The 67026-nt window shown below is 42.0% G+C and overlaps 3 protein-coding genes across 3 annotated transcripts; 2 read left to right on the top strand and 1 right to left on the bottom strand.

The window, feature by feature from the left end:
* Positions 1–4725: 4725 nt before the first annotated feature.
* On the top strand, positions 4726–17024 carry LOC139473879 (uncharacterized). The gene is made up of 7 exons (XM_071256664.1): positions 4726–5828; positions 11354–11480; positions 12283–12448; positions 12673–13699; positions 14691–14808; positions 15425–15579; positions 15858–17024. Exons 1-7 carry the CDS (start codon positions 4876–4878, stop codon positions 15961–15963), a joined length of 2652 nt encoding a protein of 883 aa, XP_071112765.1. The 5' UTR covers positions 4726–4875; the 3' UTR covers positions 15964–17024.
* Positions 17025–35965: 18941 nt separating this feature from the next.
* Positions 35966–37011, top strand: LOC139475421 (MARCO-like protein). Its single transcript, XM_071258634.1, has 2 exons — positions 35966–36342; positions 36390–37011. Exons 1-2 carry the CDS (start codon positions 35966–35968, stop codon positions 37009–37011), a joined length of 999 nt encoding a protein of 332 aa, XP_071114735.1.
* A 14-nt stretch (positions 37012–37025) lies between these two features.
* Positions 37026–58591, bottom strand: LOC139474687 (uncharacterized). The gene is made up of 10 exons (XM_071257781.1): positions 58505–58591; positions 53781–55464; positions 53104–53202; positions 51975–52568; positions 50910–51032; positions 47841–48011; positions 46041–46147; positions 44658–44868; positions 38924–39217; positions 37026–38167 (listed from the first exon to the last, which is right to left on the bottom strand). Exons 2-10 carry the CDS (start codon positions 55384–55386, stop codon positions 37662–37664), a joined length of 3711 nt encoding a protein of 1236 aa, XP_071113882.1. The 5' UTR covers positions 55387–55464; positions 58505–58591; the 3' UTR covers positions 37026–37661.
* Positions 58592–67026: the final 8435 nt, after the last annotated feature.

Here is a 67026-nt window from a genome sequence, read left to right on the forward strand (position 1 = left end):
CTGTAGACTATGCTCTCACATACAGCTGACAACGTCTATAGACTATGCTCTCACATACAGCCGACAACGTCTGTAGACTATACTCTCACATACTGCCGACAACGTCTGTAGACTATGCTCTCACATACATCCGACAACGTCTGTAGACTATGCTCCCACATACAGTCGACCGCGTCTGTAGACTATGCTCTCACATACAGCCGACAACGTCTATAGACTATGCTCTCACATACAGCCGACAATGTCTGTAGACTATGCTCTTACATACAGCCGACAACGTCTATAGACTATGCTCTCACATACAGTCGACAACGTCTGTAGACTATGCTCTCACATACAGCCGACAGCGTCTATAGACTCAGCTCTCACATACAGCAGACGGCGTCTGTAGACTATGCTATCACATACAGCAGACGGCGTCTGTAGACTATGCTCTCACATACAGCAGACATTGTCTATAGACTATGCTATCACATACAGCAGACGGCGTCTATGGACTCTGCTCTCACATACAGCCGACGTCTGTAGATTATGCTATCACATACAGCAGACAAAGTCTGTAGACTTTGCTCTCACATACAGCAGACAGCGTCTGTAGACTATGCTCTCACATACAGCAGACAGCGTCTAGACTCTGCTATTGTGCCACCGACGGCGTCTGCTGAGAGTAAAGCATCTTGCTAATCATGTTGTTTCTGTTATAGAATCACCAAAGTTCGAGATACAAGATGCCTCGGTTGATACTGGAGTTTCTAAATATTCAGCTGAGGAAGGGGGCGGTCGGGTAGCGTAGTGGTTAAAGCGTTCGCGCGTCATGCCGAAGACCCGGGTTCGATTCCCGACATGGGTACAATGTGTGAAGCCCATTTCTGGTGTCCCCCGCCGTGATATTGCTGGAATATTTCTAAAAGCGGCGTAAAACCAATCTCAGTCAGTCAGTCAGCTGAGGAAGGGACTAGCAGTGATCTGAAAGGTGAACTGTTGGAAAAGAGACCATATATGGTCTCTGGTTGGACAAACAAGACGCAAATTATTATCCATGAAAAGTGGGGCTTAACTTGCGCATTTGCGTTAAAGTGATTTAATTGTGAAAAGCAACTTTATTGACCGCCAGACATCGTAATCGCTATGTCATCTTTGAAAAAGAGCGGTTGCGTACAATTGGAATGCTTGCAGTCGGAAATGCCCAAAACGTTGTTGCTCGGTGTTTTTGTATTCGTCGTAACACGATGACCGTACTCAGGATCACTGGCTTACGCCGATGCAGAGACTTTGAGGTAAATAGCATGACATCCCATGACGACGTCCAACTGTACGTCCAGTTGTTCTGCCACGTATTCAGATTGTACGCCTGGCATGGTCAAGGGTTGATCAACTTCTGGTTACAGGACTGGCGGTTAGTCCCCACAGGTTTTATCTTGACAGCAGTGATGGCCGTCAGCGTGTTTATGGACACTGATGTCGACATCGACATTGTGTCTCATGGAACGTTTACACAGACTTCCAAACCAACCAACCGCGAAATGCCTTCCAAGGTCCAGATCTGGAATGACATCCCACAAGCCTTCCTCGGCTATCTTGTGTTGTCAATGAGGTGCCATTGTCAAGCTTGTGTTACTGCTAATGGTGGTCAAACCACTTTCAGCCATTTAACGACGTTTAGAGAGGACATATGTTGACACTGTCATGATGAATTCATGTTTCATGGGCATCAATATATTGTTCTGTTGCAAAATCCTTCTTTCTTTATATTTATTTATTATTTTCCATGATAGCCACTGATGCACCAGAACTTTATTTCGCTAGTATACATGCACTCGTGGATATTGCCCATGAGGTAAATATCTATGATAGCAGGGTCACTTCTATTCTCAGTAAACTCGGATGTTTTCATCGAGTTCGAAAGGGATCGGAGTTACTGATTTCATTGTGTTGAGATTGGCTTTGAGAGGGGTCAACTCGCACTGATGGAAACCCGTACTTGGTAAGTACACACTCAGACCCATACTTGAATGGGATTGTGGGCAACGTGTACACGTGCATGGAGACCCGTCCTCGAGTGGGTTATATAAAGTCACCTCGTTCACACGGAGACCCGTCCTCGAGGGAGGTTATGTATAGTCACCTCGTACACACGGAGACCCGTCCTCGAGGGAGGTTATATATAGTCACCTCGTTCACACGGAGACCCGTCCTCGAGGGAGGTTATATATAGTCACCTCGTACACACGGAGACCCGTCCTCGAGGGAGGTTATATATAGTCACCTCGTACACACGGAGACCCGTCCTCGAGGGAGGTTATATATAGTCACCTCGTACACACGGAGACCCGTCCTCGAGTGGGTTATATATAGTCACCTCGTTCACACGGAGACCCGTCCTCGAGGGAGGTTATATATAGTCACCTCGTACACACGGAGACCCGTCCTCGAGGGAGGTTATATATAGTCACCTCTTACACACGGAGACCCGTCCTCGAGGGAGGTTATGTATAGTCACCTCGTACACACGGAGACCCGTCCTCGGCTAGGTTATGTATAGTCGCCTCTTACACCCGGAGACCCGTCCTCGAGGGAGGTTATGTATAGTCACCTCGTACACACGGAGACCCGTCCTCGAGGGAGGTTATATATAGTCATCTCTTACACACGGAGACCCGTCCTCGAGGGAGGTTATATATAGTCACCTCTTACACACGGAGACCCGTCCTCGAGGGAGGTTATATATAGTCACCTCTTACACACGGAGACCCGTCCTCGAGGGAGGTTATGTATAGTCACCTCTTACACACGGAGACCCGTCCTCGAGGGAGGTTATGTATAGTCACCTCTTACACACGGAGACCCGACCTCGAGGGAGGTTATGTATAGTCACCTCTTACACACGGAGACCCGTCCTCGAGGGAGGTTATGTATAGTCACCTCTTACACACGGAGACCCGTTCTCGAGGGAGGTTATGTATAGTCACCTCTTACACACGGAGACCCGTCCTCGAGGGAGGTTATGTATAGTCACCTCTTACACACGGAGACCCGTCCTCGAGGGAGGTTATGTACAGTCGCCTCTTACACACGGAGACTCGTTCTCGAGGGAGGTTATGTATAGTCACCTCTTACACACGGAGACCCGTCCTCGAGGGAGGTTATGTATAGTCACCTCTTACACACGGAGACCCGTCCTCGAGGGAGGTTATGTATAGTCACCTCGTACACACGGAGACCCGACCTCGAGGGAGGTTATGTATAGTCACCTCTTACACACGGAAACCCGTCCTCGAGGGAGGCTATATAAAGTCACCTCGTACACACGGAGACCCGTCCTCGAGGGAGGTTATGTATAGTCGCCTCTTACACACGGAGACCCGTCCTCGAGGGAGGTTATGTATAGTCGCCTCTTACACACGGATACCCGTTCTCGGGGGAGGTTATGTATAGTCACCTCTTACACACGGAGACCCGTCCTCGAGGAGGTTATGTATAGTCACCTCTTACACACGGAGACCCGTCCTCGAGGGAGGTTATGTATAGTCACCTCTTACACACGGAGACCCGTCCTCGAGGGAGGTTATGCATAGTCGCCTCTTACACACGGAGACCCGTCCTCGAGGAGGTTATGCATAGTCGCCTCTTACACACGGAGACCCGTCCTCGAGGAGGTTATGTATAGTCGCCTCTTACACACGGAGACCCGTCCTCGAGGAGGTTATGTATAGTCACCTCTTACACACGGAGACCCGTCCTCGAGGAGGTTATGCATAGTCACCTCTTACACACGGAGACCCGTCCTCGAGGGAGGTTATGTATAGTCACCTCGTACACACGGAGACCCGTCCTCGAGGGAGGTTATGTATAGTCACCTCTTACACACGGAGACCCGTCCTCGAGGGAGGTTATGTATAGTCACCTCTTACACACGGAGACCCGTCCTCGAGGGAGGTTATGTATAGTCACCTCTTACACACGGAGACCCGTCCTCGAGGGAGGTTATGGAGACCCGTCCTCGAGGGAGGTTATGTATAGTCACCTTTTACACACGGAGACCCGTCCTCGAGGGAGGTTATGTATAGTCACCTCTTACACACGGAGACCCGTCCTCGAGGGAGGTTATGTATAGTCACCTCTTACACACGGAGACCCGTCCTCGAGGGAGGTTATGGAGACCCGTCCTCGAGGGAGGTTATGTATAGTCACCTCTTACACACGGAGACCCGTCCTCGAGGGAGGTTATGTATAGTCACCTTGTATTAAAACACTTCAGAGAAAGGAACACACCGTATGCCGATTCAAAGAAAAGTAAACGCAAATGAATAATATCGTACACATGGAGGAATAATGATAGTGGCGTCTAACTGAACTTAAGAAATAATATAGATTGTATGCTCACTACTACTAAAACATTTTATATATACATAGCATTACATGATGGAGTTAGTCATAGAGAAGGGGAGCTATAATTAGATCTGTGATAAACATCACAGGTATGAAGAGAGTTCCGCATTAACAGCGCACTCTGGCGGCAAGCATGTGCTAATCATCTATCTCTTGCTCTCAGGTGTGCAATGACAAAAACCGAAATATTCACGAAAAATAAATACAAATTGGTTTGAAGTTAATAATAGCTAAGACTCACAAAATATTCATCTATTTATTTGTTGTAACATGTTGGCATGTCGTTGTCAACCGTGACCTACTTTACTAACACACCTGTGCAGTTCGCTTACCTGACCCTTTGCACAAAGCGTCACTCATATGAATAAGGTGAGTGTCGTCCGCCATTTTGAATCCAGGTATACTTGATCCAACGCGGAAAAGGTTTGTTTATGAAGAAAGTTAACCTAATGTGGACTTAAACTATTCGTGAGAAGACAGGTAACCATGTCGCGGTTAGTACGTGTGACTTTGGTGGCGTTTCTTGGTCTGTGCGCACTGTCACTGGTCGATCTTGCTGCCGAAACTGATGCTCCGTTTTCTTGGATGAGGCCGGACAAGTTTGACTATATTAATGACATGTTTTCCGCCGTAACTGGCGAAAATTGTCGTTCAAAACCGGCCGAACAGTTAAATCTCCCCAGAGAAACTATAGCCCAAATCCCAAAATACAACAATCTCTTGAGCACAGTGATCTACTCAAACAGATCGGCTATGCTACATATGCACAACATGGCCCTCAACCGAGCCTTCTTCTATAGTTTTATATACCAGAAATTGAACAATACGTGGGATTTCTTAAACCAGCCAGGCTTACAATATTACTATATGTCCGCGGCGGCTGATGTTTCTGCGAGCCCAGGCTTCTTGAACGGTTCAGCCTTGTATTTTGACTTCAACTGCAGCTACCCCAATTGGTTTCGTACCTATCCGTTCAACAATACCATTCCGTTCTTTGGACCAAGGGCATGGAGAGCTGACGATTACAACGAACCAACCAACTTCCTGCGAGAACCGACCAACAATACAATGGACATTCATGATTACGGAGCAGGAAGAGATTCCAACTACTCCAACTCTGCCTACAAGACCAATCCTTGGTACAGCTTCTGGATGCCAGATAAAACAGGAGAAACAGACTCATTGCGAAAGTTTACGTATTCTGTGGGCATAAAGTACTCGAATACTACTGGACACTTCATCAGTGATGAGTTTGAGGACACATCCTTCTTCGGCCCTCCCCAGCCAAGTCAGACAGATGGAGATCAGTCTCTCCCAGTGCTGTTTACATCCCCATATTTTGACTGTGGAAGGTCCAACAAATGGATTGTTAGTGCCACTGCCCCTGTTGTGGAGTACTTCCCCAGATATTCCAGATACATCCATCTTAGAAGACCCAGGTGAGTTCCACGTTGTTTTTATTTCAGCAAGCAGACATGGCACGGTACACAAATAGATGACAGATGAGTAAAAAAAAACTTGATCATCTGTTGATTGGCATTTAGATACTGTGTTACCATAAAGAGATGAAACCTTTTATTGATAACTTATTTATAGTTTGTCACAAAGTTTGAGGGCTGCTACAGTGTCCCCACTCGCCATATGATCATCATTCAGCTGAGGAAGGGACTAGCAGTGACCTGAAAGGTGAACTGTTGGACATGAACAAATTTAAAGTGGGACAAAACTTGACCATTTACAGTCAGAAATCGTAGCAACTTTTGATGTGGTCACTCCAAGTCTATACTTCCCTGCAACATTTCTTTCATGTCTATCATCTTGTTCAAAATAGAAATAACTGATAACCCAAGTACATGTATAAAGAGGACAAGGTTTCCAGTAAACTTTGATGCATGTATGATATTAATGATGGGGAGCGGGTCAAAACAGCCGCACTAGGTAAAGTCGAAATGGTCACAGAAAAACTCAAAACGGCCACAACCCATAGTTAAAAAAGTCATAACGGCCATACAAAAAATAAAGAAAGCAAACTCAAGTAATGTGTCACATAGTAGTCTAGTGTATATGCTATCGCTGAATGAAAGGGTAAAAGGGTTCTCAAACACCTGCATGTATAGCAAAAAGATAGATGTCTATTTTACTATTCTTCTTTTTGTGAGTGGGGTATGAGATATATACTGTGATTAAGATATGATAATACAGTTGGTATATTAAACCAGTAATTGTTTTTAAGATATGCTATGTCTGTATTATATCATGATTACATCATCATAAATAACCAATCTCCTTAAAATCAGATTACTTACTCTGGTCCCTGTGTGTGTGAGGATGAGGACCACTCCACAGAAGATTGGGTCGGGTGAAACTTCATTGAAATTTGATTACCCTGTCTAAGTGAAATATGTGTTTGTGTTCATGAGCCAATCAGATGTCAGCCTATTATTAGGCCTCATTTCTTTACCGCCTCAAAATGAAAAGTTTATTTGTATCAAATAAAAACCGGCACAGAACACAGATATGCGCCTCAATGTCACACCCTTTGAGAGTAGATGCTATGGTGCAAGAGGATGTATGAAATATCCACAAGAACATTAACAATGTAATAGAGTGGCTTAAAAGGCTCTCTATGCATTCAGAATTCACTGATCATGTTTATTTTTACGATACAGAAATATGTTAGGTTTGTCTGAATGCTTTTCTCAGTCGTACTGTGCCTCACCATTTCTCAATGCTGGTTGGTATTCCCCTAGTGCAGATCTTCCCGCAGGGAGTTACTATGGGAGTGAGCAGGATGGAATAGGTAACAAAATGTTAAATGTCTGTGTTCATCATGAAGTTCTGATAGCATCTGTCAAAACGTCAGGTCACTTTAGCATATTTAGAAAGAACAGAATAATATGGCTGAAGTTAAAGAAATTCTGCAACATTTGCTGTCAAAACCATGTTAACAATAATACGAGTAGAGTACAGATGTTTGTTTGTTTGTTTAAGGCTGCACTCAGCAATATTTCAGCTATATCAGGGCGGTCTGTAAGTACAGTAGAACATGGATAGAGCAAACTACAAGGGACCAGAGAAATCAGTTTGTTATATACTTTGTTCATTATATATTAGTTTCTGCTGGGAAATGTCTTCCATCTTGGAGAAAAGAAAACACAATGCACGTAATTGTAGCATATACTTGACACTGAGTGAGATTTCTTAGTTCCCTAAACATGTCGCCTATTAGTAGTATTTGGCCCTATCGGGGATCAGATATTAGTTTGCTATATATGTTAGTTCGCAGTAGAGATTTCGTTATGTATGTAACTTTTATATAATATATAGGAGATAAATCAGGGATTTTGTAACAGTTTGTTTTATCCATTTGTTCGCTATATCCGTGTTCTAATGTAGTCGATTCTGGACAAGACATTATTTCAGCTATATGATGGCGGTCTGTAAATGATCCAGTCTAGACAAGACAGTCCAGTGATTGACATCATGAACATCGACCCATGCAAATGGGATACAATGACATGCATCAACCAAGTCAGCAAGTCTGACCACTTGATAGTCGACAAGCTTTGTTGCCTTTTATGGCAAGCATGGGTTGCTGACGACCTATGTAATCAAGAAGTATATACGTTAAGAAGTGTGTTTCCAATGTGTACCACTTAATGATAAAACTAACAGTCAGTCAAGTGTTACCACATACTGTCTTTATTATTATCATGATATGCTGCACATGATTTCCAAACTTTACACCACCATAACAGTATGTTCTTGAATATGAGAAATTCTTCATATATTAACCACCATGTATGGTATTCACATTTCTTTTGTCGATGAGTATATTTTTACTGATTAGAAAAAACTTTAGAAACATATTATTGTATGAGAAAGACTAAAATGTTATTGATTAAATTTCACATATTTAACAGTGTTTAACATGTTTAACATGATTCATGCTATCATTAAAGATATTTGTTTTGGGCGACACAACCCAATAATATGAATTTGGTTAGTATGGTTAGGTATACTGGTACATGTGTACAGTTTTACAAGAACTTTACTGCAGTGAATAATAGATAGGAAAAACAAACAAACTATAAACACCCAATATCAATGACAACATGTGACTGGATACTCAATTTCCCAACGCATTTATCTGGAGCCTTGAATTATCTAGTGGTTTATTGTTGATCCGGTCCCTTAATGGGATTTGGAGTTACTGGTTTGGAGTTGACAGATAGTACAGCATCATCAGCGTGTGCCATCAACACGACCCCATTAGCCTGAGGCTCAGGAACTGCTGTCACTTGAACTATCTACAAACTACTAGAGCAATTCTTCTATCTAGTTTTTTCACAGGCTTAAAATCCATTCTTTGTTTTACTAACAACATTTGCATGCGCAAGTTTGAGTAACTCATAAAGACAACACACAAGGGATAAATATTTGATGTATCTATGTTTAAGGTGTTGAACATGGGCACTTGACTTAATTAAATACTAACTGTCTTACCATGGCACAAACTCTGTCTGCAAGGACTTCTACATCATACAGAAAAACATTTCTATGGGCAATATATTACTGGTTTACTGCAAGGGAACACTGAACAATAAGGGGAGAGGTTTTATGGGTGCTTGACAAGTGTAGCCTGGCAGGCCATCAAAGATACCAGTGTGTTTGTAATTTTAGCAATAACTTTGTGGGCTGTTACACCCTTCATGGCTGTCCCTTAGCTTGTTAGGCTGATGATAATGGCAGACACTCATACCTATAGGGGACCACATGACGGTAACCAGATAGGAATTTCCCACCCATGGAAAATAGTCTGAACAGCCTAATTTGTTATAATTTACGCTGTCAACAGTTTTATCAAATAACCATAACCTTCAAAACCCAGGGATTTGTGTAGGGCTCCAAACTAAGTGCCCTAGTCAGGCTAATTGTTACAATATCTTTAAATTGTGTTTTTTAAACCTTCTTATGTTCTTAATTTAAGATGTATTTTATAGTGTTTAACACAGCAGTCAGCGCAATAATGTCAATCTAAGCATTAAAGCCTCTTTTGCTTTCTTGGTCCTGTTATTAGTGAAATACAGGTCACTGCTTCAAAGACATATTAACTTGAGTTAAAATGTTTAACATGTTTAACTAATAAACTAAATAAATACTTTATAAACAATTATGTATTCCTATGTGGGTAGTTTAACTGATATTTGCTGCAGCATTGGTGCCGAATATCAGCCTCTGAACAGGTCAAGATATCTCTGAAAACCAAACCTGTGTGACATGGTGAATTACATTTTGTATGTTTATGTATTAAAGTTAGGACAGCTAGTTACACCGATAGTTTCCTTAAGACAAGTTGAGCGGGGCAATGATTCGCTGTTTCCATGGTAATAGAAATTTTTCATGTATATATCATCATTAGTGAATTGTTCGGTAATTTCAACCACAAAGACCGTGAACTCTTGACAAGGTCCTCGACTGATAGTCCCATGACAACCTGCCTGCTAAATAAGCAATACATGGTCCCACAGTTGCTAATGATAGTTTCTAGTGTGCACCCTCTTAACGTGATATGACATGTGGCGAAAGTGATTGTTATTGGCCAGGTATTAGAGGGATGCTGGCAAGCATCTCGGCCAGAGCTGTCTCCACTCACAAGCAGTCAAACAGGGGGTTTCAGTGTGCTAGAAGAAAGAATGTGGTACATAGTCTCATGGATTTTAAGATTTGTGCTCTCCAAGCCATGCATTGTAAGTGTTTTGTTATTTCTCCGGTTCTTAATGGTATATAGTGGTTTATAATGGTTCATAATGGTTCATAATGGTTTATAATGGTTCATAATGGTTTACAATGGTTTATAAATGTTTTTTTTCAAACATGAAGTGCAGTTTGAGAAAAAGAGAGAAAAGAAGGGTGCTCTGAGTTGGAGAAAAACATTTCACGAAGGCTGCACTAAACTGCTATTAACTGGTTTCAGTTGTGGTTGATCTCAGCCAAAAGTGAAATGGGCTGAAAAGGTCCTTTATATAGGAGTTGGAGAAATGTTTTAGCAATGAAGGTGTTGGCTTTGTTGGGTAGGGGCAGTGGGGTAGTCTTGTGGCTAAAGCTTTTGCTCATCACACTGAAAACCTGGGTTCTTTTTCCCCACATGGGCACAATGTGTGAAGCCCATCTCTGGTGTCCCCCACTTGGATATTGCTGGGATATTGCTAAAAGCTCACTCACTCAGTGTTGTACAGTATTCTGTGATACCTTCTTGGTTCATTATTACCTGTTAGTTTGTATACTTAATAATTCATTTGATTTTCACCTTGTGATTATGTTGATGTTGGTGTGATTGACATAAGCATGATAAGGGGAACAGACTACCATATTTTCTGGAGTAAAGAGCACACTTTTATCCCCAAGAGACACCGCCATGTAGGCATGGTAGAGGGGTGTGCGCGTTATACACGCCATAATGAGTTTTGATGTGTTTTCCCGACCTCCCCAATGCAAAGTCATTACCGTAAGCACTTAGCATCCAAAATACCAAGTCAACAAATCCATACTGAAGTACTCAAATTAATCATGTATTTACACTGTCTGGTTATAAAAAGTTTTCATTGACTATCTGGGCTTCTGTTTGTGACCTATTTTATTAATTATATTCAAAATTTCATTCTTATTGTTTATATTAATTTTGGCGAGAAATGCTGAGTGACCCTGTGTCTGTATGTGACGTTGTGTTCTGAGTGACCCTGTGTCTGTAAGTGACGTTGTGTTCTGAGTGACCCTGTGTCTGTAAGTGACGTTGTGTTCTGAGTGACCCTGTGTCTGTAAGTGACGTTGTGTTCTGAGTGACCCTGTATCTGTAAGTGACGTTGTGTTGTGAGTGACCCTGTGTCTGTAAGTGATGTTGTGTTCTGAGTGCCATGTTGGATGTTTTTGGAAGTGCAAGGTTTTCTTGTTTTTTACATTCTAGGTTTGTTGCCGTGTCTACGATGGACACTGAGTTTGAACGTATTGACATGAACCAGTGTCCACAAGCTGAGGGAAACCCTCCCCCCAACTACTTCGCTGGAACTGACCGATGCAAAGGCACTACCATGGTAAAAACACAAGGCAACTGCATGCTCAGTCACACAGGCCAGCACAAACTAATGTTGGCAAAGTGTGTTGAGTGTCCAACATGTTTACTCAAACACAAAAGTAACTGTGTTCTTACCTTTTGCATTGTAGTTTTTGTTACAACTTGACTTATCATGCTTATACAAGTTAAATCTTATTTAATCTAATTTGAAAATTTAGAATTGTTTGTGTGTTTAATTAGTTTCAATTTAAACACATTCAAAATTTCAAATTCTGCTACACAATTTGTGTCCTTCACACAAGTTTCTGAGAAATGTATTGCAGTTTGAGGAAAAAGTGAAATTTCATTTTGGCGTAAATACTCATTAAAACAGCATCCAGGTACCCTGGTTCATCTGGACAAACGTTGTGTAAACAAATAGAAGATTAGTCAGTTCGTAAGCATAAAGCCCGACATTCAGTTATGACATGATTAATTGTAGTAGTAATGTTTTAGTTAGTGCATTCATTAGTTCAGATTCACTTTTGTGTGTGAATATAACAATTTTTTCAACATGTTCAATACAACAAGATATGATAGTCCTAAGACCAATCTCACTTTCCCCTATAATATATGACCAGTCCCTAAACATACATTATGCGTTAAAATGAAATTTTTGTGAGGTAGGTAATGACACTACAAGCATGATGAAATGTTTTTCTTATTTTCATGTTATTTCTTTGTGGATGTATTTATCATATATAAAAACATTCTATTATTGTAATAAAATCCAGTAAAGGGGAGGGTATTACAAGAAGCAGTTCATGTGTTTGTTCCCACAGTGTGAGCCCATCAGTGGGTATGGCTTCAAGCGGGGAGGCTACCAGTGTGTGTGTCAGCCTGGGTACTACTACCCCTGGTTCCACGATGGCCCCTTCCTTGGATGGGAGATTGAGGAGGCCGCTCGAGATGAGTATGAAGTTGGCTTCGACTGCATTGCTGTAGATGGTGAGTACAAATTCAGATAACAACATGTGATTTATTCATCTAATGTTTTAAATCAGATTGGCCAAGCTCACCAGTTACTTGCAGAATTATCTCTTTGTATTTAGGTCAGGTCTAAGCTACATAAACATTATCAAGAGCAGTATGAATATTTGGGAAGATTAAGGTTGTTTTATCATATTTACTCTCTGCAGCAATGTTAAACACATTGTTTCCGCTTTTTTCAGAGCGTCAAGTCATCCCTAACGTGATGCCTGAGTTTGTTGAGAGGAAGAAGAGATCAGTTTTGTCAAAGAAAACAGAGTTTTTGGAGATGACCCTCCCAAAAGCTCAGAGTCCTCGACCCAGTCCCCGCCAGAAGCGTCACCTAGTTGCAAGACTCAAGGACTACAAAGAGAAGTTGTTAAGGGAGAAGAGAAGTAAGCTGGTTGCTCGCACTAAGAGAGACACATCGCGCAAGATCCATCGCAACAAGCGAGATGCTGTGGATGAGATAGCAGCAAATCGCTTTGAGAACATTTTGCAAAGGATGTATCAAACAAAGCCTGAGAATTGCCAGTCCAAGCAGGCTCATGAGCTGTACTTGCCAGGAGATGCTGGGCACGGCGTCGAGAAGCTTTTTGAAGCTCAAGGTCGCACAGCACTCAGACTCGCACACTTCCTCAGCAACTTCCTGCAGAATGTGGACGAGTATGAAGAGTTTGGTAACCTCCGTGGTGACAGACGTCTAAATGAAACTCACATCTTTGCTGAAGTTATTGCCAATGTCATGAGTGACTTCAAGATAAAGGGCAGTGGGGTCTTCTTTGATAGGTACAAGTTCCGCATGTCACCACCCGTCAACAACACTGACCCCAGATTTACGGACGGTATTACACGAGAGTTCTTTGGACCTTATGCCTACAAACTAGAGTTGAAGGATGAGGGTCTGGATTATTACAAAGCAATAGACTTTGCTGGCTTTAAGGACTATTACGTTGATGCATCCTGGTACAGGGACATGAAAGCCAGATGGGCAACCAATCAGTATGGCCTGAAGAAATTCACAGCTAAGCCCATGATCCGGTCCAATCCAATGGGAACCAGTTTGATCCGCTTTGAATATTACCCCCTGACTTACCGAGCACCTCGCTATGAAGATGGAGAATGGCTAAGACCACAGTTCAAGTGTGATGGCATGGTCAATGATTGGGTGGTTACTTACGTTGTACCATTCTTTGGGAAAAACAGTCTGAAGACAGAGATTGAATTCAAGTAAGGTGCAAATTGAGAGCACGCTAATGTAGTGGTATCGTATACATGTTTCTGTATCCAGTGTCTTAACACTTACATTTGAATGCTTTAAATATGGACTTTTAAGTCATAAATTAGGAATATTCAGCATGTTGGCAAGTATTGTCTTAATAGTTATCTATGAAATTTGATGTTTTTTTCTTTCATGAGGTATGTTGTATTGTCACATTACCACATAACAATGAATTATCAATCGTAGCGCCACCAGTGGTTATTCCGAGTTATGTCCCTTCTAAGCCTCTCCTATGGACCAATCAGATTCCATCACTTGCATTTGTTTCAAACAAAACGATGGCGCCCAGTCAAGATGATCTGATCGATAATCAAGATCTATGTTGTGATAAAACAGGTCTTACATTGCTAGGTGCATCAAATCACACGAGCACCTTGATTAAAAACATGAATAGGTTTGGAAAATATCTGTTGACAATGACTTGGCGGTGCACATACTTTGCAAATCTTGCAATCGACCGAAATCTGTGCGACAGTTTGCGAACAAGGTTTCAATTCCGTTGAGCGATTTTGATTGGACGATGCATAAACTCGTTAGTCCAGTCAAAATGTAACTCCATAATACCATCCTAGTTTGGCAAGGGTGGAAACTGGACTTTTATAGTCAGTTAACTCTCTTGCCTCGGGAAGTTGTGAACTAGCATGTTTCAAAATAGTTGGATATAAACTTAATGGTTAAGGTGTAAATATTATTCAACATGATTCTCCGACACATGTGAGTGAGTGAGTTATGGTTTATAGTCACATCGGCAATATTTCAGCCATATCGTGACTACCGACACATGTGAGATTCATGTGTTTGATATAAATGTTAGACAAGTGTTAGCGCTGTAACATCCAGATATTGATGGTTTAATACGGCACAGAACATAGACATAGGTTTATTGCTGGACGTATGTTGTTTGCTTACCTTTGTACTGACCAGTTTCTGTGTGTCCAGGGGTGTGGTCACTGTGGAGGCCAAGCTTGACTACCTGGATATCAATCAGTGCCCGGCCGAGTTCCATAGTGCCAACTCCTTCAAGAACACAGCCCGCTGTCACTTTGAAAGTCAATATGTAAGTAATGCTAGTACCTCAAAGATATACCATTTTCAGGCGAGAGACATCTGGTTGCAGTTCTTGGCACTGGCGGAATAATCACGTGACAATAACAGTGATTATTTTCTGGTGCCAACAATTGCTTCGTGGACCTGGCATCTTTGTGAGGGAATGAGTTTTAGAATCGGAACTCCTTTACTTGAAAAATATTTCATGATACTGTACACAAGACATGTTGACAAGTCATAATATTGTAATTAGAAAATAATCAGGCTCATTCATACAGATGATGTAGATGGTTGCCTCAAACACAACCCTTCACATTTTGTACCCACGCTTTTCAACCCCTGACGTGTTTATATACTGTATTGACCATATTATGCACGATGCTCCAGTAAGGACCCTCAGGTCAACTTCTTGACCAATCGGCAAGTTATCTTCAGAAGCACCCCATACTAAGACCAAACGTTTACATTAAATACATCTGTGTAGAAGGAGTGCATATTAAATGCTTCCTCCTGATTGATCTTCTGTCAAATGAACTAATGTATGGTTTAAACAATGCATCCTCCCCTTACCCCGTGTTACCATGTTTATTGTATTTTTGTCCATTTTACTTTCAATCTGCTCACAGTGTGTGCCTCTCGAGGGGAAGAGGTTTACCCGTGGTGGCTACAAATGTGAGTGTCGCCAAGGTTACGAATATCCCTTCAACGACTTGGCCTGGTTCTTTGATGGTCAGACAATGGAGGAGGAATGGAGGAAGTTGAGCGCTGGGGAACCCAATAGGTGGGCAGATAACTCTGTACTCTATACAGTCTCTGTGGGAAATTTGCGTCAGTTTCTTGATGTCTGTCCTGGAGAAGACTTGCAACATTTGTAACCTGTCTAAACCCAGACAAGGATCTTCAAAAGTAAAACGATTGAAGACTCTGTATAAAACATTATTTAATATAAGTTTTGTACAAAGCCCCCTTTTGTTGATTAGTCTGAGTAGGACTGATCACCTAAACATTTTGCTAAAAAGTTATTGGGGATGGAAATGACCTATTATGCATGTGTTTCAGGTATGCTACACTGAAATGCCGTATAGCGGGAGCGTCGTCTGTGTCAGCAAGCATGGTGATGACACTGATCCTGGCCTGTGCCGTCTCAGTGTGGACAAGGACATGATCCCCCGTGTGGCTGGCTGGCTGGCTGGCTGGCTGCACCCTGACACACGCGGCAGACAACTAGTCTGGCCTCTTCTCTTAGCATCTATTTGGGGGAAATTCTTCCCTTTGTTAGTGTTTCTATTGACTGTTTCCTTGCAGTTTGAAGCTGTATCCTATATTCAACACTATACCCTATGCTTTGTGTCGTCCAGAGCCTGGCACAACATCTTGCCTAAGGTAGCCGAGTTCAAACTCATTGTAGGATTATATATGTTTCTTTGATACGAAAGATTTTAAGGGATTGACAGCTTCCAATGTATTCGAGCAAGAATCCTAAGTTGTTGAAACACAGTTCCATATTGTGCCCCAGATTGTTATGATTGTAGGAGATTTTTTTTAGGTGCTTTGATTCACTTTATCAATCATATAGTCCGTCTTCATTCATGAGACTTTTTTTTATAGCTCATAAATTTGATGGAAATTGATTTTTTTAAACGTGTACATATGTTGAATATCTTATACCTTGTACATATAAATATGTGATACTATGCTCATTTCCTGCGTGATCATGGACAGGTGATATCATGAGCCACTGAATGAAAACATATCAGCCCTGAAGGGCACCTTGTACAGACGCAGTAATCGACACATGTACAGATGTCAAATATCTATATTTTTTAAATATCTGTTTTTTTTATACAAATTTAACATATTTCATGTATATATTTTATCTTGCTGTTAGGCTTGAATTTCAGGCATTTAGTGTTATGAACGATTCTTTACAATATGTATAGAAGTGCTCAAAATGCCCTACTTTGACCTTATGGTTAAATATATTTGGCAACATTACATTTCAAATACCTGAGCAGTCAACATCAGTAATGAATGAGTAATACAGTCATTTGGAATTGTTGTGTTAGAAGCAATAAGAAACCTTCATGATTAAAATCATCTCTGTCTATGCACATTCATTCCTGCCATAGGCACCTCGCCATGTTCCATTTGCTACTACATATTTATAGGCTTTGTAAAGAGATTTTGTACATGACATATCAATAAATGATTTTTATAGAAATTGAACATTTCTCGTGTATTTTCTAATAATAATATATTCATAAATCATTTTGTTCAACCAAGATAAAGCATGTAGTTTTGGTCCAAATGTGCTTCAACTAGGTACATGTATGGTCAAGAGCAGTGATATGAAAAACCATGAAGTACTTCCTCTTGGGCTACACATTTGTATGCCTGGAAAACATATCGTGAACCAGACCAGCTATAGTCCACACTGAGACACTGTACAGTACTGGGGACCCGCTATAGTCCACACTGAGACACTGTCCAGTACTGGGGACCAGCTATAGTCCACACTGAGACACTGTACAGTACTGGGGACCAGCTATAGTCCACACTGAGACACTGTCCAGTACTGGGGAACAGCTATAGTCCACACTGAGACACTGTCCAGTACTGGGGACCAGCTATAGTCCACACTGAGACACTGTACAGTACTGGGGACCAGCTATAGTCCACACTGAGACACTGTACAGTACTGGGGACCAGCTATAGTCCACACTGAGACACTGTACAGTCCCGGGGAATAGCTATAGTCCACACTGAGACACTGTACAGTACTGGGGACCAGCTATAGTCCACACTGAGACACTGTACAGTACTGGGGACCAGCTATAGTCCACACTGAGACACTGTACAGTACTGGGGACCAGCTATAGTCCACACTGAGACACTGTACAGTACTGGGGACCAGCTATAGTCCACACTGAGACACTGTCCAGTACTGGGGACCAGCTATAGTCCACACTGAGACACTGTACAGTACTGGGGACCAGCTATAGTCCACACTGAGACACTGTCCAGTACTGGGGACCAGCTATAGTCCACACTGAGACACTGTCCAGTACTGGGGACCAGCTATAGTCCACACTGAGACACTGTACAGTACTGGGGACCAGCTATAGTCCACACTGAGGCTCTGTACAGTACTGGGGACCAGCTATAGTCCACACTGAGGCTCTGTACAGTACTGGGGACCAGCTATAGTCCACACTGAGACACTGTACAGTACTGGGGACCAGCTATAGTCCACACTGAGACACTGTCCAGTACTGGGGACCAGCTATAGTCCACACTGAGACACTGTCCAGTACTGGGGACCAGCTATAGTCCACACTGAGGCACTGTACAGTACTGGGGACCAGCTATAGTCCACACTGAGACACTGTACAGTACTGGGGACCAGCTATAGTCCACACTGAGACACTGTCCAGTACTGGGGACCAGCTATAGTCCACACTGAGACACTGTACAGTACTGGGGACCAGCTATAGTCCACACTGAGACACTGTACAGTACTGGGGACCAGCTATAGTCCACACTGAGACACTGTACAGTCCCGGGGAACAGCTATAGTCCACACTGAGACACTGTACAGTACTGGGGACCCGCTATAGTCCACACTGAGACACTGTACAGTACTGGGGACCAGCTATAGTCCACACTGAGGCTCTGTACAGTACTGGGGACCAGCTATAGTCCACACTGAGACACTGTACAGTACTGGGGACCAGCTATAGTCCACACTGAGACACAGTACAGTACTGGGGACCAGCTATAGTCCACACTGAGGCTCTGTACAGTACTGGGGACCAGCTATAGTCCACACTGAGACACTGTCCAGTACTGGGGACCAGCTATAGTCCACACTGAGACACTGTACAGTACTGGGGACCAGCTATAGTCCACACTGAGACACTGTACAGTCCCGGGGAATAGCTATAGTCCACACTGAGACACTGTACAGTACTGGGGACCAGCTATAGTCCACACTGAGACACTGTACAGTCCCGGGGAACAGCTATAGTCCACACTGAGACACTGTTCAGTACTGGGGACCAGCTATAGTCCACACTGAGACACTGTACAGTACTGGGGACCAGCTATAGTCCACACTGAGGCTCTGTACAGTACTGGGGACCAGCTATAGTCCACACTGAGACACTGTACAGTACTGGGGACCAGCTATAGTCCACACTGAGACACTGTACAGTACTGGGGACCAGCTATAGTCCACACTGAGACACTGTACAGTCCCGGGGAACAGCTATAGTCCACACTGAGACACTGTACAGTACTGGGGACCAGCTATAGTCCACACTGAGGCACTGTACAGTACTGGGGACCAGCTATAGTCCACATTGAGACACTGTACAGTACTGGGGACCAGCTATAGTCCACACTGAGACACTGTCCAGTACTGGGGACCAGCTATAGTCCACACTGAGACACTGTACAGTACTGGGGACCAGCTATAGTCCACACTGAGACACTGTACAGTACTGGGGACCAGCTTTAGTCCACACTGAGACACTGTACAGTACTGGGGACCAGCTATAGTCCACACTGAGACACTGTCCAGTACTGGGGACCCGCTATAGTCCACACTGAGACACTGTACAGTACTGGGGACCAGCTATAGTCCACACTGAGACACTGTCCAGTACTGGGGACCAGCTATAGTCCACACTGAGACACTGTACAGTACTGGGGACCAGCTATAGTCCACACTGAGACACTGTACAGTACTGGGGACCAGCTATAGTCCACACTGAGACACTGTCCAGTACTGGGGACCAGCTATAGTCCACACTGAGACACTGTACAGTACTGGGGACCAGCTATAGTCCACACTGAGACACTGTACAGTACTGGGGACCAGCTATAGTCCACACTGAGACACTGTACAGTACTGGGGACCAGCTATAGTCCACACTGAGACACTGTACAGTACTGGGGACCAGCTATAGTCCACACTGAGGCACTGTACAGTACTGGGGACCAGCTATAATGAACATAGGGGCAGTGTACAATACTGGGGACCAGCTATAGTACACACACACACACACACAAAGGCACTGTACAGTATTATGGACCAGCTATAATGCACATAGGGGTGGGGACCAGCTATAGTCCACATTGAGGCTCTGTACAGTACTGGGGACCAGCTATAGTCCACATTGTGGCACTGTACAGTACTGGGGACCAGCTATAGTCCACATTGTGGCACTGCACAATACTAGGGGCCAGCAATAGTGCACATACAGGCACTTGTAACTTGCAACTGTTAACTCAACATACAATGACAGATGTACTGTAATAAGCACTGAAACGATATAAAACAAAAGTCTGTGCGTATTATACACGACAAATACATTTTTCAAGAATTTAATTGCCCATAATTAAGGGTGCATATTACACCAAGTGCACATCTTGTTGTACATTGTGGCATACAGGTTCAGAACTAATAAAGCAAACATGTCAAAGCATTAAGACATGGTATCATTGCAATCCTGGCCCCTCTTGGACCAAGTGGACAATTGTTAGAAATGTCCTATTCATGGTCAACAGATGCAATCCTGGCCCCTCTTGGACCAAGTGGACAATTGTTAGAAATGTCCTATTCATGGTCAACAGATGCAATCCTGGCCCTTCTTGGACCAAGTGGACAGTTGTTAGAAATGTCCTATTCATGGTCAACAGATGCAATCCTGGCCCCTCTTGGACCAAGTGGACAATTGTTAGAAATGTCCTATTCATTGTCAACAGATGCAATCCTGGCCCCTCTTGGACAAAGTGGACAATTGTTAGAAATGTCATATTCATTGTCAACAGATGCAGTCCTGGCCCCTTTGGGACAAAGTAGACAATTGTTAGAAATGTCGTGTTCATGGTCAACAGATGCAGTCCTGGCCCCTTTGGGACCATGTAGACAATTGTTAGAAATGTCGTATTCATTGCCAACAGATGCAGTCCTGTGCCATTACATTTTTGTGCTAAGTAATAAATTTTGCTTAAAGGTAGTTACAATCCATTTCCTACCCTATAAACCATCTTCTGATTCTTATGAAGTCACACAGCTAACATGAACTGGCCCATGCCTTCACAGCAGATTTCTCTGTTGAATGCTGATGTTTTTAACTTATAATAACGTTGTTCTAGTTATTTTATTATCTGCATCTACCCTTTTCCTATGACACTTTATTGCCAGGTTGCACCATAAGTGAAGCTATGGTTCAATCATCGACGAATGTATTCATTTGCCACCCTATTACCAGCAACGTCCTTTAATTCAACGTTGAAATTAAATAATGTGCAAAGCTCGCGTAATAAATAAATCTCTACAAGGAGTATCAAAACGTTTTCAGCCTTGCCTACATCCAACTGTTATACTTTTGTGAGCTTTAGTTATTTTTCAACAAAGTCCCCGTGCAGGTCAGGACATTTATTTCATGTGAGTTATCGCCATGTTGCAGAAGGTGAACTCTTGGTCTGTAACCAGCCCCCTACAGCAGCAACAAATTTTTGGTCCTCACAAAAGTGTTTTCTCCAAATCTGAAAACAGGTGGCAATCACAAGAGGTCAGATCTGGTTAATACGCTGGATGAAGTACAAGCCTGTCTCCACATTCCCATACTGCATCATGACTGGTATTAACTCATGCAATCTTTTCAATAAGTTAGCATAACATGCGCCATTCATAGTCCTTCCCCATGGTAAATAATCAATGTGTATTACTGTCCTAATAGAAGATGGCCATACCTTTCTTAGTGGATCTGGTTCTTGGCTTTGGGAGACTCACTTGATGGACTCTTGTTTCCTCTCATCTCCCCGAGGCAAGAGAGTTAAGTGACTTTAAAAGTCCAGTTTCCACCTTGCCGAATTAGGCTGAAATTACTGGGCTCGATCGTAGCGCCACCAGTGGCTATTACCAGTTATGTCCCTTCTAAGCCTCTCCTATGGACCAATCAGATTCCAACTCTCGTATCACTTCGTTTGCTTCACACAAAATGGTGGCGCCCAGTCAAGACGATCTGATCGATAATCAAGATCTATATTGTTATAAAACGGGTCTTACATCGCGAAATGCAGCAAATCATGTGAGCACCTTGATTAAAAGCATGAAAGGATTTTAAATGATATCTGTTGACAATGAGTTTGCGGTGCACATGCTTTGCAAATACTGCAGTCGATCGAAATCTGCACGACAGTTTACGAACCGGATTTCGATTTCGGTGCGTTATTTTGATTGGACCTTAGCAAAATGTACCTCCATAATACCAGCCTAGTTCGGCAAGGGTGGAAACTGGACTTTTATAGTCAGTTAACTCCTTTGCCTCGGGAGGATGGTTTCCTCTTGGGGTTTACAGTGAAGGGTCAAGGTCTCCTCACCAGTTGCTAGTGTAAAATGAAAATCTTTTGGGTTGTGATTATATCCAGTAAACAGGGCATTAGACGAAGTGACCCTCAGTTCTATGTAGGTGTTCCTGAAGGATTGTTTCTACTGACCCATAGTAGAAGCCTGTGGTCTCCTCAACGAGTTTGAAATAGCTGCGGTCCAGACCCAAGTGGTGGAGGGCATCAATGGTTTCTTGTGTGGCACTGGTGGGGGGTCGACCATAGAGGGGGTCATCTTCCAAACAAACCCTCCCATGCTGAAATTCCTTCACCCAACATTTAAATGGGGCATATGTGGGACAGCCTCCAAAATAAACAGCTTCAACCATTCATGAATATTCCGTGGTGATTGACCCTCCATGGTAAAACATTTGATGACTGCTATACACTCAAGCTTAATCCATTTCAATGCTAAGGAGTTGGGTACCTCAGAGTCAAAGTATATTATCGGCAAGAAGCATGCCAAACTGTGAAAGATGACTCTACAAACACAGGTCAATAGAAAAAATATGTGCATCATAAAACCCAGATATATACTGAACAACACAAGTTCTTGTGACATTGAATAAGATTTAATGCAAAGTTATATTTTTGAATTTCGGTTTGCAACAGATAAAAGACTCCTGTAATTGTTCAAATGGTTTAATTTGCCATACTGACTTCAGAAAATGCGTGATTTCATAAGAAAACATGAACATGCCAAAATGTCAATACACAAATCAATAGCGTGTGTGTCCACCTCTGGTTGCGATGGAAGCAACACATCTTCGTCTCATGGAATGGACCAGGCGTCGCACAAAGTCCTGTGGGATATCTGTCCATATGTGCTGGAGCATGTTTCGAAGTTCCTGGAGTGTCTGTGGAACACCTGGTTGACGTCGAAGGCGCCGATCCATCTCATCCCACATGTGCTCGATTGGTGAGAGGTCCGGGGAGCGAGCCGGCCAGGGGATGACTTTCACGTTGTTTTGTTGAAGAGAATCCTGAACAAGTCGAGCGGTATGAGGATGGGCGTTGTCATGCTGAAAGTTAGTGCCTGGGCCATGACGACGCAAAAACGGTAGAACAATAGGGACGATGATCTCATCGCGGTAGCGCTGTCCACTATCAAACGGGTCCTCTGTCCTGCTGTAATCCCACCCATACCATAACGCTGCCGCCCCCGAACCGATCTTCTTCCATGACACAATGATTGACCCCGACGTCGCTACAATCCAGTTGGTCCATCACTGTGGCTGAGGTGAAAACGAGACTCGTCAGTGAATGGAACTTCCCACTGCATGGCCGCCCACTGTAGACGTGCTTGGTGGTGGTTTCCTGTCAAAATGGGACGTCTGGCGGGTCTTCTGGCGACAATACCTGGACATCTGAGGTGACGACGTACGGTTTGTGAAGATATTCGTCGAGGAATGGATTTCGTAGGTGTGTTGTTAGAATCCAGTTGTCTTGTCGATCATTGGCTACACATGGCCTGCCACTCCGAGGATGGTCTCTGACTGCATTCGTATGCTCTTAACGTTGCAATAAACACCAAATGATGTTTCTGTGGACGTTAAATTGTCTTGCAACATCACGTTGACTCGATCCTGCTTCAAGTATACCAATGGCTTGTAGACGCTCATTTTTGGACAGGCGTGTCTGAATGTTGAATAATTGCGTAATTTTGTTGTTTTTCTGAGTGGTTGTTGTCAGCACGATACTAAACAATGCATATGGAATCCCGTTAACGCACGTTTTTATACCCATTCTTGGGTAGTGAAATGCATGGGGCTTGCATAAAAGTCAAATTTTGCATGGAATGCATGCTTTTCTGTAGCAGATTCCATACATGTACTACTATTGAAAACCAAACTTTACTTGTTTGAAAAATACACTAAAATATTGGTGTCATAGGAACTTTTGTTGTTCAAAACTTACTCATATCCCTTTGTGCACTTGTTAGATACACTTTATGTTACAACAATCAGCACACTGGAAGCATGCGTCTCATCCAAGATATTTTAGTGTGACAAATAGTGGACATTCGTGACTCCACCGACATTTATAATACGGCCTATTATTAGTTATTGCTGCTGCCAAATATTTTGACCCATTGTATTACCATATATGATTGTAAACCAAATCCTGTGTAATTCAATATAATTTGTTAACTGTTCATTGAACGTGTGTGATTATTTACTGAGTTCAAAAATTAGTTCTGTACATAATGATTTTAATTTTTCAATCTTCATGTATCAGCTATGAACACATCAGTTGCATTTTAATTTTTATCAAAATGATAATGTAAATGTAATAATGTCATAAAACGGACAACATTATTTTTGAGAGGGGAGTGTGACGTGAGTTGTTCCCCATAGATGTAGCTGTGCAACACAGATGAACGTAATGGACAAACGATCGCATTCAAAAGTGGGAGAGATATGACAATTGGTATATGGAGAGAAGTTACTGAAAATCAACGTTAAAATACCAGGAAATACCCTTGCCGAACAAGGCTGGAATTCCAGAGTTACATTTTAGCCGGTCTAACGAGTGTATCAAGTTTACTAAAAATCGCGTAATGAAGTAGACATCCGGTTTGTAAACAACATTTTTAAAGTGCAGATATCGGTCGACTGTAGGGTTTCCAACACTTGCGTACCGCCAACTTATTTTGTAAATCTTTTCATGTCTTTAATCACGGTGCACAAGTGATTTGATGCACTTCGCAGGATAAGACCCATTTTATTACAATATAGATCTTGATTATCGATCAGAGCGCAACCATTTTGTTTAAGGCAAATGTAAACGATATGACCAATGGAATGTTATTGGCCAAGAGGAGGGACATGGAAGGGACATAACTTGTAATAGCCACTAGTTCGGCAAGGGTGGAAATTGGACTTTCATAGTCAGCTAAATCCCTTGCCTCGGGAAGATGGGCAATAGGTGCCTCCATAAACAGTTGGGGTCTTATGACACTGGGAACCAGTCCCAGTCAACTCTCCCGAGAACCACAGGTCAGCTGATATCGTTCTGTTCCATGATGTACACAATCATGTGGCACATTATGAATTAAGTGGGAACACGGCCAGTCAAGACCTCTGAGGTGCTGGAATTCACGTGACGAGTTCGTGGTGATGGGTTTACTCACTGGATTAAGGTCAGGCTTCATTGCGTTCATGTAACAATATGATTAGACTCAAGTGCATTTGGCATGGATTTTAGGAACGCTTCTTTGTGACACTTTAATGATGTCTACGGTTGAAGGGGGACCACTTTCAACAACTAATTATTATTGATTTATCATTAATTGTTTGCGCCATGTTGATTATATCTTGAATAAACGTTTGAAGATTTTACCAAGTCTCCTTCCTATTTTGCAGGTGGCTACATTTTGGCGAGCATGCCAGGATCGGCTAGGAACTAGAAAGTCCATCAAGGGTGACTCTACATCATGGCCACGGAAGAGGTACAGGACCTTATACTTGACATCTGGTCAAGACTGTATTCCATTATCGGAGAGAGACTGACACAGGTAATCGAGAGCATAGACATTCATATGAAGGCAGTAAAGACCGACACCAGATGCAATATGATTATTGCAATTGAGAGATATTTGGAGGTCCACCACAAGGATATTGATGCTCTCAATAGGACCCTGGAAGTAATCGAGTCACAGTGCAACACCAACACAAAAGTCTCAACATCATCAACTGAGAACTGCATACAGACAGGAATACGAGACCAAACCATCGCTATGGACTGTAAGGAAATCTTCACTCATGATCTATCTGATGAAGAACTAACATTCAAGCTCATCAAAGGTGTGTCAGAGCATGAGGAGAGGCAAAAGAAGCTGACTCGAAAAAGAACTATAGCATCAAGTGACAATAGTGTGGAAGCAGAAGAGGATAACTCGAAATGGCAAGCAAGAAGAAGTTGCAGCTCTTCGTCAAAAACTCAGTGATCAGAAACAGAATGTGAACGGTTTGTCAGGAAATGTGACAACTGAGAACAGTCAGGAGCGAGATGTGGACACTGCTTCAAGTGTGGTTCTGAGGATCATTTCCAGGCAGGATGCAAGCAGAAAATGGGAAATGGAACAGGGTCAGTGCCCAAGGGAAACCATTGACCAAGACTGTTAGTTCATCCCCTAAATGTAAACAGTGTAGTCGAAAGTGTGAAAAAGTTTATAGTGAGTGTGGTGTGACATTCTATTGTAGAGTGGTCTAATCACAAGAATGTAGCTATAAATAAGTTAGATAGTGAGTCTGTTAGTTTGGGTACTTCATTGTCAGCTAAAGATCAAAGTTGTATTATAAAGTTAATTGGTAAGAAATGTATTGTGTTGTGTGTTCTAAGTGGCAATGAGACTGAGGTTCTATGGGACACTGGAGCACAGGTTTCCTTTTGCCATCAACGTGGTTGAAGAAGCACTTACCAACTGAACAGCCAAGACCTATCACAGAACTGCTAGCAGATGGACACCTCAACAATTGTGCTGTAGATGGTAATATAATCCCCTTCAAAGGTTGGATTTCCTTGACATTCAAACAACTGAAAGGACAAGAGAAGCCAGTCACTGTGCCCTTTCCGGCTTTCTGATCACCAACTCCCCTGGAATATACAACCCTCTTATAGGATATAATGTCATCGAGCAATTCCTTCTTGGAACTCCATCGAGCATTGAGACAACTGTGGATGTGATACAATCAGGCATGCCAGCAGTGGAACACAAGACTAAAGCTGCTCTAGTAAACTAAGGACAGAGAAGATGTGATAAGTTTGGTGTCTCTGGGAAGACAAGGAATCAAGATTTCTATAGGAGAGACAGCTGAGGTCAAGTGTATCTGCAGGACCAACTTGAGGGAGAAGACAACTGCTGTATTCGAGCCTAGTGTGTGCAATGATATTACAGAAGAGATTGAGATCTTAGGAAACAGTACAGCTGAGGCAAGGTGTGATAGCTTCTGTGAATGTGTTCATCACTAATACCTCAAGTAGAGACATTTCCCTCAGATGCAAGACCAATGTAGGCAGCCTCCACAGTGTAAAGTCAGAGTTTCCACTGGTTGACAGAGATGACACCCGGGATCAGGAAATAGACTTGAAGGCAACCACAGTCACAGACATTCCACCTCCTAAAAGGGACAATGATGAAGTATTGTGGCAACCACCTGTAGACATCGGACAGGACTTCACTCAGGAACAACAAGAGCAGATAAAAGAATTCTTGTTTGAGGAATCAAAAGCATTCTCTTGGAATGATGATGAAATCAGAAAGGCAATTGATTTAAGCCTTGAGATTCGCCCGAAAGATCACGAGGCCGTTCAGCAGAACTACATTGCTATTCGAAGACTACTTTACAAGGAAGTCAAGGAGTAGCTGCATGATCTTATCCAGAAGAATTCCATCAGGAAGTAGATCATCATACTCAAGTGCCATGGTGTGTGTCAGAAAACAAGATGGATCCCTACGTCTATGCGTAGACTACAGGAAGCTCAACCAGAAGACAATCAGTGACCGGCAGCCGATCCTTAGAATACAAGATGCACTCAGTGGCCTGAAAGGAAAGTCACACTACTTGACCAGGGAAAAGCCTATCACCAGGGATACGTCAAGGAAGAATGTAAACATCTCACAGCCTTTGAGACTCCATGGGGCCATTACGAGTGGAATTGAATACCGTTTGGATTGACAGGTGCACCTGGCCAATTCCAAAGATTCATGGAGGAGACCCTAGGAGACTTGCGAGACACCTGCTGCTGTTCTTAACTGGATGATATCCTTGTATTTTCGGGATTTTTTTAGCCATACCTGGAAGATTACGGGAGGTGCTCAAGATACTCAAGGAGAAGAGCACCAAGCTGAAGCCAAGAAAATGTGCGATCTTAAAGAGACAAGTCCACTACCTTGACCGCCTTGTGAAAACTGAAAACTAAGGAAATCAAGACCACTGGAGGTCTTCGTAAGATGCTTGGATTTCTAAGTTACTACAGGAAGTAAATCAGAAATTTTTCTATCATTGTCAAGCCTCTGTACAACCTGCTGAAAAAGTCATCTGCGGAGAAGGAAAAGGAAATTACATTGCATGGGACAAGTGAAATTATCTTCCAAAGTAGTGTGGACCAATGAGCAACAACAGATCTTTGAGCAAACCATCAACATGTTGCTAAAGTCTCAAGTCATGACATGACTTCGAAAAGCCATATATTCTGATGCACAGCAAGATCCCTGTCAGGAGGGTCTTGGGGCTGTATTGTACCAGAAGTCAGAAGATGGTAAACTACGGGTTGTGGGATATGGATCCAGGACACTAACTCCTTTAGAAAAAAACCAACCACATGCACTCTGGCAAACTTGAATTCCTGGCTTCGAAGTGGGCTATAAGTGAGAAGTTCAGAGACTATCTATACTACGTTCCCAACCTTATTATATATATGGATAATAACCCACTCACATATACATGTACATCTTAACAACAGCAAAACTGGATAGCACACATCACAGATGGCTTACAGAATTGTCAGACTTCAACTTGGAGATTAAGTACAAGCCTGGTATCAACAACAAGGATGTCGATGGACTATCAAGAATGTCACTAGATATCAACAAGTTTATGACCCAGTGTACAGAGACTGTCACCACAAAATGCAAGGAAGCCATAATACATACAAATATAAGCGGAAAACGACCAAATACCTATATGGATATCTACATTTTGCAGTGATGCATCAGTATTACCAGAAGAAGCCATCATTACACAGTTGCATAACAGGTCGACTCAAGAGAAAATAAAGAAAGCTCAGGAAAAGGATAGTGTAATGAAGCCAGTTCTGAGATACAAGATCATGAAGAAAACACCAAAGATAGATGAATCAAGTTACCTAAATCAGTCCATTGATGAGAGAATGGAACTCCTGGAATGCAAGACTTACCTACAAGGAGTAGAAGAGAGAACACAGCTTGTATTACCTGCAGCTTACAAACCACTTGTAGTCCAAGAACTCCATGATAATATGGGACACCTTGGAGCCAACCGAGTTCTTGCACTAGCCAGAGAGAGATTCTTTTGGCCTAAGAAGAGAGAAGATATAGAATTCTATGTGACAAACAGATGTACATGTATCAAGGACAAAACACCAACATGCCAGACAAGAGCACCAATGATACCAGTCCAGACCACAGCACCATTTGACCAAGTATCTATTGACTTTCTTCACCTGGAAAAAAACACAGCAGGATACGAATACATTCTAGAATCCAGTACATTCCACTTCACTAGATTTGCTCAGGTGTACCCCACAAGAAACAAAAAGGCGAAGATGGTAGCAGACACAATCTTCAACGATTTCATCATGAGGTTTGGATATCCAAGACGTCTCCATTACGATCAAGGCAGAGAGTTTGAGAATAAGATCCTCTAGGAACTTCAGAAACTAAGTGGTATTCAGAAGTGCAGGACAACCAGCTTTCATCCTCAATGGGAATGGAAAAGTTGAGAAGTTCAACCGGACATTGTTAATCATGCAGAATGATTCTGCTGGCTTTTCACCCTTTTACCTCATGTATGGAAGATCACCTAGGCTACCCATCGATCTTGTCTTCTATCACCATGAAGAAAAGAGTTAAACCATCCAGGACTATACCAAAAAGTGGAGAACAAGAATGGAGGATGCCTATCAACTGTCATTGAAGTTCAGTAGACAACAATCACTCAAGCAAAAGGAGCACTATGACCGGAAGGTAAAGAGTACGCAGCTGCTACCTGGTGATCAAGAACTTCTAAGAAACTTATCAGAGTGGTTAGAACCAGGCATACTGAGATCACATTGGGAAGACCAAGTGTACACCGTTACCAAGAACATTAGCGATGATAGCCCAGTTTATGAGATAACTCCTGAAGATGAAACTGGGAAAACAAAAGTGGTACACGGGAACTTACTCTACCCATGCGATTATATTGAGACAAGACCTCAAGGAACCATCCAGAAAACAAGACAGAAGATCAAAAGAACAAGACCAAAGTCAAGACAAAGGACAAGACTAAATGTCTTTAGAATTTAAGGTAACTCCAGTTCTGATCAAAGTTGCAATGTTGACTATCCAGAAGAACCCATGTCTAGACCACTTCCTGCCAGAGATATCCTTGAACAGACTGATAGAATTGCCCAACAGAAGAACCAAGAGAGGCTACTGACTTTGAAACTGCAAAGGAACACAATTTTGATGCAGAGTCTGATTCTGACCAAGACTTACTTACTGCAAGAAGCTGTGGATCAAGATGGAGATGGAACGAGACAAATTGATGGAACTGAGCTGACCAGTGACACTGTAGACAACCCATCCGAATGGCGTCTACATCCTGGAGTTCACTTCTTCTAAGCAATGCTGATCCATACCTACCAGTACCAGTACTTCAGGCAACCCATGATGTTCAGAGTGAGTGCCTACCCACAGATGTACTCAGTTCCAGTAATAATGTTATTCTACCAGGGATAGATAATAGCAAGTGCTGAGAACTGAGATAAGAAGTGATGACTGTAGACATTCTGTGTGAATGAAGAGCGTGCTAGAGATTATAACGTGTGGGCCTGTTTGTTCTTAGTGAGATTGCCATTGTATACTGCTATTGAATTTTGAAAGGTGTATTAAGGTTGTGTGATTGGATAATTGTCCATCAGAATTTTGTAGTTAAGTCTGTCTATGGATGAGATGTAACAATTGTAGATCTATCACATTCACAAGGTTTAGTAATGTCATTGTTGTGCTGAATTATGGGGAATCCAGCTGTATTGTTTGTGAGTACTGGTATGACCAATGCTTTAAGCCTTTGCTCTTGAGTGAAAGTTTTAAACCTTGTTATTATTTATATCACATTGTAAGCAATATCATGTCACAATAGGTTGGCCGCCTGGCGTAGCATATTTGACACTTAAAGTGTTGTTATTTAGTGTAGCTAGTATGTTTTACCTCAAATTGACTGGTAATCTATGGTGATAGATAAGGATCATGTTTGTAAATATGTTTAAACTAAGGGTAGTGGTGATGTGTGAATTGTTGGTAAGTAAGGATACCCGCTTTGTCTGATGTTAGGATAACATCAATTTTTGTGGGGGAGTGTGTAACAATATGATTAGATTCAAGTGCATTCGGCATGGATTTTAGGAATGCTTCTTGTGACACTTTAATGACGTCTACGGTCAAAGGGGGACATGACATGAATATTGATCATGTCACTTTCACGTGATAGCAGAATGCAGCCTTCTGATTGGTTGCGGCCTGAACGTCCTTGTACCATGTTGATTATATCTTGAATACAAGATTTCATCGCATCTCCTCCCAATCTCATTAAAATCATATCTTAGTTCTCGCTGCAGCTAAACAAAGATCTAAGGACATCCCATTACGGCTCATGTCAGAACGACCTTTCGCGAACTCTGACTGACCAATGGAATTACTGACAAGAAGTCGACATTAGCCAATCAGAAGGCAGCTTTCTCATGTTTTATGGCTCTAATTTCAAATTGGCGACCACGCTTCGAAACATATTTTGACAAATTCTTTTTCTTTTCTTTTTTTATTTTTTTTGTTTTTCAGTCATTTTACATTTATTTGATAAAATGTGACATTCCAGTACATAGCTAAATAATCATCTAAATAGATGATGGCAAGTTGACCAAAATTTATAGAATAAGCCAATGTCACACTCAATAATCGCTGCACATTTAGTAAGGTTGTAGTAGTTTCTTATTTCGTTCTGAAAGACTTGAAATGACGGGAGTCTCTCATTTAACTTACTTTTAAATATAAGGTCTTTTATTATCAAAAAGATGATATTTAGAGGGTCATTGCGCTTTTCTGGAAAGCCAAGCATCACATGTTTCTTTGTAATTTCGATTTGGATGTTAGCCTTTTGAAGTAGCCAAACTCAAGTTGACGCCAGATTTGCTGAACCATATTACAGGACCCAAAAAGATGGATTGAGGTCTCGATATCAACTGAACAAAAACTGCAATTTGGACTTTCAACATAACCTAATTTACAGAAGAAAACATTAGTCAGAAGTATATGATGAAGTATTTTGTATTGGAGCCATTGCAGTTTAGTGTCTCTTGTACATCGAAAAGGCATTCTATTGTATTGGGACCAGTTATCAATTGAGTCATCCGTTTATATATATTCTTTTCCCATTTCGTACAGTGTACATTTTTTGTAGTGACTTCTGAAATTAGTAAGTTGTAGAAGCATTTCCATCCATTTACAAATTTCAGTACATTTTCGATACATGGGGGTATAATTGGATTTTGCAACTTGTTCAATTCTTCTAGTTCAACATTACTTGCCTTGAAATAGTGTTTTATGGCCACGATAAGGCCGTTATATAGTTAGAAGTTCGTTTTTATCTCAAAAGATTTTGAAAAGTTGTCAAACGACAGAAATTTTCCATCTTTGTCAAGGTCATTTATGAAACGTACCCCCTTTTGATTCCAGGTGCTATAAAAGACGGGCTTACAGTCATGTTCTAATATATTGCCTGCACCTACCGGTAACTTGGGAAGATTAAGATTAAATAGATAACTCCACTTGGATTTCAAATTTTGACAAATTCTTGCTTAAAAATTTGAAACCTGAACAAAAGAACATTCCTGAATGGCTAATATATGGTCTAGAATGTATAGATTCAGTCGTTAAGCCCATAACTATCTTTCGGAATACTCCGTTTTTAAAGTTTCCGCGGCTGCATGATTAGAAATCGCATTCCAACTGTCACTTTCATAATCTGGTAAGCGACGCTCTGATTGGTCAGATGAAAGGTCGTTCTGACGTGACCCCTAATGGGATGTCCTCAGATCTTTGTTTTGCAGTAGTGAGAACTAAGATCTGATTTTAATGAGATAGGTCTCCTCCCTATTTTGCAGGTAAATATAATTAACTAGGTCTTTAAACTTTGTACATTGTTAGAGTGAGTGAGTGAGTATGGTTTTCCGCCGCTTTTAGCGATATTCCAGCAATATCACGGCGGGGGACACCAGAAATGGGCTTCACACATTGTACCCATGTCGGGAATCAAACCCGGGTCTTCGACGTGACGAGCGAACGCTTTAACCACTAGGCTACCCGACCGCCCCCGTACATTGTTAGATAATGAATCACAATTATGTAGGTTTTATATCACATATATATGTGTCTGGGGTAATTTTTTAATCTAACTGCATGTTTGAAGTGAGGTGAAATGTGTGTTATGTCATCTGCACGTGGCAGCCCAGCAAGAGGAGTGATCAGTTGATTTACTTTTTTCTAAATCAACTGATCATTCCTTGCCATCAAAGAATCAACAGAAAATATGTTGATTGGTTAATCACTGTTATCTTACAGTTTGATTTGTCAAAAGTAAGTGTTTACATGTGTAGGTTTACTACAGCAGATGGAATATACTCACATCATGGCGTGAAGTGCCAATGTAAGAACAACATACTTTGTTCAAAGGATAAACCGATTATACGTTGAGTGATAGCTCATTGTCACGTGGGCTTTCTAGAGCTGACCTTTGAGACTTTAAACACCTAAACACCTGAAACTTAGTGATCAGTTGAGAAACGAAAACGGGTCATATTATCCTGAAATGCTGTATATATTCTAAAATATTTGATTGTTACAAAGACACGAGACAAGTTTCTGTGTACAGCTGCAGATGTATGGGATATTGTGCCTTTATGTGGATATTCACGGATACATTCCTCGAACAAGATAACTGCCTGATATTATACATATTACTTTGGTAGGTTGTAGTTATGATATTTGCATTTTGTTTTCATTCATTTGCTGTAGCATTGAACAGATTTATTCTTGTTCCTCTACTTTTTCGTCGGGAATTTCTTCAATGCGGGACAGACGTTTTCACAAGCCTTTTCGTTTGTAGGCATGCATATTTTATAGTTAATGTATAAAATGTGATTCACTCAGCAATTTATAAAATGTCTGATATTTCAGTAATTTACAAATTGACTGAAATATCTGTCCATTTATTTAACAGATTGACTAACTATTATTACGAGGTTCAAAAGGGCTTAAAACATCACAATAGACTAATTATGCTAGGATTAGAAGCCAAAACTATAGAAATGTACTTTGACTTGTGTTTTCTTTTAATCCTATCACTAGGTGATGAAATTAAAACATAAAAAATGTTTGGAATTCGTTATCATAACATCATAAATAGACAGATTTTTCAGTCAAATTGTAAAATAACTGAACATTTAGGTGTTTAATAAATTGCCTTATTGAAAGTTTTACACATTTTGACTATATAATATACACATGATAAAATGAGCAATGCTCAGGTGAAATATTTACTTTGTGTTGCAAGTCAAAATAGTGTACGAAAATCGCACAATACCAAGCAAGTGACTTCAAAACTTGTATTTCATTTTGTTGACCAATATGACCATATGCCCTAATACCATAAATGAAAGCGGCTATGTGCTTACGAATGGCGCAGTACAGGTCGTGAACTAGTCTAGATTTCTGCTCTATCATCTGGGTACTCACAGGGAACAAAGGCATCAACCAGTCCCGGGAAATTGCTGTATATCAGTGCCCCTTTAATATTAACAAAAATATTTTTAGCAAAGAATATTACTTTATTAGTGAATTATTGTTTGTAATGTAAACTTTATTGATAGATATGCACTTTTTATGATCTTTTTGACGCTTTGTTTGAACAGATGTGTATTTTGCAAATGTAACTATTTTATCGTGCATGATTTTCACAAATTCATGTCAAAAACTTTAATAACTTAAATTTAAAATTATTTCCTTTATTTGCACGTCCATTCAAATACAAAACTTAGTACAAATAATTATTGAAATAATTATTTTACCTTTTGTTATTATCAATACATGTTTATAGCAATATGGAATTGTTTGAAATTAATCTAAAGCTCAAAGAATTATCTGTAAATACTGTAAATATATTAAGGCCACATTGTTTAATCCTCTAGTGCTTTGTTAAAACATGGAGTTAGATATCTTCTGATCTATTGTATCTATTGCGCCATGCTTAATAGCATAACAAACTAATTATTGTTAATGATTTATTATTTATTGCTTGTGCCATGTTGATTTTATCTTGAATAAATGTTTGAAGATTTCACCACGTCTCCTTCCTAGTTTGCAGGTGGCTACATTCCTGCACTTATAACTACACACTTGCTGGAGGCAAGTTTGTGCACCATGTACACTCAGTACTTCATGTAACATACAAACACTTCTGTATGCAATAGTCAAATTTGAAATACAAATCTACAAGCATACTGTTACATTCAACATGCACACTGTCAAACATAACATTGATAGTAATACAACCAAGTACTTCACAATCACCTTGCCAACAATGAGTATTGTTTCAGGTTTTAACAACAGTAGACTCAGACCACAGATCAAGGAGCTCCCCACCTAAAATAAACTGAATATATTCTTCCCAGTTTCTACCAACTATTGAAATTAGAATGAGCTGCTTCTCTTAATTCTAAACATTTTGGTACCATGGCTGTTTTAGAAGTGCAAGGCATAGCTGTTCCCCAAAACAACAATGATAATGATGATGATACTTACTGCTGTAAGTTAAAATAGCAGTTTTGGGGCCACACAGTACTGACAGAATTAAGTGATTGATCCATTAGCATTAATCCTTATTTCCAATGGCATACATTCGGCACGGGTGGATCCAGGGAGCAGATCTTGGGGTGCAGATCCAGATGGGGATGTTAGGGTGCAGAACCAGATGGGGGATGTTGGGGTGCAGAACCAGATGGGGGTTGTTGGGGTGCAGATCCAGATGGGGAATGTTCGGGTGCAGAACCAGATGGGGGGCTGTTGGGGTGCAGATCCAGATGGGGAATGTTGGGGTGCAGATCCAGATGGGGAATGTTCGGGTGCAGAACCAGATGGGGAATATTGGGGTGCAGAACCAGATGGGAAATATTGGGGTGCAGATCCAATGGGGGATGTTGGGGTGCAGAACCAGATGGGGAATATTGGGGTGCAGAACCAGATGGGGGATGTTGGGGTGCAGAACCAGATGGGGGATGTTGGGGTGCAGAACCAGATGGGGAATATTGGGGTGCAGAACCAGATGGGAAATATTGGGGTGCAGATCCAGTGGGGGATGTTGGGGTGCAGATCCATTGGGGGATGTTGGGGTGCAGAACCAGATGGGGGGATGTTGGGGTGCAAATCCAGATGGGGAATGTTTGGGTGCAGAACCGGATGGGGAATATTGGGGTGCAGAACCAGATGGGAAATATTGGGGTGCAGATCCAGTGGGGGATGTTGGGGTGCAGATCCATTGGGGGATGTTGGGGTGCAGAACCAGATGGGGGTGTTTGGGTGCAGAACCAGATGGGGATGTTGGGGTGCAGATCCAGAGGGGGATGTTGGGGTGCAGAACCAGTGGGGGATGTTGGGGTGCAGAACCAGATGGGGGATGTTGGGGTGCAGAACCAGATGGGGGATGTTGGGGTGCAGAACCAGATGGGGAATATTGGGGTGCAGAACCAGATGGGAAATATTGGGGTGCAGATCCAGTGGGGGATGTTAGGGTGCAGATCCAGTGGGGGATGTTGGGGTGCAGAACCAGATGGGGAATATTGGGGTGCAGAACCAGATGGGAAATATTGGGGTGCAGATCCAGTGGGGGATGTTGGGGTGCAGAACCAGATTGGGGTGTTTGGGTGCAGAACCAGATGGGGATGTTGGGGTGCAAATCCAGAGGGGGATGTTGGGGTGCAGATCCAGATGGGGAATGTTGGGGTGTGGAACCAGATGTAGAACCAGATGGTGGATGTTAGGTGGGATGCAGATCCACAAGGGGGAAGTTGGGGTGCAGATCCAGTGGGAGATACGGATCCAGAGGGGACATGTGGGGTGCGTATCCCCCCTTTTCTGAAGAGTCAAAGTTTATGTATTAAGAAAAGATAGATACTGAGTGCCTCGCTCCCACACATGTAAAGCTATCGGGTGTTTTTGCTCGCAAATGACTTGGGTAGAGTGTGCATCCCCTCTTTTGTCAAAATTCTGGATTCAATTGTTTTGGAGAGTCAGCATGGACTGAATATGTCTGTAGTGCCCATTTCACGTTTCCTAGTGAATCAGATAGAATGTACAAGAACATCAAGATGATTGTCCCCTTGTATTCTGCAGCAGCAGGACAGCATATTACCTTACTTTCTGTCACTGGTACATATCATTGTCTAACATTTATAGTTCTCAGTCTAGTACATATCATTGTCTAACATTTATAGTTCTCAGTCTATTACATATCATTGTCTAACATTTATAGTTCTCAGTCTAGTACATATCATTGTCTTACATTTATAGTTCTCAGTTTGGTACACGGTGAAAGTGAGAAATATCCAGTACTTGAGTGGATCTCTCAGAATTCAACCAGTCATTGTCTTTCAGTGCACTGCAGCTGTGTGTCACCGGTCCTGCCTCTGATTACGGAGGCGTGCACATATACCAGTTGTGGTGTTCATGATGATGTTGTCATCACGCACGATATCGATCTCCACCTGTGGGTCTTGGTCCAGTGTGCTGAACAGGTTCTCCTCACTCCCCCCGAGCCCTTGGGTCCCCCCCAACTTGGCATTCTTGCAGCTCTTCAGGTGCCGGGTCAGGTGGTACTTGGAGTAGAAGGACTTGCCGCACTCGGTGCAGGTGAAGTTGCGCTCCTTGTTGTGCACCAGCATGTGTTTCTTGTAGTTGGCTAGCCTGTAGAAGACCTTCACACACAGGGCACAGGGATAGCACTTCTCCTTAGTGTGCTTCAGCTCATGAGACTTCAGGTCGGAGGGGCGAGCTATCTTTGCTGAGCAGAATCGACACTGCAGTCCCTCTCCACCTGTGTGGATAATCATATGAGACTGAAGATGGGCCTTCTGACGAAATGACTTGCTGCAGATGTCGCAAGTAAACTTCCGTTCACCTAAAACAAATATGACATTTATTCATTTTTAATGTTTTTTATGTTTTACTTGAAAGGAAAAAAGAATCCCAAAGTTCTATCTGTCATTTTAAAACAGGGAAACATGAAATGGTCAAGAAAAGAGGTCACCAAAAGAGGACCTGAAGTATCTGGATATGACCAGGGTCATGTTACTGCGAAATCTGATGTCCTTGCTGTTCAAGAGTAAATGTTACCAGCAATACATGTCTTGTTATCAAACTTGACACAAATAAACAACTCTCCCTGAAACCAGTTGATCCTTTATATACTACATACTGTCGGCTGACATTACCTCATCCATCCTCAACATTGGGCAGTCCGTATTGTGTATATATATACATCATGTGTACAATGAACATCTTGCAGGCATAACTCCCGTGTATTCTATGTATGGCTTAGTTCCCTATAGATTTAACTGTCCTAAAGTAAACTTAGAACTAAACGTGCAGGGCAGACTTCTCATAGAGGTATTTATTGTCACTGTTAGAATGAGCTGCAGTACCAGAATCCCATATGCCCTACTTTGTTGCAGCTGGATTTCCAACTAACAGTTAATCTGTACAAATTCATTGGCTTGAATTTCTCTTTTTGGTTTGACAAACATCCCAGAACTATGTGAAAAGCTGTCAATCCCTCATTTAATTATTGGCAACGTTTGGTGAAAATTCAAGCGAAAATTCCAAACTTTTATTTGTATCCAGAAGTATTTTCTAAACCGACTCCATCCCTCCCTACCTGTATGTATGTTCTGGTGCTGGCGGAGATTGCTCTGGTCGGAGAACTTCTTGCCACAGTGTGGGCAGGAGAAGGGCTTCAGCCTCATGTGCAGGGCCACCATGTGGGTCTTCAGCTTGGTGGTGGAGGTGAAGCGTCTGTTACACATCTGACACGGCCAGCGCCGCGAGCTGGAGTTGGGGTGGTCCGTCTTCATGTGTCTACTGAGGCTCTTCCAGTCACTGAACACTTTACTGCACACATGGCAGTAGGGACAGTTGGAGGGCCAGAGCTGGCTGGGTTTAGCTGGCAGACCTGTACATGATGCAGTAAACTGGGGTGAGCATGGGGGATAGCTCCTGCTTCAATAATATTATATATTAACAGCTAAAATAGTATTGTAAAACTATTGCAATAGTACTGTGAGGCTATGGTGAGTTTGTTTTTCTTCCCATAATGTGTACTTCCTCTGTGCAGTATTGTGTCCCTACGTTCTTCATACGAGGGTGGAGTCATATGTTCTGAGCCCCACATATGTAGCGGCCATAAAATTCCCGCGATGGGATTCGAACTACGGACCTTCTGATCACAGATCGAACACCTTGTCCACATGACCGAAGAAGTTAACTCCGTCAGCAAGCAGACAAGGTAAGGATGTCATCTGTGGGATGACTCCACGCCCTGCTCCATATGGAAGGAAGTAGGTAATCGGGAAATATTTTGTGGTGGACATTACAATCAATCTTTATTCATAAAGCAGTGGATGCCATAGGCCCATGCTGCAGTTACATCATTGCTTGAGAGAGTAACAGCATATACATTGGTACATTCATATACATTGTTCACCCAAGTGTCTTAGTTGCACTGATTGATTTACAAAAGTTGCAAGATTTGTAACAGTTTCTGGGGTATTTTTTAAGACATTAGTAACTTAAATTTAAATAATGTTGGATATAAGTAGAATTCTGGGGGTATATACACGCTCCTGAGATTGTCATAAGCATAAGTCGCATTGTGACAATGCCCCCAACCGCTTCAAAATTATAACATACATAAGTTTCCTAAATTTAAGTAAAGTAGTCATACAATATTTCTCCATGATATCCACATAAATTTGAGCTACAACACTTTTAATTGCTTTTATCTAAAACCGGAAGTTGTGATTTCATGTGTTGGACAATATAGAATATCTTCATAAGAAAGGATTTCAATTCAAAACCTACAGAATCAATAAGCAGTCCAGGCATGAAACAATATCCCTCCCTGAAATTTAAAAGTATTTTAGTGTATTGGTGGAACATTTTCAAGTCAAGTAAGTAAAGTTATGCTTCATGAGTTTACAAAGCTGCTACATCTGCTTCATCTTCCCCCTCCACAGAAAGTTCCTAAGTGTGCCTGGAGGTTGGTTTACTACAACAACCAATACAGATGTCTCTGATGTGTAACCATAACTGCCATTAGCTCCAGAGATGTTGGCCAATGAAGCTGTGTGTAACTCAGATCGCTCTTACCCAGCATTGCATCCGTGATCAGATACCTTGTGCAGGAATGAATGAGAAGGGAGACAGTCATATCAGTGTATTTCCTCATCTTGGAGTTGGGTTTTTGTGAGGCATAGCACTGACATTGTATTGGTGAATTCTTCAGTCAGGAGGTGATTGTAATGTGTATAGAGATTAGACATTAGACACTGAGATGTCCAATCAGAAGTGAATCTTATGGGATGCTCAGCAGGGAACACTTCCAAGAGAACAAACCATCCTCTTTCAGTCACTCCATTTCCTTAAGAGCATCCTTACTGACTTTATATTCTGAGGATCAAAGCCAACTAGATGCAGCCCTTGTCTTGAGGTAACCCTACTAAGCATTGTGCACACAAGTCCCTGCATAATAATATTGGTGTGTGTTTTTCTGTTGTCAAATCACCAACCATAGAACTGTATATGCTGCCTTGTGACTTGTGAACAGTAACAGCCCGTGCAAGAACACCAGGATACTGTTTTCTTTCCACTGCAACAAACTTTCTTTTGGCAATGAAGCATTTGACTGTAACAGCCTGTATAGGAGTTGCTTCCTTCAGGTGTGGAGGATTTCCTCTTCTAGCTTGCAATTCTTCATTTACATTGTCTGAATGAAACATACCCCCTGGTTCTTGAGATATTGCACAAAAAAGGATTGCAAAGTCTAAATCTTGAAATTCTCGCAATGACCTTGAAAATAACCTCATGGTCACCGAAATCGACTTGTGTCTGGACATCCTCCATATACACCTTGGTGCAAAATATGAATGAAATGTAACTGCTGGTTCTTGAGATATTGCGCCTACACTTTTTTCGGACGTACGAATGTACTGATGGTCGTGAATACTATACAAAAATGGTATTCATCCTTTATGTATCTTTGTTTGCATACATGACATATTGACATGAAATTTGAAGATAAAAAAACAAATCAGATGACAATAAAACCGACCGCCCAAACGCATCAAGGCAACGGCCATGGTAACCTGATGCACTTGAGTTCCATGCAAATTGAAATGCACATGCGTTCCCCCATTTCTTGCCCTATAAAAATCCTTCCAGATCGGATAACATTCATTCGTCATTGAATTGCTACCACATGCCAAGACTGACAAGAAATCAGCGACACCAAGCTCGATGCGTTTCAAGTCAACGTAATGACCATATACAGGCTCCAGCAATGGTATCAGACCGCCAGCACTGCACATGAAGTGGAAGACCAAGGGTACCACCCGACGTGAGGATCGTCAGATTGTGTGACAGCATCTTCAAGATCGCTTAGTTACTGCTGCGGAGACTGCTCTACAGACCATGGGGACACACCAGCGACACATTAGTGCAGACACTGTGCGTCGATGATTGATGAGCAGACACGTCCACTGTCACAGGCCACAGGACCGTCTTCGGTTGGCAACACAGCACCAGCATTGGCGCCACCAGCAGTGGAGAAAAGTCCTCTTCTCACACGAGAGCCGTTACTGTATCTCAACAGCAGATAGCAGAGAAAGGGTCTGGCGACGCCATGGAGACGTTATTCACATGCTTGTGTTGTTCAGAGAGACTCGTGGAGTGGTCCAAGCATCATGGTGTGGGGTGGAATTGGTCTTGCACAGAGGGTCGGCCCTGTGGTCTTCCAGAACATCGGTCGAGGGAGAGGCAATGGTGTCACAGCAGCTTGGTACATTGATCAAGTCTTGAGACCACACGCCATACCTCATTTGGAATGCCGAAACCATGAGTTTCGGCATGATAACACCCGTGTCCACACTGAGAGAGCAACAAGAGACCTGCTCCAGCAGAATGGCATCAGAACTATGCAGTGGCCTAGCTGCCCTCAGTCCCGATTTAAATCCCATTGAGCACCTGCAGGACGAGATTCAAAGACGGCTGAATGACGTCCGACCAATGGCCGACAACTGTAAGTGAAGTGCGTCAGGCGTTCCTCAGAGTGTGGGCTCAAGTGCCTATCGCCTTCATCAACCGCCTCATCCATTCCATGTATCGACGTTGCACAGCAGTCGTCAATGCACGTCGGAAACATTTCTCAGAGACCAGAGTTGTGTTTCACTTTAAGAATATTTGACACTTTAATTTCAACCTCGATCAGTTTTGCCAAGTTTCATCTTTTTAATAAAAAAAGTACTGCATGCCAAAATTGCTTGTAGGATGATTTCATTCAATATACAAACTCAGATTTTAAACTAGATATGTTACATACATGTCCTTGTTTCCACAGACATATCAAAACCAAATATTCAGATTGGAACAGTTTCTAGATGAGTGTCATATAAATACCATTTTTCAGGTTTGGATAGTATACCACCATTTTTAAAAACAATTTTCGATTTTTCTTAATTTACAGATAACTGGTGACTTTCACAGAAACATTCCAAAAACATTAACACATTTTTGTAAACCATATGCAGAATCTGCGAGAAGCACAAATAATAATAGAAATAGTTGCATAATATCTGGATGCATTTGTATCCCATGTTCACAGTTTGATTCGATTTGTATGGCTGACTCATTAATAAACATGGAAAATAATAGTGGACTTAACACACATCCTTGTCTTACCCACAATGGACAATCAAAATCTTGTGACAGATAATTGTATTCCCCCCTTTACACACTTACAGATGGATGTGACAGCATTTAGCATTTTCGGCGAAACACCTCTATGTTTCAGTACAAACCACAGTTTTGATCTATCAAGTCAGATCAAAAGCTTTTCTGAAATCAACAAATATGGCATAAAGCTTACCTTTCTTTCTTGATAAATGACACTGAATAATGGCTTGGGGGATCAACATGTTCATTACATTACAAGAACTGGAGAGGTATATTCACAAAAAACTTGCTGTGATCAAGTACATCAACTTGTAGAAAATGGGCTTTGACACCAAAAGCCTTCCATGAAGTTCAAAACTTGGGAAGGACTCTCCTTCCTATGGCAAAGTGATGAGGTGGGTAGCAGAGTGGCAGAGAGAGCCTTAAAGACAATCCGTCCTGGGTGGCCTCTCACATCACTGACATAAGTAACACCAGAAATGATCCAGAGAATTCATCACATGGTGATAACCAACCAGGACATGACTGAGCATTATGTTGCTATTTCATCGGGCATTTCCCAAGAGAGAGTAAATTCCATTTTCAACTTTGGCAATGAAGAAAGCACCAGCTCATTGTGTCCAAAGCTTCCGTTTGTTTGTTGTTGTTTAACGCTGCTCTCAGCAATATTCCACCTAAGTGATGGCGGTCTGTAAATAATCGAGTCTGGACCAGAGAATCCAGAGATTGAGTATCATGAGTATCGATCTCTGCAATTGGGATTGATGACATGCATCAACCATGTCAGCGAGCCTAACCACCTGATCCTGTTAGTTGCCTCTTACGACAAGCATAGTCACCTTTTAAGTCAAGCATTGGTTCCTGAAGACCCATTCTACCCTGGATCTTCATGAGTTCCAAAGCCTCTGACATCTGATCACATAGGCACCACATGTCTTGTGACAATCTAGCTCTGTTTGGTGCTGATCAAGAAAGGTTCTTGCAAAGATTTGTGACTATGTAGGAAATGTGGGTTGACCACTTCCAGCTTGAGTTCAAACAAGAATCAACAGTGTAAGCATCTGACATCACCATCACCAAGAAGGCAACTGTAAAGGTTATGGCCTTTGTGTTTTTGGATGCTGAAGGTGGACTATGTTCGAAAAGACCAGAGAATAAATGGAGCATATTATGCTGCACTTTTGAGGCAATTAAATAATGAAATTAAGACAAAAATAGGCTGAGTAAAGGTGTGCCCTTCCACCAGGACAATGCACAAGTGCACAAATCAGTCTTTGCCATGGCCACAATCCATGAGTGTGGCTTTGAACTCATTAAGCACCATCTTGTTTTCCTCATATGGCTCTGTCAGACTTCCAACTCTTCCCAAACATGACGAAATTTCCAGCCGGAACCATTTTGACTTGAACTATGATGTCATAGCAGCTGTGGAGAACTTAAGGAGCACTTCTATTAACGAGCACTTCTATGAAACTGGGAAAAATTCCCTTCAATATCGTTGTCAAATGTGTCAAATGAAAGGAGCTTATGTTGAAAAATAAATCATTTTCATGTCCTTAGGTCAAGTGTTTCTATGTGAGGCTAAGAACATATCAATCAAACCTGGTACTCAATTATTATTTTCATGACATTACGCTTCACTGTGCTCAAGCATGATCACTAACCTAAGAGTTTTGCGTAGTCTTTAGCAAACCAGAAGAGCATCTCAGACCCAGCCTCCATATCCTTGTTAGTTATGAAGAACAGTTCCGCCCCTCGCTGGTAGACCACTACATTCTGATCTTGCAGTGTTGGTGCCGGCTTTACGTACATCAGCCAGTTACACTCAGCTTCATCGCTTACATCAACCACACTGTGATGGTCACAGTAGAATATCTGAAATAGACAACACCATTATACATCAGCCAGTGACACGCTCATCACTTTCTTCAATCACACTGTCTCCCACCCATATATTGCATAAACATTTGTAAGACATGAATCTTTCTCGACAATGCTTTTATAAGCCATGTGTCTGTAAGCTCTGGGTCTTTAAGCCATTCATCTCTCTCTTAGCCATGCGTCTATAAGCCATGCAACTGTCTTTAAGCCATGAATCTGTAAGCCATGCGTCTATAAGCCATGCGACTGTCAGTATGTCTTGAGACTGTAAACCATGCCACTGTATTTAAGCCATGAATCTGTAAGCCATGCAGCTATAAGCCATGCAACTGTATTTAAGCCATGAATCTGTAAGCCATGCAGCTATAAGCCATGCATCTGTATTTAAGCCATGAATCTGTAAGCCATGCGGTTATAAGCCATGCGACTGTATTTAAGCCATGAATCTGTAAGCCATGCGGTTATAAGCCATGCAACTGTATTTAAGCCATGAATCTGTAAGCCATGCGGTTATAAGCCATGCAACTGTATTTAAGCCATGAATCTGTAAGCCATGCGGTTATAAGCCATGCGACTGTATTTAAGCCATGAATCTGTAAGCCATGCAGCTATAAGCCATGCAACTGTATTTAAGCCATGAATCTGTAAGCCATGTGGTTATAAGCCATGCAACTGTATTTAAGCCATGCAGCTATAAGCCATGCAACTGTATTTAAGCCATGAATCTGTAAGCCATGCGGTTATAAGCCATGCGACTGTATTTAAGCCATGAATCTGTAAGCCATGCAGCTGTAAGCCATGCAACTGTATTTAAGCCATGAATCTGTAAGCCATGCAGCTATAAGCCATGCAACTGACGTTAAGCCATGAATCTGTAAGCCATGCAGTTATAAGCCATGCGACTTTCAGTATGTCTTGAGTCTGTAAGCCATGCGGGTATAAGCCATGCAACTGTCTTTAAGCCATGAGTCTCTAAGCCATGTCGTTATATGCCTTGTGACTGTAAGCCATGCGTCTTTATATAAGCCATGCGACTGTCAGTTTGTAACAAGTCTGTAATTTGTGCATATGTAAGCCATGTGACAGTCTGTAAGCCTTGAGTCTGTCAACCGTGTCTGCAGCTCATGTATCTGTAAGCCGAACACATGCACCTGTAATCGACTCACCTTCCAGGTGAAGCTGCTGGTGTAGGTGTAGGTGTCTTCAGAAACTATCTTCCCTACAAGGGGACCAAACTCTGTCTTCTTCAATATCTTCTCGTTGGCGAAAACACCTGCAATATTAAGAAAAGGTGAGGCCTAAAAACCTTGTGGTTCCGATTACCTCACCTACCTACCCTAAACAATGCTTCCAACCTAATGTTCTTTTGCTATTAATGAACTTGATTGACATTTGTTCTGCTGTTTTCTCTTCTGCCAGTTTCCCAATAACAATGAAGCTTGAATAACTGCATGTATTGTCTGCGTCAATGAACATTCGATAGCTCCATGCAGTGATGCAAGTATTCGGTTACACGAAATGACTATACAGTGAGCAGTGCATTGAGTTTACAACCTTCTCGCCTGTGAACTCTGTCCTGCATTACCCTCAGCCTTCCTCCGAAGGTCATATCCTGTAGAGATGTCAGGTTGCCTAGCAGAGACATCCACCACCTCAGCGAATTCTCGGGTTGAGTTGAGATTGATCGGATCATCTTTACAGTCTTTGTCGAATCGATCCTCTGGTGGACATAGATATCCTCTGTCTAGCTGGAATCTTGCTCGGATGTATATGATGTCTTGGACCGGAGTGATCTCTGACTTGGCTGGGTTGAATAGGAAACCTAGGTAAGTCATAAGCTGGACCAAGAATATCATGTTCTGATGTAGCTGATTTTTCCCTCGGTCTGCCGTTAAGAAGATAACCATGGATAAGAACTAGCTGGAGATGGGCGAACTTGATGACTGGCGCTGTAATTCTGGTGAATAGGATGGTAGGATTTGGAATTTGTAGCGTCAGCCATGACTGCGAAGCGTAGATATTTAAAAAATGATGGGATGTGAAAATAAGCATCTGTAAGATCTAGGCTGATAAGCCAGTCTCCCTTCTTCAACGTTGACCGCAACTTGCGTATGGACTCCATCTGGAGTTTTGGAGGCGACACCAGACATCTCTTGTTGAGGGTCTTTAGATCTATTATCATCCTCATCTCGATTGTGTTCTTCTTCGGGACTAAAAAGACTGGTGAGCAAAAACCTTTGGAATTATTTGACTTCTTTAGTTCCCGAATGGCTCACTTCTTTAGTAGTTTCCTGACGGCCAATTCTGCAGCTTTTAACTTGGCACTGGTCAGGTGAAACCTACAACCCATGGCGTGTATGTTCAGGCTCAGATGTTTCCTGAAGTGTAGTTTGTAACCGTGAGCCACGACGTCTAGAATGACCTGGCCGTGGTCCGTGGTCCATCGGCTGGCCGTGTGGCTCAGCTTGTAGCCCTTGTGTAGCATGGCCTGGTGACCTACTACCAGGTGCTAGATTGTCACTACTACTATAGTAGGTGTTGACTCTAGCACACACAGGAAAAAGTGAGGTTGCCGCCATTATGACATCATGGCTTGGGTAGTTATGAGACTACTTGGCGACAACTATTTGTGTGTAATTGACAGTGAAAAGGACGTCTGTTGAAAATCTGAAAATTTTAGTCACTGTAATTGAAGCCAAAATACAGGATTTATGGCAGATAGAGGTAGAGGTTTCGTAGAGAAGTAGTTTTTTTCAGATGATATTTTTGTGTATAAAGCTTGTATCATCACATCACTCCATAGCACAAGCCTTCAAACTATGACCTGCCACATCCTGTGTCTTGCAAATATTGTACAAAAATCAAGGCTTATCACTCAACACATGCAGCAGCTTCTATGCATAGAATGATCTCTCATTACAAATATCATTTACATCCTGTTGAGTAACCATTGAAGCCATACCCACCCAGGTTGTTGACATTGTCTGCAGTAATCTTAATGCGGGAAGTCTGCAGGATCAAGCATGTTGGCAGTGTCAGCTTGGCTCGAGGTAGCACTGGTCTGTCAGCTACGTAGGTGTAGTTCATCTTATGGTAGGTGCATCCGTTCTTGTAGCTGTTGTTACACTCCACACAGTCTTGAACAACAACACAGGTCAAGTTCTTACACCCACAGACTGTAACAACACACTCAGTCTCAGGTCAGGTTCTTACACCCACAGACTGTAACAACACACTCAGTCTCAGGTCAAGTTCTTACACCCACAGACTGTAACAACACACTCAGTCTCAGGTCAAGTTCTTACACCCACAGACTGTAACAACACACTCAGTCTCAGGTCAAGTTCTTACACCCACAGACTGTAACAACATACTCTGTCTCAGGTCAAGTTCTTACACCCACAGACTGTAACAACACACTCAGTCTCAGGTCAAGTTCTTACACCCACAGACTGTAACAACATACTCTGTCTCAGGTCAAGTTCTTACACCCACAGACTGTAACAACACACTCAGTCTCAGGTCAGGTTCTTACACCCACAGACTGTAACAACATACTCAGTCTCAGGTCAGGTTCTTACACCCACAGACTGTAACAACACACTCAGTCTCAGGTCAAGTTCTTACACCCACAGACTGTAACAACACACTCAGTCTCAGGTCAGGTTCTTACACCCACAGACTGTAACAACATACTCAGTCTCAGGTCAGGTTCTTACACCCACAGACTGTAACAACACACTCAGTCTCAGGTCAAGTTCTTACACCCACAGACTGTAACAACATACTCAGTCTCAGGTCAGGTTCTTACACCCACAGACTGTAACAACACACTCAGTCTCAGGTCAAGTTCTTACACCCACAGACTGTAACAACACACTCAGTCTCAGGTCAAGTTCTTACACCCACAGACTGTAACAACACACTCAGTCTCAGGTCAGGTTCTTACACCCACAGACTGTAACAACACACTCAGTCTCAGGTCAGGTTCTTACACCCACAGACTGTAACAACACACTCAGTCTCAGGTCAGGTTCTTACACCCACAGACTGTAACAACACACTCAGTCTCAGGTCAGGTTCTTACACCCACAGACTGTAACAACACACTCAGTCTCAGGTCAGGTTCTTACACCCACAGACTGTAACAACATACTCAGTCTCAGGTCAGGTTCTTACACCCACAGACTGTAACAACACACTCAGTCTCAGGTCAAGTTCTTACACCCACAGACTGTAACAACACACTCAGTCTCAGGTCAAGTTCTTACACCCACAGACTGTAACAACACACTCAGTCTCAGGTCAGGTTCTTACACCCACAGACTGTAACAACACACTCAGTCTCAGGTCAAGTTCTTACACCCACAGACTGTAACAACACACTCAGTCTCAGGTCAAGTTCTTACACCCACAGACTGTAACAACACACTCAGTCTCAGGTCAAGTTCTTACACCCACAGACTGTAACAACACACTCAGTCTCAGGTCAGGTTCTTACACCCACAGACTGTAACAACACACTCAGTCTCAGGTCAGGTTCTTACACCCACAGACTGTAACAACACACTCAGTCTCAGGTCAAGTTCTTACACCCACAGACTGTAACAACACACTCAGTCTCAGGTCAAGTTCTTACACCCACAGACTGTAACAACACACTCAGTCTCAGGTCAGGTTCTTACACCCACAGACTGTAACAACACACTCAGTCTCAGGTCAAGTTCTTACACCCACAGACTGTAACAACACACTCAGTCTCAGGTCACTACACAGGAAAAGGTCATACACTACACAGGTCAGGTTCTTACACTACACAGGTCAAGGTCTTACACTACACAGGTCAAGGTCTTACACTACACAGGTCAAGTTCTTTCACTACACAGGTCAAGGTCTTACACTACACAGGTCAGGTTCTTGCACTACACAGGTCAGGTTCTTTCACTATACAGGTCAAGTTCTTTCACTACACAGGTCAAGGTCTTACACTACACAGGTCAAGTTTTTTCACTACACAGGTCAGGTTCTTACACTACACAGGTCAAGGTCTTACACTACACAGGTCAAGGTCGTACACTACATGGGTCAGGTTCTTACACTACACAGGTCAAGTTCTTACGCTACACAGGTCAAGTTCTTTCACTACACAGGTCAAGTTCTTACACTACACAGGTCAAGTTCTTACACTACACAGGTTCTTACACTACACAGGTCAAGGTCGTACACTACACAGGTCAAGGTCGTACACTACACGGGTCAGGTTCTTACACTACACATGTCAAGTTCTTACACTACACAGGTCAAGTTCTTTCACCACACAGGTCAAGTTCTTACACTACACAGGTCAAGTTCTTACACTACACAGGTTTTTACACTAGACAGGTCAAGGTCGTACACTACACAGGTCAAGGTCGTACACTACACGGGTCAGGTTCTTACACTACACATGTCAAGTTCTTACACTACACAGGTCAAGTTCTTACACTACACAGGTCAAGTTCTTACACTACACAGGTTCTTACACTACACAGGTCAAGGTCGTACACTACACAGGTCAAGGTCGTACACTACACGGGTCAGGTTCTTACACTACACAGTTCAAGTTCTTACACTACACAGGTCAAGTTCTTTAACTACACAGGTCAAGTTCTTACACTACACAGGTCAAGTTCTTACACTGCACAGGTTCTTACACTACACAGGTCAAGGTCGTACACTACACAGGTCAAGGTCGTACACTACACGGGTCAGGTTCTTACACTACACATGTCAAGTTCTTACACTACACAGGTCAAGTTCTTACACTACACAGGTCAAGGTCGTACACTACACAGGTCAAGTTCTTACACTACACAGGTTCTTTCACTCTCCTGATAGTCATTCACACAACCAGGAACTGCCGATACTCAGACACCGCCACAGAGACCACCCACTCTTCATGAAATCTGCACAGGTTCCTGAGTTATGGGGCAGCCCCTACAAGATAGACCACTACAGATGTACAATTGTAGTGTATTTCAGTGACTCCTACTCACACAGTCCCGATAGTTTAGGTGTGTTGTCCAGAGCTGGCGGAGGTTCCGTTGTCTCCTTGGGAGGGAGGGCGGCTCGATCCATGTCTGGGACATCTGTTGGCTGCTTCAGCAACATGTCTATCACTGTCAACAACATCAACAACAAGCATCATTGGGATAGTTCTAGATTATCTTGTCTGGAAAGTAGCTGGAGGCCTGTGTACAAAATGTCATTCCTGTAGCATGTCTATGTCAGTTGTACTGATTGTATTTGTAAGACCTGGGCAATACAAGGAATCCGTGTCATTGAGTTGTTCCTGTAACATGCCTATGTCAGTTGTACTGATTGTATTTGTGAGACCTGGGCAATACGAGGAATCCGTGTCATTGAGTTGTTCCTCTAGCATGCCTATGTCTGTTGTACTAGGAAACACGAAGAATCTGTGTCATAAGACAAACAGACATCAAACGATGTAAAGAAATTAAGTATGTGAGATATATTTAATGCCGCTTTGAAAAGTCTTCCAGTTACATCAAGGGAAATCAACTTTATATGGGAGGAAAGGCTGAGGGGATGCAAGTCTCAGATGTTGACCCACGAGCACTGGTATGGATGCTGACAAACTAAGAAACATAATCAGGGCAAACCTGGATTTGAACCCACAGTCATAGGTTTCTGGCATGCCCAAGGGACGCAACTGTGCACAGCAAATTGTGGTGCTTTAGACAACTTAGCATTGAGAATTAAGTATGAAAGTGAACAGGTCCAAGTCATCAGAGCCTAATTGTTAAAAGTAAAAACTAGAATCAAATACTATTGCAGCAAACCTCAAGGATACAGGACCCCACTAATTTTGAACTCTGTTATACCATTTACAACTCTACACTGGAAACGCAGTGTAATTTATTTGTTTGAAATGTTACATTTGAGACCCATCCTTTTTCACATTTAATATACATGCAAACACGTCACTTGTTAATTATAAACGGTAGTCAGTATTTTAATGGAATGTAAATAGATGTCTAAGAACGGTAATAGTTCAGTGCTGACACAAAGAAATGTCATGGTGCTGTGTGGATGCTCACCGGACATGTTGGCCAGGGTGAAGGCCGGGGCTGCTGGCTCTTGCCCCTCCACCTTGTCTCGGCCCTGGGGGTCATGATTTAGAGGCACCACAGTGAGGGGACTGGTCAGGTACAGACGAGTAGTCAGGTTCTGACTGGCAGGGTCGGAGGGAGACAACACACCAGATGTCTGGAAGTGATTGGACAGATGCATCATGGGGGAGAGACTGCTTGGGGGTGGAGCTGGGTAGTTCTCCCCGGACACCTGCGTGGAAGCACCAGGAGCCACAGACACATGAGCAGACATGGAGTTGGCTATCAGTGATGACTGGTCATTAGATTCCGGCAGGTGACAACCAGACTGTCGTAGAAGGTGCCCCGGGGTCATCTGCTGTGTGTCCACAGAGGCGAGTTGGGGGAAGGATGGTGATGATGTGCCCTGCGAGCGGGGAGGGTTGAAGACAATCTGACTTCCAAGAGAGGTGACTAGATTGTGGTGAGTGAGAGACTGGATGAAGGGGTGAGACAGGCAGGTCTGAAGGGACTGTATGTCACTGGCAGCCAGAGTGGAGGACTCCTGTGTAGACATCACTGGCATTGGCATCGGGAACTGAGCTGGACACAAACATCACAATGATTAGTAGACATCACTATCACATCAGTGGGAGTTGTTTATCGTACAATAAAACACAGCACAGAGAATATGAGGGGCACAGCTCTGAGCAGTTTATTCTCCCTGCAGTATTTTATTTACAATAAACAACTCCCACTTGTCGTTTCTTGAATAGACCTTGATTATCGATCATATCATTTAAACTGGGGGCCCCCATTTTGTTTGAAGAAAATGAAAGTGATATGGGAGGTGGAATCTGATTGGTCAAAAGGAGGGACATACAAGGGACATAATTTGTAACAGCCACTGGTGGCCCCTACGATCAAGACACAAAATTCCAGCCTAATTTGGCAAGGGTGGAAACTGCACTTTTTACAGTCAGTTGGTGGGATACACTGGTGTATGATACTCTGGGGTTGAAGTCACCATAATATACCGCACACCAAACAGACACAAACATGAGTAAGATCATAAATGGCAGAGCAAGCATGAATATAGTTGAGGTGAGCTAACACATGGATTATGTGACGCCCTTACATGAGAAGGTGGAGGCAGCCTGGTGGTGGTCACTGGGCAGTGGCTGTCCAGTGGTCGGCTGTGAAGGGGTGTCCGATACCTCAGGTGCAACTGAAACACCTTGACAACACACACGTTTGACAAATTACACTCCCAAATGCAATGATATATGCACCATCGATACAGATATAAACATGATAAATATTGTCAGGTATTGTTTATGGTCAATAAATCAATCTTGAAATTAAGAATCCATAAAACAGACTTTTGTGGCATTGAAAGAATTTCATTTAACATGAATGCCTCTTAGGCCGTAATAAATCAATTATAAAATTCTCATCTGGCAGGTATAGTTAATGTACACAAATGTTGTGAACATTTTATTTATACAATTGTTTAATAAAAAAATGCCTGTCGCCTCATATAATTTATTGAGACCATAATAGATCCTGGTCCAAGACACAAGAATATATAGAGAAATACTAATCATTGCCCATAGCCCATTAAAAGATCACCAACTAATTTTCATCTTGCAAACATACCTGAGGCTTTTTTCTCTACAGACGTTTTCTTGTAGCTGCATGACTGACTTTTCCCCTTATCATTAACATGATGCAAGATACACACAAGTCCTTGACCATCTTCAAGACTAGCTGATTGTTTATGAATTGATGATATAATTTTTTATATAGACATACCTTGGGTTCCGACAGGCAACATTGTCTGTGATGGTGTTGCAGCAGACACAGCGGAAGATGTCACCACACTTGCTGCCATGGTTACAGGACATGGCAGTGTGTGCTGAGGGTGCACAAGTGACCCCGAAGCTGGAGCAGTAGACGAAACTGTGTTGATAATGTGGGGTAGCAATGTAGAGTCCATCTGGGCCACGGACTGAGAGGTGGCAGCACAGTACACAGTGGCCCCTGACAACACTGCTGTCACTGGGATATTGCTGCTGGGTGTAGGCACTGTGTCGGGGCGTTTTTGTGTATCTGGCAGTATTCTCTGCAATACTGGAGAAAAAGGCAATGCAACGGAATTGCCACAACTAGATGCTGAGTTCATGGACGACAGAATGTTCTGGTTGTGGACGATGTTCGTTGGAATCGCTTGAAAGATGGTGGATGTAGGTGGTGCTGGTGCTATAGGGACCACATTCTGAGACGGGTTGCCAACAGAGTTCGTGGCTGGAGCCTGTGAAGATACTGATGACTGTAAAAGGGGCAGGCTGGCAAGAGCTGCCACCAAGTTTGCTGGGAAGTTTAGTGAAATAGCCTGCTGAAGAATGTTGTTAGGAAGTGTGGTTGGCTTGACAGTGGGTGTGGGTTGGAGAGGAGCGGAAATTGGAGGCTGGCTGTATGCACGTCTCGACTCACTGACACTGTCGTATGTACTAGTTGGCTGGAATGCAGGTCGAAGAAGTGAGCTGATGGGTACAGTGGTTGTGATATATGTTGGCTGTGCATTGTGGGATGAATTCTCAGATGCTAACACTGAGATCTGAGGAGAGCTTACATCACACGTCAGCTGACTAGAGCTGGGAGCTAAAGTAGCAGACAGTGAAGACACAGAGAGGTCACATTGAAGATTGGAGTTCTGTGCTAGGGAGCTGATGGTGTTTGAATTTGCAGTGTTGTATCTCAACTGGGTGGAACTGTGGCCCAGGTTCTCCACAGAGAGAGATGTCTGAGAGCTTGATAAATCACATTGTAACACTGAGTTGCAGTCCCCGGCAATGAGCTGCATTCCATGAAGCTCTTCATTTGGAATTAGAGATTCTTCCGAGCTCTGTGCGTGAGGCATTGTTGCCTGGAGCATGCCAGACTCTGTGTGGTGAGACATGGATTGTTGAAGCATGCTTGATTCTGTCTGGTGAGAGAGAGATTGTTGAAGCATGTCTGACTCTGCCTGGTGAGACATAGATCGTTGAAGTATGTCTGATTCTGTCTGGTGAGAGAGAGATTGTTGAAGTATTTCCGATTCTGACGGGTGAGAGAGAGATTGTTGAAGTATTTCCGATTCTGACGGGTGAGAGAGAGATTGTTGAAGTATTTCTGACTCTGATGGGTGAGAGAGAGATTGTTGAAGTATTTCCGATTCTGTCTGGTGAGACAGAGATTGCTGAAGAATATCGGATTCTGTCTGGTGAGACAGAGATTGTTGAAGTATGTCGGACTCTGCCTGGTGAGACAGAGATTGTTGCAGCATACTCTCCTCATGTTCTGCCTCTGCTCCATTGACAGGCAGCAACATGTCGGTGTGTGTTGTGTCATGACCAGTTGTGGCAAGTCGATCGCTCATTGTCTAATCACATACCATCTAGTGAAACTCAGGTACAGGGCAGCATACTCATCACGCCTCCTGTTGTTTCAGACATATCTGAAAGATAACAACAGATGTTTCAGACTAAAGCTCCATCAGAGTATGAAGTATGAGTAGGACTCAACATGTACTAGCTAGCAAGTAGACATGTCCTAAAACATCTTCATTTTGTACACCTTAAAACTGGAGTTCTTAATTTGTTTCAGTAAAGTGTACTATAGGTACATCATGGGTATGGGAATCTCACTTAGACATTGTTAGGACTAATACACAAATTTGGATGACCTATAAACAAATTTAGATGACCTGTACAAAGGTCTAGATAATCCGTACACAAATTTGGTGGACCCGTACCCATGTATTTTCATATTTGTTGCATTTCTAACAAGTTAGTATAAAGTATGATAATTTTTTAATTTGAAGTTTACACGATATACGGCTTTTCCATTGGATGAGAGGTCGGTCACATGACCGCGAAATTGACGTTCATAAGTGTATGAACGGCACAATTTGACGTTCATACGTTTTTCACGAGACCATGTTCTTGAAATGACATACACACTGACGGACTACTTCCACATTCCTGGAGAAACCCCTTGGAATTCCCTAGCACGAAAACATGCATAAGCGTTCTTTCTGATCATTTAGAACCTTTATTCTTGGTCTCAGTGTTTCAGTATACATTGAGAAATGTCAGAGAGCATGACTGCATGATTGTTCACGAATATCCTCGCTACAGCCCATCCTAATGAACAAACGAAGAAATGCACATCTAAACTATCGTAGTATCGACTCGATCCGTGCCTAGGCTGACATTGACCGTCTCCAGCAATCTATGAATTTACCTCCGTGTCTGTTTGACGCATCTTTTTTCACCTTTCAATGATCGTTCGGTTGATCAATGATGACTAACACATGTAACCACCACAGGTTCATTTAACTTCGGAAATCTCTCCCGTCACATTTATCATGTCGGCCATTTTGACGTCTTGTAGTTGATATAAATGTATTACGACATGCTGTCATTGTGACTGACTTACTGAGGTAGTTCTTTACAGGCCTCTCTCATCTAATGAGGATATGATTTAAACACGTGTTGCGTAAGATGTTTCTGAAGAGTTGTACATCTGTACGCCCATGTCACCTCTCTTTTTGATGAACTATTTTACTCTGTGATACAGCTGGTTGTTGTATGGCTGTCAGTGTAAACATATAGTTACACGCAAGCTCCGACGTTCATAAAGTTTGACTCTCACTCTATTAAGGTTCATACTCCAATGAACTCACACAATGTGAAGGTCAATTCTTAAATGTTCGAAACCAGTTAATCAGTATATATTCATAATTATTTAACCACAGCACTAACTAACACTAACATATTCTAGCATATGTTTTGGGCACTTTTAATTTTATACACTTCATAGACATTTTCATACCAATCATTAGCAATTAATTAATATCAATGGTCTGTGCCCTCTTCCTGGGTCCCGTTCCACAAAGCGATCGTAACTACAATCAATCTTAGAGACTTACGTCTATTATAAAATCGTCTTAGCTAAAGTTTACGCCCGTTCCACAAAGCTATCTTAGGGCAATTGTAACTTTACAAGTTCTTAAGTAGCCGATTTTAACAAAGATCGGAATCTTCAGCCAAGTTTCCCTAAGAGTGGCCTCCCTTGGTCATGTTTAGCAGACGACGCATTGTCGAAATATGGCCGAATCGCAGACCTCTGTCGGCGTCAAACACGTTCGTCGCAGCAATTTTTCAGCAAGCGAGATTGCTGTCCTTGTTGATGAGGTGGCTTTTCACCACACGACACTGAATTCCTCATTCAGCTCTACCGTCACCAATAAGCTGAAAGGCAGCATATGGGAGGACATCGCTAACAAGTAAGTGAGCTGTGGACTGTCAGAATGTTATCTGATATAATAATAAGTCAACATACGCCATCTTTGTTGTTATGGTACAATATTTAAGATCGATTTTAGCGATCCTAAGTTGGTCCGGAGCAACTTAGCATTTTGATCTTAACTTACAACTCTCTTAGTTAAGATTGCTTTGTGGAACGGGCGGCCTATAGGATACCAAAATTTAAGATCGCGTACTTAGTGAGTTACAATCAACTTAGCCCTAAGATCGCTTTGTGGAACGGGGCCCAGGAGCCTTGTTACTAAACAATATGGCTTCAGAAACAATGTCTGAATTGCAAACATGTTTAATCAACATTTTGCAGCAGAGCTGATACCTTTCAGAAGCGAATGGAAGTACTAAACCGACTTTCCAGGAAGTTATTGTCTCACGATAACATCAGATCAATAAAAGCTAATATTCTTTAAAATCATAAAAATTTTACAACTATGCTTTTTGGGTACGTGTCATCAAGTTGATTAGGTATGGGTGGATGCGGGTAAAACTTATCCAAACTCTGTGTGGGAGTCCGCCAAAATATACAAGGTGTGGATCTCTCTGGGTTCAGATTGTCCAGTTCCCTTTGTATCACTGATCATTCTCCACTTGGGTACCATAATTTTGTAACCAGCTCTTATCCTGCCTAGCTAAATGTACATTGAATTTTCTTTAGGCATAGTATGCAGGTCATCTGCTTGCACTCAGCACAATCTGTTACATTCACAAAATACTGCTTCAAATGTGCACAATTCTATGTGTGCATGGTATATGAAAAAACAAACATACAAACCTTGGTATATGTTATTATACTGAAATGTACCCTGACCACAACGTGATACACGAATGTCGACAACAGCCCTACAACTGGCATGAGATCTACACTAGATGTATACAACCATGGTAATATTCAGGAAATCTGTAATGGAACAGCATCCAACTCTCCGTGCCAATGGTGTCCCACAAGAACAAATGAATGTAGACTCGGATTAAAACACTCATGCATTTCAACCACAATTTTGATCTATGTGAGAATAAGTTAGGTCATGTTTATAAGAATAGGCCATTGGGTGATTGACAGAACGCATCTATGTCTGTGATCGATGTTTCTCCACCATCTAGGCACTAAACAACTGCAGTTCCCAGACATCGCTAGAGACACATATAAATGGAATTGTAGTTAACACAAACCTTGATAATACTTTTCACTTTATTTGACGTTGAATGTTCTTTGGTTGTGATGTAAACACGTTATGTTAGTCCTCATCGCGAAACATCAATATTTTTTTAACTCCGCTGGCACAAGAGTTCCCGAACTCGATCGGAATCCGACCAAAACGGCACTCTGTGAAACGTTCACTGAACAAAACGGCAACTGGGATTTCAGGTGAACACGAAACAGAAATGTTTTGTCCATGACCGTTTGGTTTAAAAGACATTCTAAATGAATACCCACTTGTCTCTCCAAACAAGGTGTTGTATTTCACCAGAACGAATTGCCAGCTATGTGGATGTGTTTTGTTACACATGGGCTTCAAAATACCAATACAAATGTATTCGAGAAAAAGAAAATAACACTCACCTCTACCAAGGTTCTAAACAAGTAAAAAATGTAGAACTGAGTTGAATGTATATTGGGTATATTGGGTAATTCATTGGTTAATACAGCCTACAAGAAACCATACTTAAAAGAGGCGCACATACAATAATGTTAGTGAGCCATAAAGCGGGTCCACTGCCTCTGTCTATACATTGTACTTAGCTTCTCATTAAGGTTCTCATTAAGTCCATAATACACTTTTAATTCACAAACAAAGTAATGTCACTGTGAGACTTATATAAAACACGCGGGGACTCTTAATTTGCCCGACACCTAGTCGATCTCCCAGACACCAGAGAATATATCAAGAAACGAATACAACTCAAGTCTTTTGAATAATTTGGCAAATCTAGACTGCCTCAGCCCTGAATTAAGCATAGTTCTGGGCTCCTCTTGGATTGTATTTTATATTTCGTAGACATATATTTTTAAATAACATTACTACCTTTCTGAGACTAAAAGTTAGTCTATACCACAGCATGTGTGGGCGTGTACCAAGGAATTACTTCCAGAAACTCCTCACAGCGCGAAAGGTCTGTGAACGTTTGAGCTTTGCCAAGCAGGGCTGCTTTTGAAATGGTACAAAGGCCGTAGTTAACCTTTTCTGACAAGTGGGTGTCGCAATTTTCCCCTTAAAAATAACAAATTTATTTGATTTTCAATTAATATTATGCAATGTGAAATATATGCATGCATATATCTAGGAATTTACGCATCTGATAGGTGAACGGATTTTAATCATAAAAGAAGCTCCACTCTTTTGCATATATTGCTGGCTACACCTTTCAAAATGTTTACCCTTTTATGTACATAACACGCTTCTCCACTCCTGGGAAAGTACATCTTAATCTACTCTACTGTATAAACACTGCCTCCTACCTGTATATATATATGGGATCGGTTTGTCAGGCTACCTGACTTGGTTGATGCATGCCATCGATCCCAATTGCGTGGATTGATGCTCATGATATCAATAACTGGAGTATCTGGTTCAGACTCGATTATTTACAAACCGCCGTCATATAGCTGGGATATTGCTGAATGCGGCGTTAAACAACAAACAAACTTTGCAACGTAAACCCATCTTCCCGAGACACGAGATCGAGTTAACTGACTTTAAAAGTCGAAGCCTCTCCTGGACCAATCAGATATTCCACCTCTCATATCACTTGCATTTGCTTCAAACAAAATGGCGCCGTCCAGTCAGGACGATCTGCTCGATAATCAAGATTTATATTGTGATAAAACGGGTCTTACATCGCGAAATGCATCAAATCACATGAGCACCTTGATTAAAAACATGAACAGATTTTGAAAATATCTGTTGACAACGCGTTGTCTGCACGACAGTTTACGAACCGGATTTCGATTTCGATGCGCGATTTTGATTAGACTATGCACAGATTCGTTAGATATCTAGTCCAGCCAAATTGTGACTCCATAATTCCAGCCTAGTTCGGCAAGGGTGGAAACTGGACTTTTATAGTCAGTTAACTCACTTGCCTCGGGAAGATGACGTAAACCATACTCTGTTCATAACATGCTTGATAGCAGTGTTAGAACCTACACCGAAACGTCGCTCCCAATTGTAATAATGAAGTTGTTCATCCATATATCTTATCCTTACTCATAAAAGATAGCTGAGATTTTTCCAGTCACATTTAAAATTATACACATGGAAAGAATGTTGCATTTTTCTCACTTTCTATTTAAACTTAGTTTAACTGTACAAACGTAGGTGATTTTAAAACAATACACGGATTTCTGCTTAAAAAGTAATTAATTGATTTATGGCCCTATGAGGAGTTTTATGGGATCCCCCGCCTACAGGCCCAGTAATCAAAACAATCAGCAAATAACACCGCTTATTTGCGCTGAGGAGTGTGCTTCCTAAAAAAACTATAGCGTATTCTTAAAAAACAACACTTAGGTTATATCAATGTTTATTATGTTTGCGGAGTAGATGTCATCAAACTGGAAGTCTTCATCCCAGCAATGGTAACACTACCGGATGTTCATTTTCACTTCTAGTGTTTGAATGACATAATGTGGAAATAGATTGTTGATTGTTTTTATATTCAAGTTGATATTTCCGCAATTCAAAGTCTGCAGTGAGGCCGTCTTATCAACAGTCATTTCTGTGACAAAAATGCAAAGTTGAATTAATTAAGTCCACTCACATTTTTGCATTTAATTAACACCAGCATTAATTTCAAGATTTACAGTATACTATTCAAAAGAAGTTAAAGAACACCCTATTCTCTCATATGACTATGGATTGTCATGAGAGAAAGCGATAAAGGCAATATTTGTTTTCTTGTAGTGTAGTAAATCAGCAAGATTCTCAGACAACAACAGAATAGTCGCTATTCATATACTACCCCATTCTTCCTTCAATTTTAAAACTGAAACTTTAAAGGATACATTGAACAGGAACAAATAATAATTTACAAATAGACCATACATTGACAGATAATTGTCAGTATTTTCAGCCACTGTTTGTATTCTTTGCATTGTCAAAAGAATTATTTTGAAGGTTAACAGATTTGGAGTGAAGCCGAATACGTGCTCGTCCGATTACGGGATGATAACTATATTGATAAAGATGCATGAACATTATGCAGACAAACGCTATACATGTACATTGTTATGTTTCCCTTAAAAATACAGATCGACTAGATATATGTTTTCACCTTAAGTCACATATACGTCATTCACCCGTAACCACATTCCTTGGACAATAGAAATTTAATGCGTTGTAACTATATTATTTTAAAACAACTCGATCAACATGTCTTCGGGAATTACATTTCCAATGTTAATGTGCTTGTAAAATAGAGTCGAACTTTCCCGACATGTGTGAATAGATATCCAATTATAGTATAGGCTTTTTGTTCAAGCAGGAATATTTATGTTCATGTAATAATTCTCTATCTATTGAACTGTATGGTTGTTATCAATTGTGAGTTATGTAATTATCTACCACATAGACCCACTCACTAATCAGGATGTCTCTCCATGTGTGTAGTTTACTCAAGTCCGCGTATCAACTGTGATAAAACCATTGTCACAGCGATGGAGGCAGTGGGATAACCTAGTGGTTAAAGCGTTCGCTCGTCACTCCGAAACCCATGCATGCAGGTTCGGTTCCCCGCATGCGTACAATGTGTGAAGCCCATTTCAGGTGTTCCCCGCCGTGATATTGCTGGAATATTGTTAAAATCGACTTAAAACCGTACTCACTCACTCACATCGGTCTTTATCAAATGACTATATACAAGTACATGTACTTGCAAATTTGCACAAGACAAGAGACTCAATACAAGTTGATCATAAATCAAATGTCAAAAGGAATATTTACGGACAACAGTATGACACACTGTAACATAATATTCTACTCAAAACAAGTTAAAGAACACCCACAATAATGAGATTGTATTTTGCAATACAATCAGCCATGACTGCATGATTAACCATAATCTTTTAAACTTCTTTTGAAAAGTATGTGTATAGATTTTAACCTGATTCAGTTAGAGTCGTATTGCACTGACCCGTCACACGCTTTCGGCGAGATGGTCACATAAAACTAAATAGGGCCCTAGATCAATCAATTACATTTTACGCAGAAATCTGTGGGTTGTTTTAAAATCACCTACGTCTGTACAGTTAAATTATAATTTAGTAAATAGTGAGAACATTTCAACATTACCCCAATTGAAACAGAAAAAACACATGCGACCCCTACAGTGTTCAAGAGGGGATATTGCTTTAGCGAGAAAGCGACAGAGCAAGAAAACATGTCCCCTCTCGGCCACCATATATACGCCCACGGGTAGTTTGTCAGTGTTTTCCTTTGATGTTTAATGCTTCATTCTGCAATATTCCACTTTTATAACGGCGGCTCGAATCTTCACGGGTGGGGGTTGTAAACTGCCTGGTAAAAGAAATTATACACCCATGTTTGATGGTGGCTGAATTAAAACAAACAAGAAATGGTGATTCGCTGGTGATGTATTTAATACCGGGTATCAGAGTTGTGGTTGGACCTTAAGGTTGCTGTGTTTCGGCGACTGTGTTAAGCCCTAGTAACGTTTTGATAACGTTTGTATTTGTTCGTTCTAATCCAATTTAATCAGAAATATATACACTGTTGCGGGAAGATTGATGGGGTATGCTATTCTACGTTTGTCGGGACCATAGTTATTCTGGGCAGTGTATCGTTGGGACAGACAAGGCCCCATCCATGTCATGCTTATGCATGCTCTTTGCTACAACGACCTGATCACAATGAAAACAATGCCATATGGTGTCATCGTCTGTCATGTCCTCTTACTAGGATACCAATGATGTTTTGTTTGTTTGTTTGTTGTTTATCGCCGCACTCAGCAATGTTCCAGCTATATGACGGCGGTCTGTAAATAATCGAGTCTGGACCAGACAATCCAGTGATTGATATCATGAGCATCGACCGACGCAATTGGGATCGATGACATGCATCAACCAAGTCAGCGAGCCTGACCAGTGATGTAAACGTATATCAACAGTGATGTGTTAATTCTCCCATCACTGTAATCGACGTTCTTAATGCTTACTCCCTACTCATGGATCACCAAATATATACTGCCAATATATATACCTGTGACTTATAGACTCTTAATGGCTAATCACCCAACCTCTCGCTGTGCCAAGAAGAATTGTAATGCTTATTGTACCATGGGCCACTGGCCTCCAAGTACCGAAATGCAGTCTCATGTCTCTCATGTCCATACAACCTTGCAGGTGTTGATAGAGGAACTGACACAACAATGACTATGTATTGGCCTTTGCTGTACTGTGACCAATGGACTATTAATGATAAAGAACTTACCACAAAAGAATATATTCATATACACGATACTTATTCCATATCAATTTCCTGCCGTATATGGATCAGAGGAGGTGAGGTGAGGAGAGGTGAAATGGACTTTAACGTCCAGTCCAAGATTATTGCACTTTTATTGAAAAGTGCATGCACGTGTGCGTGTGCGTGTGCGTGTGTGCGTGTGCGCGTGTGTGCGTGTACTAGTACGGACTGATGCCGATTTTATAGTGCTATCCCATTGAGATACCATGCTGCATGTAATTGAACAAGAACATCTATACTGACTCCGTGCCGACCAGTATATACTTGTTTTAGCGCATTAATGTCTTACGCTAGACAAGTAAAAATTAGTACCATCTTTTGACGTCTTTTGGTATGACGCGGCCAGGGATCAAATCCCGGCTCTGCGGGCGGACGCTCTAGATCGACCCACTTGACCACGGAGGCGGTCTGCATCAGATGAGAGATAGGTTGTCATTTAAAATAGTTAATTCAACTCTTGGAGGTGGACGCCAAGGATGCGACTGGTCTTGTAGGTGGACACCTAGATTTCAACAATGCACATTTGGAACTCAAATGTCTCCTTGACAAAAAGTAATAGGCATGATTAGGCCCTGCGGGTTGCTCGTGATCTAAACAAGTTATTTAGTTTGATTTTAAGATAATGGAATTTGCATGGGCAAACCGGTGACATGACAAATACAGCAGGGTCTGGGAAGACGCACACAATTGCAGTCCGGTAACAGCTAGAGGACTCACAGCACCCAGAGGTAGATTCAGGATCCTCCCAATTGTGTGTTTACTTGTTCGAACTGTGCGCAATTGGTTGAAAGATGACGATTGAAATGAGCATGGCGTCGTAACATCGTCCAAACGTTCAGTGACGTATTGAGGATTCTTTTCGACTGGTCGCAGTCGTGTGAGGGGACAAGCTCATGGAAGCTACCAGCAGCGTACCAGGTCATAACACGACATTATTTGGTGGCTGCTCCCTAATGGTGTTGACTGGCACCACCTACACTTCGTTATCTGATGACCCGATTAGTCGTTAGTTTGAATTTCAACATAGTAGTATGTTGTTATATGCAGTGCAATTTATTGTTAAACATGGTTGTAATTGTATAACATTGTTTCTGTTGAGATTCAATAAAAGTTTATTGAATTTTGACAATATTTAGTTGTCAGGAACGCACTACTATCTAATGTAAGCAGTGCTGTGGCGGTTACTATATTTAGATGCCAGTGTGATCTAGAAACTTCCGGAACAGCTAGACTCGCCCAGACACATAGAAACTTCTGGAATATAATTAGACTATACAAGAGGGACAAGCGTGTGTCTCTCTCATCTCACATTACCTCAAGACCAACGGTTGTGTAAAGATAATTGTTTTTACCCTGGCTATCCACCCAAGGCGTATTTTGGAAGCTTGACCACTGTTTCTGCGAGGTGAATATTATTACAATTGATATCATAATATATTGTGCCTATGTACTTGTACAGCCATTCTACTGTGTTCTGCCATTGTACTTGATGTGCAGTAAATTGTATTTGTGAAGCTAGTTAATTTAATAAAAAACAATTGTTAATTGTATACCATTTCTTTGTTGTTTGTTGATTTCACATTGAATTCTGGTGTGTACAGATTTCTGGGTTAAGTTATTGTTTCAATTTCGACACGTAACAGTATCAAAGGATGTTTGTGAGAGAGAGAGAGAGAGAGAGAGAGAGAGAGAGAGAGAGAGAGAGAGAGAGAGAGAGAGAGAGACTTGACCCATTGTTAAGGTGGTTTTTTTAGATGCCTTGCCTTTGTATGTGTTTGTGACTGGTGCCACCGATGGGGCAGGATACACTCACCTTTTCGCGAACACTATTTGATAGTGATTTTTATATGTTGCAAATGATATAGTCGGAATCGTACAGTCGACTCTAATTTTGGCAGATATTTCTTTTGAATATGAAAAGGGGTTTGGTGCTTTTATTTACTGTACACCGAACCTTTTAGTAACATGTCTCAGAAATAAAGGTTCTTTAAGATACAACAACCATTTTAATGAGGCCATTATAAACATATCATGCGCATGATAAACTATCCTTCAGCAAACACACATCAACTAAATGAATCGGGTGGTGAGGCTCGGTGACTTGGTTGGTTGTCACCGTACCCCCACTGTGTAGATCAAATTTCTCATGACACCAATCACCGGATTGTCTTGTCAAAACTTCGAATATTTATATGCCCTCTCATAGCTGGAATATTTGATGAGTATGGCTTTAAACAATAACATGTATATATCGTCGTGTGACCCTTGAATATCCGGGGTAGAATAGGTCTTCATCAACCCATGCTTGCCGTAAAAGGCGACTATGCTTGTCGTAAGAGGCAACTAACGGGACCAGGTGGTCAGGTTCGCTGACTTGGTTGATACATGTCATCTTGACCCAATTCTGTGGATCGATGCTCATGATGTCAATCACTGGACTGTCAGGTCTAGACTCGATTATTTACAGACCGCCGTCATATAGCTGGAATATTGCTAAGTGCGGCGTAAACAAAAAAAACAACAACGCTGGTACGTCCAGGGTCTGGGTCCACAAAGCGATATTAGCTCAAAGGTAATCGTAGCTCCCATTCTTTAACCTAGGTTTACGATAGTAGTAACACTAAGATCCCTTCGTGGGATGGAGCCTAGGTCGGACATGACGTCGCCCGACATGCCAGGGTAGTGATCACGGAGTTCCAACTAGACCCCACTCGTGGAATGTCCCAGTAGGAGAGGGGGTACACGTTCCCCACAACACAGATTGTTTTCTCCCCACTGATAAACAACAATGTCGAACTTATTGTACGATCACGGCCCAGTGTTAGCTCCCCTGCCACTCATCGCCAGGTGTCTGTGGGTGAAGCACTTTGATTGAGTGTTACGTCGTAGTCGGACAAGTCAATGCGGATCACCTATACCTGATAAGAAATAATTCATATTAAGAATATACACCGGCAGAGTTAGAGAGGTATCGGGTATTGGGTATTACATTCTGTTTGTTACTGAGCCTCGGACTTCCTGCTTATACACAGCAGTGCAGGGATTGTTTTTGGCCATATGAGCTTATTGGAGAACCATCCCACACAGACAATATAATGTTGACCTGTTTGTATTGAAAATAAAATGACGCACTCTTACAAACGTGGAGCCGCTTTGACACGCTCTCTAGGCTGTAAGAAACACTGGATCCCACATACAACAATTGAACAT

Source organism: Haliotis cracherodii, unplaced genomic scaffold (genome assembly GCF_022045235.1).
Source record: "Haliotis cracherodii isolate W230 unplaced genomic scaffold, xgHalCrac1.p SCAF_3, whole genome shotgun sequence".
Lineage (NCBI taxonomy): Eukaryota > Metazoa > Mollusca > Gastropoda > Lepetellida > Haliotidae > Haliotis > Haliotis cracherodii.

Excerpts from the sequence above, each read along its gene's own strand:
- LOC139473879 (XM_071256664.1), top strand. The coding sequence starts at position 4,876 with ATGTCGCGGTTAGTACGTGTGACTTTGGTGGCGTTTCTTGGTCTGTGC. Across the intron at positions 12,449-12,672 it reads CGACTGCATTGCTGTAGATG|AGCGTCAAGTCATCCCTAAC; the intron begins GTGAGTACAAAT and ends CGCTTTTTTCAG. Across the intron at positions 14,809-15,424 it reads GTCACTTTGAAAGTCAATAT|TGTGTGCCTCTCGAGGGGAA; the intron begins GTAAGTAATGCT and ends ATCTGCTCACAG.
- LOC139475421 (XM_071258634.1), top strand. The coding sequence starts at position 35,966 with ATGGGGGATGTTGGGGTGCAGAACCAGATGGGGGTTGTTGGGGTGCAG. Across the intron at positions 36,343-36,389 it reads AATATTGGGGTGCAGATCCA|AACCAGATGGGGGGATGTTG; the intron begins GTGGGGGATGTT and ends GTTGGGGTGCAG.
- LOC139474687 (XM_071257781.1), bottom strand. The coding sequence starts at position 55,386 with ATGAGCGATCGACTTGCCACAACTGGTCATGACACAACACACACCGAC. Across the intron at positions 46,148-47,840 it reads AGACAATGTCAACAACCTGG|GTGTTTTCGCCAACGAGAAG; the intron begins GTGGGTATGGCT and ends TTAATATTGCAG. Across the intron at positions 38,168-38,923 it reads GCACCAGAACATACATACAG|GTGAACGGAAGTTTACTTGC; the intron begins GTAGGGAGGGAT and ends TATTTGTTTTAG.